General features: G+C 44.9%; 1 protein-coding gene across 6 annotated transcripts; it reads right to left on the bottom strand.

Annotated features, from left to right (window-relative positions):
- Window positions 1-32,534: 32,534 nt before the first annotated feature.
- Window positions 32,535-65,017, bottom strand: LOC110498627 (CXXC-type zinc finger protein 4). Of its 6 annotated transcripts, XR_005034220.1 has the most exons (5): window positions 64,444-65,017; window positions 61,480-62,475; window positions 58,864-58,941; window positions 33,164-34,346; window positions 32,535-33,132 (listed from the first exon to the last, which is right to left on the bottom strand). XR_005034220.1 is itself a non-coding variant. In XM_036933840.1 (4 exons), exons 2-4 carry the CDS (start codon window positions 62,341-62,343, stop codon window positions 34,302-34,304), a joined length of 987 nt encoding a protein of 328 aa, XP_036789735.1. In that variant the 5' UTR covers window positions 62,344-62,475; window positions 64,444-65,017; the 3' UTR covers window positions 32,535-34,301. The 6 variants fall into 6 exon arrangements, 5 of the variants coding, with proteins under 5 accessions (XP_036789735.1, XP_036789736.1, XP_036789737.1 ...); XM_036933840.1 differs by having other exon boundaries at window positions 32,535-34,346; XM_036933841.1 differs by having other exon boundaries at window positions 32,535-34,346; window positions 64,448-65,017.
- Window positions 65,018-72,089: the final 7,072 nt, after the last annotated feature.

Raw genomic sequence — 72,089 nt, 5'->3', positions numbered from 1 at the left:
CCTCCCTCGGCTCCATCCTTCCCTCTCACTCTCCTCCTCCATCTCTCCCTTTCTCTCTCCTTCATCCTTCCCTCTAACTCTCCTCCTCCATCCCTCCCTCTCTCTCTCTCCCTTTCTCCTCTCTCAGCCTTATCTCTGCCCGTATTTCCTTCGCTCTCATGCCACGCGACGTTTTGACAAACAGATTTATTGGTTACGTCATATTTCTTCCCTGTTTTAATCAAATGCCGGGGCAGCGGGGCTGACTGGCGCTCAGATTAATATCGCCATTGATCAGATTGGATGGAGGTGTCCTCGAACCCGCACCCGCTCTTACCCCCCTCACTTAGCCTCTACGCTACCACTGCTCCGAGAATTCCGGTAATATGCCTCTTCTCTATGTGGCCTTGATGTGTGTGAGGATGCGAGCTGGCACTGTAGGCTGATTGGCTGGATGTGTGTGGGTGGTTGGGTGGGTGTGCGTGGGTCTGTGTGTGTGTTTGTCTGTACAGATCGTGTGCCCAAAGTGAACATGTATGTTTACAGGTGTGTGTGTGTGATGATGACAGAAAGAGTGAGAGAGACAGAGAGAGAGAGAGAGAGAGAGAGAGACACGGAGCTCCAGACAAGGATGAGGAGAGATGACAGCAGGTACAGCACAGGATCCAGCCTGACAATACCACAGGAAGTCATTTTAACAAATGCACTGGGGCTACCCGGGGTTAGTGACAGCCTTCTCCATCCCTTTCTCTCTCCCTTCCTCCCCTTTCCCCTCTCTCCCCTCACCCCCTGGTCCCCGGCCTGCCACTCAGGCTGCGGCAGTCCGCCACTCTTGCCGCGCCGATCATGCGTGACATGAGGGTCAGCGGCGGCGGGCGGCGAGGTGAGTGGCTCCGGGGCCCCCCAGGGGGCCAGGCAGCGCGGGGGAAATTACCACACATCTTTTGTTGCTAAGTGCACGGCTGAGTGATGAACAGAAGCGGCCTTTGGCAGACGCTAACTGCAGGGGTGTAGAGGGAGCATGAGGTGGGGGAGGGAGAGAGAGAGATGGTGGCGGAAAAAGGGAGAGGGGAAGAGGAGAGGGGGTGCGCCGGGGAGCCGCAGCCTTCTGATTAAGGGTGAAAGACTGCCGGCTGAGGGAGGAGGAGGAAGGAGGAGGGAGAAGGGGGGGAGACAATTTAACCGAGCTCAAAGCCTGCCATCTCTGAAGAGTGAGGAATGAGACAGAGCCAAGGAGATTGGGCTGGTCTGTGTTAGCAGTCTGCTAGGCCTGCCCCTGTCTTTCTCCCTCTCTTCTTCTTTATTCCATCAACCTTTTTTGTGACTTGGTGACAAAAAAATGTAGCAAGGATTAGTCCATGCTTTTAAAAGATACACAATCCTTTCTGAAAAACATACCACAGTTAAGCCTTTATGTTTGTTTAGAATTATTGCAATGGGGAAACGGTGTAGACTGAATTAGCTTTATTCTTAGCCGATGATGAGCATCTTTACTAGAACATGAAAATATAATGTGGTTATTGTACAGAACACCTTCGACGCACCCTGGAATTCCCTTCATCCTAGACAATATTGTGGGGAGAAATCAAGAGCTTTTCTTTTTCTGGATGTTCTAGAAAAGTTGAACTGAAATGGCACCCTTTTAACTTTGGAAAGAGAGGGAAAGAGAGGGAAAGAGAGGGAAAGAGAGAGTAATAGAGGGAAAGAGAGAGTAAGAGAGAGTAAGAGAGGGAAAGAGAGAGTAAGAGAGAGTAAGAGAGAGTAAGAGAGAGTCAGAGAGGGAAAGAGAGAGTCAGAGAGGGAAAGAGAGAGTAAGAGAGAGTAAGAGAGGGAAAGAGAGAGTCAGAGAGGGAAAGAGAGAGTAAGAGATAGTAAGAGAGGGAAAGAGAGAGTCAGAGAGTGAAAGAGAGAGTAAGAGAGAGTAAGAGAGGGAAAGAGAGAGTCAGAGAGTGAAAGAGAGAGTAAGAGAGAGTAAGAGAGGGAAAGAGAGAGTAAGAGAGTAAGAGAGGGAAAGAGAGAGTCAGAGAGGGAAAGAGAGAGTAAGAGAGTAAGAGAGGGAAAGAGAGAGAGAGGGAAGGATGAAAAACCTTCCCACATTTGACGAGGAGATAGAGAGAGTGAGCACCTGTGTCATTGTTATGCCTGTTGCCTAGAAACAGCATTCTCCACCCCTGGCCAGCCGCTCCACACTACACAGCTAACGGAAGCCATGCATGAAGAAAGCCTTCATAAAAAAATAATAATAAACAGCGAATTCCATATTTCACGGACGTTTGAATATGGGCATTTATGTTGGGATGCAACCTCATCTCAACTCGCCGTGGTTCTCAGCATAAGCAGGTGTCTACAATTGAATTAACAAGAGCTAGCCGTGCTATGCCGTACCGTAGCCAGCTTGGAAAATCTCTCGGTTGAGGCGTTTCAAATGACCTGTTCACACGCACTCCCTCCCACACCGTTTCTGATACACAGTATGCAATGCATTGTCTCGCATAGGAGTATGCAAGTCAACCAGATTATATTCTGCAGGACACGTAACCAATATGGTTCATTGGACAATTTCTTTTGCATTTTCTACATCAGTTAATTTCAGTATGTCATCATAATTGTGTTTTTATATATCTTACATTTATACATGTCCCACACAGCCTTAAAACATCCTTTTAATATGTGAAAAAGATACTTTGATCCAACTATTTCTAAACATGGAGATGTCTGTATGGAAGGCTGTTTATCCGTCATACCATCTTGTGTTTGGTGGATACTGGTGTTATGGTGTGTTTCTTCTTCTTCTGGATATTATGATGTTTTCATTGTCGGCGTTGCCTTGGTCGGTGTGGTCGCTCTCTCTCTGTCTCTGTCTCTGTCTCTCTCTCTCTCTCTCTCTCTCTCTCTCTCTCTCTCTCTCTCTCTCTCTCTCTCTCTCTCTCTCTCTCTCTCTCTCTCTCTCTCTCTCTCTCTCTCTCTCTCTCTCTCTCTCTCTCTCTCTCTCTATTGATGGTCCTTGGGGGCACCAGACGAGGCGATGGAGGCGAGGCCCGTGCGTTAACAATATAAACCCTGCGCCTCGCCACAGCTTCTGTCGCCTGCATGAAACACTCCTGCCTTTGATGGCTGTTTCCATCAGAACTCACCCCCTCCCCCTCCTCACCCACAGCCCTGCATCCAGCTATTCCCCCCCCACCTCCCAACCTTCCTCCCAGACCCTATCTGAAGTAATGTGGATGCTGGTAGTGCAGAGCAGCAGTGCCTTGCTCTGAGCTCAAAGCCTTCACTGGTCTCCTTGGATGATGCCAACCCCGCCATCCTTCCCCTCCTCCCCCCCAGCCAGTCAGTCGATAAGCAGAAAGCCCATTTAGAATTTCAGGGCAGGCTGGGGATGGACGGCTGGGGAGAACGTTGGACTGCAGCCGGGTCACCTGTAATAAAAGTCAGGATTAGACGTCTATCCAAGTCTGAGAACGTCAGGAGATTGGGTAAACACCAGCCACTAGGGGCATCAGTGAGCGCTACTAGCTTCAAGCAGGTTTTGGTTTTGCTGGGGCATAAGAATCAGCCTCTGGTGCAAAAGGTTGCATGTTCAAATCCAGCGATAGAAAGTTGTTTTTGAGATTTTAGTTTTAAGCCTTTCCCACACCTTAACCCTTAACCTTAACCATTCAGAGTTCATCCCTAATCTTAAGATGTCAGAGTTAATACCTAACTTTAATCTTAAACACTTTGAAATGTGACTTTGGAAAAACTTCAAAATTTGACGTTTGAGAAACATGGATGAATGTCTAATCCTGACGTGACACTGCGAGAGCTGGTTGGGGACAGACAAGTGTGCCAGCAGCAGCCACAATCCAGCTGCCTCCTCAGCCAATCCTAGACTCTGTATTTTCTTCCAGTGCAGTCAAATATGTGACTTTCATGTGTTTAATATTTCCACACTACTAGGTTGGGATAATACTGTGAATTTGTGAAAGTAATGATAATGACCTTTTAGTGTAAGAGCTGTTTGAAAAGAACATCTGAAATGTCAGCCTGTTGTGGTGGGATGGAGTTTTGGTCTGCTTGGTGACATCACCAGGTGGTTCATTAGTTAATAGACCAATAAGAGAGAGTTCCAAACTCCCTGCCAATAATAGCTAGTTTTGCCCTCCCCACTCAAACCACTCCCAGACAGTCCTAGCTAAGAAGCTATTTTTGTTTCTTTATCACCATTTTTATTGAAAACAATCACAGTAAGGTACTTAATTGTTACGCAGAAATGATTTGATATTGATATTAAAACAACTGCATTGGGCCTTTAATGTTTTTGTTTTTTTGTATTTTTTTTTACATGGGGAGTGATTACTTTAAAGAGCCAATGGCTGAGTACTGTAGGGCTCTGGTCAAAGCAAAGCACTATAAAGGGAATAGGGTGCCATTTGGTAAACAGCCAATGAGTTGGAGTGCGTGATGCCTAACTTGGTGATTTATGCCGCTCATTCCTTTTGGCAGATATTGAAGTCGTCAGCGTTTTAACCTTGTGGCCTCTTAATGTGATTTGATAGGTCAGGCTGCTTTGTTGCCGGGCGCCCCTGCCAGCGCCTCGAGTGCTGTTGCCGTGCACGCTCGCCCGCCGCCGCCTGGTCCCACGGCCGTGACACTTTCCAATTAGTTTATCGGTTTTCACCCTCTGAAAAAAAAAAACAAAGAGTGAGAGAGAGACAAAACGTTAGAGAAAGAGAGGGAAAGAGGAGGGAGGGATAGAGAGAGAGCGAGAGAGAGACAGAAAAGGAAGAGAGGGAAGAGGGAGAGAAAGGAGAGGAAAGTGTCACAAGACCCATTTGAGGATATAGAATACACAGGGTGGAGTATTAGTGTGAAACAGGGCTCTGTCGCCCCCCACCCCCACCTCTGTGGCTGGCGCAGAGCAGAGAGAGAGAGAGAGAGACAGAAAGACAGAGAGCGAGGAGAGGTTTGGAGAGAGAGAGCGAGGAGAGGTTTGGAGAGAGAGAGAGAGGGGAGAGGTTAGGAGAGAGAGAGAGAGAGAGAGGAGAGAGGTTTGGAGAGAGCGAGAGAGAGAGAGAGAGAGAGGAGAGGTTTGGAGAGAGAGAGCGAGAGAGAGACAGAAAGACAGAGAGAGACCGTCTGTCTTTTTGTATGGAGCTGGTTCATGTTACTGTTACCAGGGTCACATTCCAACAAGCTCTCAATAGCGAGAAGCCAGAGGAAAGAAAGCTTGGCCTCCAGCACAGCTTTTTCAAAAGAACCACGCACATTAAGATTAAGCAACAGCTGAGCTGTCCAGGAAATTCATCCTGTCATTATGTGTGGAGATGCATGATGTCTTGTGGAACAGCTCAGCTATCCTGATCAGTCTGGACTGTGTAGCATTCAGATGTAGTCTTCATTTCACATCCTGCTTGGATGGATAACTTCGAAACAGATCACCAAAGTTCCTAAAAAGTGATTGCCTGCCTGTCAGTATTACCACATAGTAATCATGAGAGATGATAGCCAATTATCTTTCGCTACCACCCTTTGTACAGCATCTCCTCAAAGAACACTCATCCGACGATTCCCATTGGCCATAGCGTAGGAGTTGCCTTTCAACACCGAATCAGCCATTGGCCAATAGGTGTTGCCTCAATCAAACAATAACACACGTCGCCGCGGTGACTCAACGCTAATCATCTAGTGTCTATCCCAATCATGATACCAAGGTATAGAAGCCTGGGCAATTCTCCAAACGAGCTATCGCCCAAATGCGTGCTGATGGTAATGAAACGATTATTTGCTCATCAGTGTGTGTGTGTGCGTGTGGGGGCCGCCGCCGTCGTCGCTCTGGTCACGTCTCACTATGATAATAAACCCCGGAGCCGTTGTTACCGAATCAGAGGCCTTCTGCGCTTCGGCTTCAAAGTGCAGCCTCCCTATTTAAAAGGAGGCTGGAGACATATTACTGGGAGAAAGATGGAGAGAGAGATAGAAGAGAGAGAGAGAAATAAGGAGAGGGAGAGTGTAAATGTGTCTCTGATATCTGTGTATCTGATATCAAAAGAGAGACAGAGAGTGAGAGAGGAAGAGATGGAGAGATGGAGAGAGAGAGCGAGAGAGCGATAGAGGAAGAGATGGAGCCAGCCAGCAGTGTGGTAGCAGAGGAATTGATTTGAAAAGCTCTGTGGAAAGGCAGTGTTTACTACCCTCCCTGGCCAGCCCATGACAGCACCACTAGCATCAAAACAACATTTGTTTTTCTCCCCTCCTGAAAAAAGAGAGTGGTTTTAGGAAGGAAGGAAAGGGAGCGAGGTAGGTGTTCGACCGCACAAATAATGGTTTGCCACTCGGGCCAAATGATTAGTATTTCTGGAAACTAGCTTGTTGCTAGTCGAGTAAGGCTGTGTTATGTTTATCAGATGTTGCTTCTGTCTCCAAAACTCAAAGTAGCCTATCTGTACTCTGGAATGAAAGAGATTTGATTTACTTAAATGGAATAGTATAACATTGAGAGAGACATCTAGATTCTGTCTTACTCCAACAATATATCACCAGGTAATGGAATCGGCTTGAATTGTCCCTAATGGGCTGCAGTAATTCATTAGTGGTGGTTGTTTATGACTTGGACATGACAAGTGCCAGACTGACTGGGGTTCCCAGGTTTCTACGGTTACTACGGTTACTAGAGCAGACAGGCCTTTTAACCCTGGTGACATAATGAGGAACCTGACAACCAATCAGTAGATGATTAGATAAAACGTTATTTCAATTAAACTGACATATACAGTAACGTTATACAAGTTAAGACTACCGTAAGAGAAACGCTCGAGAAGACTGATTTGTTGAAATTGTAAAGTAAGAAAATATGTATTTATTTATTGCCTTTATTTAATGATTCTGTACAGCAAAGCAGACAAGTTAAAACAATATATGGAAAAAAGTTCCAGATCCAGGGGCAACAACTGCCCTAATTTGGGCCAATTCTGGACTTAGATCCCCTGTATCCATTAGTGGACCTCTAATAATGTTTGGTGTTAAAGGTCCCGAACAGTGGAAATCATGTTATTCATCTAATTGGATGATGTTTGGATGAATCCAGGTCAGAGTAGGTTGACTGTGGTATGAAAAATGACTGCAGCTGGTAGATTGACAAAGTTGATCATAAAGTTACTGGTCATCTCCCCCGTGTCAAACGCTTGGATTCAGGATTCAGGATTCAGGAGGCAGGAGGCAGGAGGCAGGAGGCAGGAGGCAGGAGGCAGGAGGCAGGAGGCAGGCATTGCTACAGGCTTTATGCAACATCACGTAAAGCCGGAAGTGTTATACACCAATGGTAGCTTCTCCTAATCGTGACTAATTCAAATATGCAACGCCTTGAAACCGTCCTCACGTGCTCATCATATGTCTTGGTGCACAAACCATAAGATAGCTGAAGAAGCATGTGTCCGAACGATACTGGTAACGAACCCCTTCATCTGTGTGTTAACTTTTAGCTAGCAGACTAACACACTGTGTTGTGACTGGATGCCATAGTGTTGATTTAACGTTACACTATTTCCCGACCCTTAGGAAAAAAGATTGCAGTCAGAGTACAGTATAACTGCAGTCAGAGTACAGCAAATACTGCATCCAAAAAACACATTTTTTTTTACTGCAGTAATTTTTCAGTGTAACTGCAGTTAGAGAGCAGTATAACTGCAGTTGTTTTTGCAATTACTGCGTCCAAAATACCACAGTCAACTGCAGTTACTTCACTTTTACTGCAGTTATACTGCAGACATCCTACTGCAGGGGCTGCTTTCATTTCGGGTGGACAGGCTGCACTGAAAATTACAGTCATGTCGAGTGTGTGCAGTGCACATTTGGAGCGAAGTTGCTTTACCAATCAGGGAGAACATTCAATGGGTCTTGCCAGGAAACTAATCCCGAAGACGGATGCTGTACCATCACTGACAGTGGATCAGTGGATCGTGCAAGCGCTGACCGTAGTATAAGTATCAGAGTTTGATGAGTCAGACACAGTGGCTGTGGCTGTAACTGAGGCTACTCTGACATGTGAACGATTGTTGTCCGTCCATCCCTAAGCCCCCTGCATTGAGTCTTAGACCACTGCAGCAGGAACGTTGTGATACAAAATCAGCTTTCCCAAGGCAAGGAAGGGGGGATATGCAGTGAAGCCTGTGAAGACAGACCCAGCATACTGTAAGTCATAGTTATTCATTTTAAACCAATTGAGCATTTCAGGCACACCATTTTAAATACAAACATTGAAAAGTTACGACCAAATATTTAATATTTCAAATTGAGTACTTCAAAAACATCAGAAAACACATCGTAGAATTAGTAAATCACTACATCAATTGAACAGTAAATAAAAGAATATGAAATTCCTATGTATTTTAACAAACATTTCCCTTTTCAAAAACATTACAGGCTACGTAGACCGGCTCCTGGATCTCCTCTTCAACGAGGTCACCCTTGATCCTGCACCATATGTGGGGAAGCTGTGTGAGCTGTCCACCCCAGGACCCCTGTCTGCCCAGTGTGAGAGGCCTGACAAGGAAGAGGCCATAGCTGGATTGGTCTCCCGCTTCAATCTTGGGGGTGACTGAAGCCAAGTGGGTGACTGAAGCCTGCTTGATTGAAGTGTTGTACATGACTCCCGGTCCTCTCCCGCTCCCCTCCCCTCCCCATCAATCTCTGTAGGTGCTTGCATTTCCTAAAGCATAAGTGATTCACTTGTACGTGATATGATATCACTTTGTTACGTTGTATTGGTTTTTTTCAAGCATTCGGACAGGAGACGAATGTTACAAATTGTAAGATTCAATGGGGTCCTGCACACTGTAGGACAATGCAATTGTGTATTGCTGCTGTTTGTCTGATATCCAACAGTCCATGTTCAGCTCTGTTGACCATGATGGATTCTGCAGAGAAAAGGGGTTGAGGCATACTACTTCGGCTCGAAATTACTTGTGGCCCATTGTTTACCTGGTCATCAATGACATGTGGCCCATTGTTTACCTTGTTACCTGGCAACCACCACAAGGGAGTTTCAAAGAGCTGCCAGTCAAGGCGAGCTCATGAATTTAAGCTCCCCGCCCACTCAGCCTGTTCTTTTAGGCTTTCTGATAGTTGGAGATTTTTTCAATTCTGAGCATTTTAACAGGGTACAAATATTATGGGTGATGTTTTGGTCATTCAAAGGCTATTTTTACTTGGGAAACAGGATGACTGTGTGGGACCTTTAAATTATTTTATTTACCAGTGAGATAATTCACATTAAGCAGCCCATTCAGAGATCTCCATTACATAAAGCCATACAGTCACCTATTGGCCCAAATTTCCCCTCACAATGTGAAAGAATCAAGCCTTAAATACTTAACCCAATTTGGAGGGGTGGGAGAAAATTCCTTTTCGTGCCGTGGCCACGCTCATAATTAACGGATTGCGGCTGAGCATTAGGAATGTGATTTATTTTTCAGTGGCAATTTCGATGGGAGGTTTTCACCCTGGCTACGGACGTGTGTGAACTGCACAAGTCTGCGGGTTGGCTGCTGGAGAGAGAGAGAGAGAGAGAGAGAGAGAGAGAGAGAGAGAGAGAGAGAGAGCAGAAAGAGACAGGAAAAGAAGAAAGAGAGAGAGAAGAGAGAGAGCAAAAAAAGAGCAGAAAGTGACAGGAAGAGAGAGCGAGAGAGAGAGTAGAAAGAGACAGGAAAAGAAGAAAGAGAGAGAGAAGGGGAGAGAGAGCCAGGCAAACAAAGCCTGCCAGGGAGACCCCTACGCCACTTGTTAAAGGAAGTTTAGCCTCGCCGTGCCTCCAGCCATGGCGTTAATTATTAACAACATGGCTTCCTCTGAAGCGGTTCAGGAGGCAGCGAGGGACGGGCAGGCGGCTCTCTGAAAAAGCTCTGTGGAGAACAAGCGAGGGGAGCGAGGGAACAAAATGAGAGAGGGTACATTCTCTCATTTTGTACAGAGTACAGAGACACCCAGTAAATGGATGGAGGAAAGGAAAGGGTTGTGAAACTGTGTTTCTGTTGTGTTGTTTTCTCGCTCTCCCCAAGATGAACTTCTGGCTGGCTTGGTAATTGCCCCCCCCACACCCCCCCGCCCTGCTTGTAAACACACAGCGACAACTTGACGAGACCACGTGATTCGATGTCGTTTGCTTTACTCACGTGTAGGGCAATTATCACCATCTATTCAGCTGTCAGCTGATGTTACTGACATTTTCTGTTTTTGGAGAGAAAATCTCGCTTTGAGAAAATTCTAGAATTTCTATCAACATTTACCTAATGGGGGGGCTAGAGATTGAGCTCCCTAATCAACATGGTAGCATTGAGTGGATCTTTCTCTAAGAGGAAACAAGAAGTCGTGATCTTCCTGCCCTTGTGGTACACTGTAATGAAGCTGTCTCCGGGTAGCCATGGCCCTGTCCAGAAACAAAGCTAGACCCTATACTCACCTAGTCACTAGATCTAAAATAATTAGATAAATGGAAAGAATATGGCAAAATCTTCACCCAGCCTATCAGAAGACAAGATGGAACTATTACCAAAGATGGTGGATAAATGAAGATGTCCCACTGAGGCCGTTTACCATTGAAACAATGGTCAGTTCGGTCTGCTTAAATGGCTCTCCTATAGTCACCAATGCATTAGCAGGTGGGTCTGGCCTGCTTAGTTCATTTACTGTATATGAACTAGAAAAAATGAGGTAGTGGGATCATGTCTCATGTCCATTTCCGTTTCTGCTATTACCATACCTATCGAATGATTTCAGACCAACAGGAAGTGCCTAGGGGAATTCTATATAAGCTACTGTTTCTGGACAGGGCCCATTTGTTCCTAGTATAGGTTTTCAGTCAAAAATCTTCCTCCAGGAAGTAACTTGTGTTCCACCATGTTATTGTCAAAACTATAAGCCTAGTCGTGTTGTAGCATCAACAGCTATCTAATAGAATGGGGGTGCTAAATAGACTTTGGCATGTAATCAATACATGTCTGTTTTCATTTCAGTTGCATTGTAATTATCTGACAGTCTGTCCACCATAATTATCAATTACAAGATTGAGTTACAGTGATAATTAGCCAATGGGATCAAGTCTACCCCTTGGCGTTAAAGGCACAATCTGGTATATCGTGATGATTTCCTGCAATGGTTATCTCAATTAATGATATGAACCAAGTGGCCGGGCTGCCGTTGGACTGCTTACTAAACAGACTCAGGACTGTGGCTGTAAAGCGAGATTTGGGTCAAGGTTTCTTAGTTCCTCGACACTAACATAGCAGAATCTATTTGGATCATTATCGTACATATACTACAATGGGAAACTCACAAGGGAGTAATTGATTGTGATTCAAAGCAGACAGCTGCCCTTTTAAAGAGAATTCCAAATGGAGAGTCTTCTCATTCGCATCAAATAGAGTTCATCAAGGACGTACCTTTCATTCAAAGACGTGAAACATGAGTAAGTGCTTGTTGTTCAAATGTTAGATTTTTTTTTGAAGAATTAGTGAAGAAATTGCCTTCTTTAAACTTTTCACAGAAGTGACTAACGTACAATGATTAGAGATACATGTTGAACTGAAACAAAAGGAGAAACAGCTAAAGCTCCCTGCAGAAGTCCCAGTTTGCAGACTGGTTCCCCCCAAGCAGACAGCAGATTACTGGACGGGCAACAACAGCAGCTACAAACTGAACACTCCCTTGACACGCACAGGCCACTATCAGAACCCTCCCATTCCATACTTCCCAAACGGATCAATGCACACGCCATATAGCCCAGAGGCTGTAGAAATACCTTTCTCTCAACTCTAAAGATATATTTTCTAAAGCTGCCACTCCAAACCTTGTATTGTGGTTTTGTATATGTTGCATATTTTAATTAACATCCTATTATATTTAAAGTGTTTTGCTGGTTCAGGATTTTACTATTTGATAATGATTTATGATTGTTGTTATGATTGTACATTTGTGTATAATTCAGTCTATGACTGCAAGAAACCAATAAAACTACTACAGGCATTGCTGATTGAGTGCGTGGCTCTACAATCAGGAAGATTCGATACAGGTGTAATATCCACACAACCAGAGATGGGGAAGACCTCAAATTGCATACTTCTCACATCCTCTCTCCTCGTCTTCTTCTTAAAATCTATTTGATGAGAAAGCCAGAGGTCCCGCCCCTCTGACCTTCTCCCCCAATGGGTTTTGAAAAGGAGACGAGGACCTGAGGAGTACCTAATTGAGATCGTCCCATGGACATACAGCCAAGATAAAGAAGTCAACACAATGCACATTAGTGATATCGGATGGTTAACAATAAAAATAAACAATTGAATATTTGATTTCCACAATATTCATAAATATTGCTACATGAAAAAATCCTAGGTACATTCGTCAGTGTTTGAGGCAACTTGAAAGCAACTTGGAATCCAAGAAAGCTCCAGAAGCACTGTGAAAGCAGTGGGATCTCACATTTTTCAACCCACTGTTTGAAAAACCAAGTAATCAGATGAAGCTCCACATCATTGATCACGTGATAATGTTTCTTTGAAATGAGCATCGGTACATTAGCTGCGTTTCAAACTCATAAAAGACACACCCTCGTCCACTTACCCTCGCCTTATGCCCTTGTGGGAATCCCAGTCACCATCTTGGACGTCGGACCAAACGATTAGCCAAACAAGGGAAGTTCGCAACGTAAGCCCATAAAACCTTATTTTTGATTACGTTTGCGAGTGTACAATTATGTTCACTTCGGGGCCTGAAACGCCCCATAATTAAATTTGCGATGATTGTACATCCGCTAAGAAAAGTCTGACAAAATGTCAATATAGATAAGTCAACATACCAGTGTAAGTAAAAATGAATGTAAAAATGGTAGAAATTATGCTACTATTGCACACGACGGCACAAACACATATCGTAAAAGTAATTCTGTTTTTGTTTTTGTTAGCTTTTGGAAATGTTTTAAATAAAAATGTGTCCTTCTTCAGAAGTTCCAGCTAGGCAAGCTAATGTTAGTTAGCTAATTCATTTGCCAGCTATCATACAGTAGGCGCATATTAATAATTATATAGTTGGAGTGGAGTTGCTGTGTGGGAGATTGACCATCATTCTGAGATAAAAGTTTGTTTTTAAAGTCTAAATAAAACATAATAAAAAGTACATTTGAATTTGATTTTACAACAAATGCCTGAGGCTGATGCCGTGCAGGTGTTTGTACACATGCATATACACACACACACTCATTCAAATAAACACATACAAGAACACACACACATGTAATAGTGCCAGACATGCACACAAACATATACAGTTGGCATGCTGTTATGATTTTAGTTGTCCTTGATGTCCTTTGTTTTTAAATGTATTATTTTGTTTTATAATTTTTGTTGCATTGTTGTTTTCTGTTTTCTTCTGTCTTCCTTTTTTCTCTTTAGTTCATTGTCTTGGTTGTTGGTGCATTGGGGGGGGGGGGGGGGGGGGGGGGTTCTTGGGGGAATGCAATTAATTGTATTCTTTATTTTTCTTCCTGGGGGGACTGTGGGAGGGGTCTCGAATGGTTGAGGGACAGCTATTGGGGAACTGTGTGGGGGATCTTGGAGGGATTGGGTTCACACTTTTTGGCCTGGTGGTAGATCGGTCAAGGTGCCCTTGAGCAGGGCTTTGACCCTGGATGCTTCTGTGTGTTGCTCTGAATGGGAGACTGTTGGATGACTGGTATGATGTGGTTGTTGAGCGGCTTCACTACAAGTATATTGCATGTTTCGAATATTCAATAAATAAAAGATAAAACATTGACTCTGTATCGGTACCCTCCTATATATAGTCTCACTGTTGTTATTTCATTGCTGCTCTTTAATTACTTGTTACTTTTATCTCTTTTTCTTATCTGTATTGTTTGAAACTGCATTGTTGGTTAGTGGGTTCGTAAGTAAGCATTTCACTGTAAGGTTGTATTCATAGCATGTGACTAATAAAATGTGATTTGATAGGTGATGTTCCTGATTTATTAGCAGTGTAGCCTTTAATTGAACCCACTCAATAAAGGTGTGGGAGCCAGAAGGAAACTACAGCCATGATAGAGATGGTAACTTTGTACCTTTGCTTGATCAAGCTTTCCATCCTTGTCTCTCTCGGTGTTCATGGTCCATGTGGCCCAATCCGGTGTAGATTTTGTTTTTCACACTAGCTTAAATAGATTTAGGAGCAACCTTACATTTGGGAAGACATTTTTATAATGATGCTAATAATGGTGTTTAGATAAAAAATAAGATTTGCTACAGCAATCTGTATGCTCTTTGTGATAGCTGTAACTGTTATTATCGCTACCAAGTTTATAACATCTCAAAACACTACATGTTGTGAAACTTTCATACTGTAGCAGCATATTGCATGTAGATTCCATCTGCAGGTTCACATACAACCATTCTATGTTGAACTAGATAGAGTAGTGATGTGTCAACAACAGATAATGGTGTTATATAGTCCAGTGGTAGTGTGGTAGCATGTGTAGTTATTCATCAGTGGTAGTGTGTGTAGTTATTCATCAGTGGTAGTGTGTGTAGTTATTCATCAGTGGTAGTGTATGTAGTTATTCATCAGTGGTAGTGTGTGTAGTTATTCATCAGTGGTAGTGTATGTAGTTATTAATCAGTGGTAGTGTATGTTGTTATTAATCAGTGGTAGTGTGTGTAGTTATTAATCAGTGGTAATGTGTGTAGTTATTAATCAGTGGTAGTGTATGTAGTTATTAATCAGTGGTAGTGTGTATGGTTATTCATCAGTGGTAGTGTGTGTAGTTATTAATCAGTGGTAGTGTGTGTAGTTATTAATCAGTGGTAGTGTATGTAGTTATTAATCAGTGGTAGTGTATGTTGTTATTAATCAGTGGTAGTGTGTGTAGTTATTAATCAGTGGTAATGTGTGTAGTTATTAATCAGTGGTAGTGTGTGTGGTTATTCATCAGTGGTAGTGTGTGTAGTTATTAATCAGTGGTAGTGTGTGTAGTTATTAATCAGTGGTAGTGTGTGTAGTTATTCATCAGTGGTAGTGTGTGTAGTTATTCATCAGTGGTAGTGTGTGTAGTTATTCATCAGTGGTAGTGTGTGTAGTTATTCATCAGTGCTAGTGTGTGTAGTTATTCATCAGTGGTAGTGTGTGTAGTTATTCATCAGTGGTAGTGTGTGTAGTTATTCATCAGTGGTAGTGTGTGTAGTTATTAATCAGTGGTAGTGTGTGTAGTTATTCATCAGTGGTAGTGTGTGTAGTTATTAATCAGTGGTAGTGTGTGTAGTTATTAATCAGTGGTAGTGTGTGTAGTTATTAATCAGTGGTAGTGTGTGTAGTTATTAATCAGTGGTAGTGTGTGTAGTTATTCATCAGTGGTAGTGTGTGTAGTTATTCATCAGTGGTAGTGTGTGTAGTTATTCATCAGTGGTAGTGTGTGTAGTTATTCATCAGTGGTAGTGTGTGTAGTTATTCATCAGTGGTAGTGTGTGTAGTTATTCATCAGTGGTAGTGTGTGTAGTTATTAATCAGTGGTAGTGTGTGTAGTTATTAATCATTGGTAGTGTGTGTAGTTATTCATCAGTGGTAGTGTGTGTAGTTATTAATCAGTGGTAGTGTATGTAGTTATTCATCAGTGGTAGTGTGTGTAGTTATTAATCAGTGGTAGTGTGTGTAGTTATTCATCAGTGGAAGCACGTGTAGTTATTCATCAGTGGAAGCACGTGTAGATATTCATCAGTGATAGTGTGTATAATTTTAGAGTACCACAGTATGAGACATAATAGCCATAAAACCTACCGGTCAAACAGGGAAATGGTTCCAATCGTTTTGCCACCATACATTTTTTCCATAGGGGATTTTAGAAACACTTTAAAATACGCGCTGTGTTTTGTGTAGGCTTACCCTTACCATGTAAATCTCTTTCGGACAAGGTGACTCTTATCAGTATATAAGCCTGTAAATAACCACCAGAAATGCTAATTAGCTGCTAATGTTGCTATGATAAAGAACTACAAATACCATGGTGATCTGGATGAGACTGCTGAATTGAGGCAAAGGTAAGAATCTCTGGATTAGCCTTGTAATGTTAGCTGAATGTAGTAATTAATACATAGGCTACTTTCTTTAAGTGGACAAATGTGACCTGTCTTGTGCATATTTTAAATTGACACAATACTGTTAGCAAAGGTATCAGCTAGAGATGACGTGCTGGAACTTGCAGGAATTTGTGGTTTTGCATGCTGTCTATTGTGTTGCTAATTAGCATTTCCGAATCTGAGCGTAAATAGAGCCGAATATATTGACAAAAAGTCCCCTTGTCCGAGAGAGAATTACACGGTTATCAAAACCTCAGCCTACGTAAGCCTACACAAAACACAGCCTAAGTAAGCCTACACAAAACACAGCCTACGAAAGCCTACACAAAACACAGCCTACAAAAGCCTACACAAAACACAGCCTACGAAAGCCTACACAAAACACAGCCTACGAAATTCTACACAAAACACAGCCTAAGTAAGCCTACACAAAACACAGCCTAAGTAAGCCTACACAAAACACAGCCTACGAAAGCCTACACAAAACACAGCCTACGTAAGCCTACACAAAACACAGCCTACGTAAGCCTACACAAAACACAGCCTACGAAAGCCTACACAAAACACAGCTTACGTAAGCCTACACAAAACACAGCCTACGTAAGCCTACACAAAACACAGCCTACGGGAAAAATTATTGGAACCATTTCCCTGTTTGACAGTTGTTTTTTTGTTGGTATTATGACACCTCCACTGTGGAGCTCTATTCATCTGTGATAGTATGTGTTTTCCTAATGTCTCATTCAGGCCGGGATGCAGTCCAATGTGCATTATAGAGCAGCTGAGCACAGACCGCTTACAATGTGCCTTATAAAAGCACCTTGGATTGAATCGCTGTCTCAGTCTTGTTCTGAGGGAAGTTCCGTGTCTAAGGGCAGAACTAATGTGATTGGTTAGATAAATGTTCAGTGGGCAGAGCTTAGAATGACATGTCAGTGGGTGGACTTTATAGATGAGTCAAACAAACAAAAAAAGCCTTATGGGTGGTAGGTTGGAGATAGATGGAGGTTGCGAGTTTGAATCCCAATTGCAATTTGTTTTTCAACCTGACCAAACATTCTAAACTAATTACATTTGTAATCTATTAACTTTCTGACTGAACAGTTTTAAATATGTGAAACAACTACTGTGGTAGTCGTGCTTGGTCCACTGCTGGCACAGTGGGCCAAGCACTGGTCACAGGTTTCTCAAATAAGGTCTATTTATGTTGCCTTTCCCTAGAAAGCAATTCTCACCGTCAACACCCAAACCATCCTTCCACTGTAGTGGGGCTGCAGAATATTAGCTAACATCCTGGGATGTCCTGGGATTAGCTAACATCCTACTAGGATGTCTAGTCAATGGAGAAATCTCAATTGTATCCCTTGTCCTCTCTACTTGCCTCAAAACAAATTGAAGGAGAAGATCCAAGGCTAGGAACCTCAGATATTCTGCTCCAATGTCCTTTGAGAAGGAGACGAGGTGGGACGATGTGAGGAATCAAGGAAATACAATTGAGATTCACTCAATGTATTCATTCCGACCCTTTCCCAAAATATTGTTTAGAGTCAATATCGTAGAAATGTCCAATCAAAAATATAAAATGAATGACTGAAGGAGAGTTGATGTTCCAAAGAAATGGATAACTCAGTGTGCTGCCTGCTACATCAGGGATGTGGCTTTGATTTTAAGAGCCACATATAAGCTGTGGCCTAGCCGAACGATGAACACACACGGACCACGAGTAGACAGAGACTACAATACATAGACTCAGACGGCAGGGTTCAGGCAATGCAAAATAAAGGGTTTTAATGACAAACTTACAAATGCAAAGTCAAACTGTAAAACAGAAGGCCTAACTCTATCAGGGCATATATTTTTCATTATTGGTCACATAGATGTGATTTATACACCATTTTAGAAGCAACCTACACCATTTCCGTGATTGCGGGTGCTTCTAGCTCCGACAGTGCAGTAATATCTAACAAATTACACAGCACATACCCAATACACACAAATCTAAGTAGGAAGGAATTAAGACTATATACATATGGACATGCGATGTCAGAGCTGAACAGACTAAGATACAGTAGAATAGTATAGAAAACAGTATATACATGAGATGAGTAATGCAAGATATGTAGACATTATTAAGTGAATGAGATACCGTAGAATACTATATAAAACAGTATACACACATGAAATGAGTAATGCCAGATATGTAGACATCATTAAAGTGACTAGTGTTCCATTCCTTAAAGTGGCCAGGGATTTCTAGTCTATGCCTATAGGCAGCAGCCTCTAATGTGCTAGTGATGGCTGTTTAACAGTCTGATGGCCTTGAGATAAAAGCTGTTTTTCAGTCTCTCGGTCCCTGCTTTGATGCACCAATACTGACCTTGCCTTCTGGATGATAACGGGGTGAACAGGCAGTGGCTCAGGTGGTTGATGTCCTTGATGATCTTTTTGGCTACACGATTTCACCAAGAACTCGCCACGTTTTTGCCATCCCAGACAAATGTTCATGATCGGGTGAAATCTTATGAACCTGGGCTAGGATCACTATGTCAGGACTGGCGTAGTTTGAGCGGGTCAAGAACGCACCGATGATGGCTGTTCCGTTCTCCAGACCCCTGGCGGATGTCCTGATCATTTTCTGACAGACATTTTGGTCGTACATCTTGTAGTATGAGTAGTGTTACAACGTGATTGGGCAAGGACTACCACCAATAGCCAATAAGCACTCAGGTGTGAGACCAAAACATTTATGGTGAAGAAACAGCAACACTCACCGTGCGGACCGACGTGATGGGAGACAGATTGGTGGAGCTGTGGAGTGAACCTGGCTGCATTTTCAATAATGCAAGTTTCATATTACCTCCAACTTCCTCTGTAGAATAGAAACTGCACATTGTCCACGTCTACCAGCCATTTGTGGGTCCATATTTCTGCACCTCTGGGTCCATATTTCTGCACCTCTGGGTCCATATTTCTGCACCTCTGGTTCAATATTTCTGCACCTCTGGGTACATATTTCTGCACCTCTGGGTACATATTTCTGTACTTCTGGGTCCATATTTCTGTACCTCTGGGTCCATATTTCTGCACCTCTGGGTCCATATTTCTGCACCTCTGGGTCCATATTTCTGCACCTCTGGGTCCATATTTCTGCCCATAATAATGTGCACACCAATAAAGCAGCTTGCTGTTGGCATTTTTTTTCAGAAGCCAACCAATTAAAACGCAGGGCAGGATCAACTAGGGTGTCACAGTGTAATGTAAGCATCCACGTCCCGGGGTTGAAGATTGACTGAATGATAGATTTGGGACGAGGAAATGTTAGTAAGTTAAGATCCTAGATTTTTTGGTGTGGTGTATACCCAGCATTTCTACATTAACATTTGTCATTTACCAGATGCTCTCATCCAGAGAGACTTACAGTAGTGAGTGCATACATTTTCGTATTGGTCTCCCATGGGAACTGTGGTGTTGCGAGCACAATGATCTAACAACTGAGCCAAACAGGACATCAAAGGGAACCAAAGTCCTTTGTTTAAGCAAAGTTCCATGGAACTTGGATAGTCTTCAGCTGCTCTCCGTGTGGAAAACCACCAATGCAGCGCAGATGCTGTTAATTTAAACCATAATGAGGCCACTCAGGCCAGGTGACCTTTAGAGCAGGTGGTTATGGGCCGTGTAGTCTTTACCATGGCATCCATCTTAGGCAGTGGTGTGAAGTACTCAAGTAAAAATAATTTTAACTACTACTTAAGTTGTTTTTCATGTATCTGTACTTTACTGTTTTTACTCCATACATTTACCCTGACACCCAAAAGTACTCATTACATTTTGAATGCTTAGCAGGAGAGGAAAATTGTCTAATTCACACACTTATCAAAAGAACATCCCTGGTCATCCCTAGTGCCTCTGATCTGGCAGACTCACTAAACACAAGTTCTTCATTTGTAAATTATGTCTGAGTATTGAACTGTGCCCCTGGCTATCAGTAAATTTAAAAAAACAAGAAAATCGTGTCATCTGGTTTGCTTAATATAAGACATTTTAAATGATTTATTTAAGTACATTTAAAACATAATACTTTTAGACTTTTACTCAAGTAGTATTTTATTGAGTGACTTTCACTGGAGTAATTTTCTTTTAAGGTATTTTTACACTAGTATGAAACATTGGGTACTTTTTCCACCACTGATCTTAGGGTAGACACCTCCTGTGACAGCACAAGGCTTACTGTGTGGCATGCCCGCAGGTGCAGGGGCTTGTCACATGTGTGTGGTAGTATGAAACATTGGGTACTTTTTCCACCACTGATCTTAGGGTAGACACCTCCTGTGACAGCACAAGGCTTACTGTGTGGCATGCCCGCAGGTGGAGGGGCTTGTCACATGTGTGTGGTAGTATGAAACATTGGGTACTTTTTCCACCACTGATCTTAGGGTAGACACCTCCTGTGACAGCACAAGTCTTACTGTGTGGCATGCCCGCAGGTGGAGGGGCTTGTCACATGTGTGTGTGGTAGTCCAACAGCATGAGAGACAGGGGTTTAAGCAAGAAACATTTTACTTTCATAAACTATTTAAATGTGATTTATTAGGATCCCCTTTAGCCAACGCCAATGACGACCGCTCGTCTTACTGGGGTCGGACACGTAAAGAAAAAGATATTACAGACAAAATACTTTACAATTGACATATATTTAAAAACATGAAGTGTTTGTGTGCATCGATCAGTTCCACATACATGTCAGTACGTACACACAACAAGTCGGTCACATGGAGGAGAGGCGTTGTGCTTTATTCGTTTTTTGAAACAAGGAGTAACTCAAACGGGAAAATGCATCTCGGAATGACAACTTTGGGGGAAACTAGGAGAGCTGCCTCTTACCCCACGCAGTCTTCTCCTATAAAATGGAGTTGCCTCTTAGCCCACGCAGTCTTCTCCTATGCAATGGAGTTGCCTCTTAGCCCACGCAGTCTTCTCCTATGCAGGGGAGCTGCCTCTTACCCCACGCAGTCTTCTCCTATGCAGGGGAGCTGCCTCTTAGCCCACGCAGTCTTCTCCTATGCAATGGAGTTGCCTCTTAGCCCACACAGTCTTCTCCTATGCAGGGGAGCTGCCTCTTAGCCCACACAGTCTTCTCCTATGCAGGGGAGCTGCCTCTTAGCCCACACAGTCTTCTCCTATGCAGGGGAGCTGCCTCTTAGCCCACACAGTCTTCTCCTATGCAGGGGAGCTGCCTCTTAGCCCACGCAGTCTTCTCCTATGCAATGGAGTTGCCTCTTAGCCCACACAGTCTTCTCCTATGCAGGGGAGCTGCCTCTTAGCCCACGCAGTCTTCTCCTATAAAATGGAGTTGCCTCTTAGCCCACGCAGTCTTCTCCTATGCAATGGAGTTGCCTCTTAGCCCACGCAGTCTTCTCCTATGCATGGGAGCTGCCTCTTAGCCCACGCAGTCTTCTATGCAATGGAGTTGCCTCTTAGCCCACGCAGTCTTCTCCTATGCAATGGAGTTGCCTCTTAGCCCACGCAGTCTTCTCCTATGCAGGGGAGCTGCCTCTTAGCCCACGCAGTCTTCTCCTATGCAATGGAGTTGCCTCTTAGCCCACACAGTCTTCTCCTATGCATGGGGAGTTGCCTCTTAGCCCACGCAGTCTTCTCCTATGCAATGGAGTTGCCTCTTAGCCCACACAGTCTTCTCCTATGCAATGGAGTTGCCTCTTAGCCCACGCAGTCTTCTCCTATGCAGGGGAGCTGCCTCTTAGCCCACGCAGTCTTCTCCTATGCAATGGAGCTGCCTCTTAGCCCACGCAGTCTTCTCCTATGCAGGGGAGCTGCCTCTTAGCCCACGCAGTCTTCTCCTATGCAATGGAGCTGCCTCTTAGCCCACGCAGTCTTCTCCTATGCAGGGGAGTTGCCTCTTAGCCCACACAGTCTTCTCCTATGCAGGGGAGTTGCCTCTTAGCCCACACAGTCTTCTCCTATGCAGGGGAGTTGCCTCTTAGCCCACACAGTCTTCTCCTATGCAATGGAGCTGCCTCTTAGCCCACACAGTCTTCTCCTATGCAGGGGAGCTGCCTCTTACCCCACGCAGTCTTCTCCTATGCAGGGGAGCTGCCTCTTAGCCCACGCAGTCTTCTCCTATGCAATGGAGTTGCCTCTTAGCCCACACAGTCTTCTCCTATGCAGGGGAGCTGCCTCTTAGCCCACACAGTCTTCTCCTATGCAGGGGAGTTGCCTCTTAGCCCACGCAGTCTTCTCCTATGCAATGGAGCTGCCTCTTAGCCCACGCAGTCTTCTCCTATGCAATGGAGCTGCCTCTTAGCCCACGCAGTCTTCTCCTATGCAATGGAGCTGCCTCTTAGCCCACGCAGTCTTCTCCTATGCAATGGAGCTGCCTCTTACCCTACACAGTCTTCTCCTATGCAGGGGAGCTGCCTCTTAGCCCACGCAGTCTTCTCCTATGCAGGGGAGTTGCCTCTTAGCCCACGCAGTCTTCTCCTATGCAATGGAGTTGCCTCTTACCCTACACAGTCTTCTCCTATGCAGGGGAGTTGCCTCTTAGCCCACGCAGTCTTCTCCTATGCAGGGGAGTTGCCTCTTAGCCCACGCAGTCTTCTCCTATGCAGGGGAGTTGCCTCTTAGCCCACACAGTCTTCTCCTATGCAGGGGAGTTGACTCTTAGCCCACGCAGTCTTCTCCTATGCAGGGGAGTTGCCTCTTACCCTACACAGTCTTCTCCTATGCAGGGGAGTTGCCTCTTAGCCCACGCAGTCTTCTCCTATGCAATGGAGCTGCCTCTTAGCCCACGCAGTCTTCTCCCATGCATGGGGAGTTGCCTCTTACCCTACACAGTCTTCTTCTATGCATGGGGAGCTCACTCTTACCCCACGCAGTCTTCTCCTATGCATGGGGAGTTGCCTCTTACCCTACACATTCTTCTTCTATGCATGGGGAGCTCACTCTTACCCCATGCAGTCTTCTTCTATGCAGGGGAGCTCACTCTTACCCCACGCAGTCTTCTCCTATGCAGGGGAGTTGCCTCTTACCCTACACAACAGTCTTCTTCTGTGCAGGGGAGCTCACTCTTACCCCACGCAGTCTTCTCCTATACAGGGGAGTTGCCTCTTACCCTACAGTCTTCTTCTATGCAGGGGCGCTCACTCTTACCCCACACAGTCTTTTCCTATGCATGGGGCGCTCACTCTTACCCCACACAGTCTTTTCCTATGCATGGGGAGCTGCCTCTTACCCCACACAGTCTTCTCTTATGCAGGGGAGCTAATGTAGCACATGGGGATGTGTGAAGCCCCAGACTGAAGTGTCCCCAACCTGAAGTGTCCCCAGCCTGAAGTGTCCCCACTTGCGCCGCCGAATAACTAGCTTTTCGCATGTAGCAACTGGCAAGACACTTCGGGAGGGAGGTCACGTGCTAGTAAAGCAGAGGTCCTGGTTCCGAGCCTCGGTGTGAGCCCAATCAGGAGGAAGTGGTACCTGCTAAGCACCGTGACATCCATTATACTAACCCCTAACCCCTGTAAAGCTGTTTGTGGCTGCTGTGCCAGGAGTCTACTAAACGTAGCTCACAGCAATAGCACCCACTAGAGCTTTTACTAGCAGTTCCACTCTTGTGTTGGCAACCCTTGATTGCAGCCAGGTGTCAGGGCTCCACATCTGCAGTCAATAAGATGATTAATTCACCAGAAAACCACACCCCTGGCTACGTCCCAATTCTCCCAAATAGTGGCTACATCCCACTTCTCCCAAACAGTGGCTAAGGAGGGTGTGAGAGGCACTTCCCTATCCACACACCCCTCAAGATGCCTCAACTGAATGTGGAATAAGGCCAATTCTATTTGATCCGGGAATTAGTGCGCTTGACATTTACAGGTAATTTCAGATTGAGCCGACATATGCAGTGTTTACCATGAATGTGGTCTCCACGAACATTGCCTGTAAAAGGTGCATAGCTGAAAAGGGGGATACGGGATGAAATACCGGCCTAAATGCATTAACTGAGTCACTATAAATAAGGACATCTACTAAATATTATTGGCGTTATATTTGATCCAACGTTGGGATGTTCCTTCCTTCTCCGTGTTATTTTGCTTCTTTTAATATGCTGTCATCCAGCCAATTATCACGTTTTAAGACAATGAGACTCTGTGACCTTTACACCCCCCCCTCCTTTTTTTATTCCCCCTCTTCTTTCTCACTCTTTTTCTTGCCCTCATGCCCCTGGGGAGCCTACGGTTCACCGGCGTAAAGCATCTCTTCTGGATCATCACTCTTTACTTCTGTTCGCCCCACCTCCTTATTATCCTCCCCCTCTCCCTCTTCTTCTCTTCCTTCCTTCCCTCCCCCCTCCTCTTCTCCCCTACTCTTCCTCTCCTCTCCTCTTCTCCCCTCTTCTCCCCCTCTCCCCTCTTCTCCCCCTCTTCTCCCCTCCCCCTCTCCCCCCCTGCCCCTCTTCTCTCCCTCCACTTCCCTCCCCCTCCTCTTCTCCCCTACTCTTCCTCTTCTCTTCTCCCCCTCCACTTCCCTTCGTCCCCTCTTCTCTCCCTCCACTTCCCTCCCCCTCCTCTTCTCCCCTACTCTTCCTCCCCTCTTCTCCCCCTCCACTTCCCTTCCTCCCCTCTTCTCCCCCTCCACTTCCCTTCCTCCCCTCTTCTCTCCCTCCACTTCCCTCCCCCTCCTCTTCTCCCCTACTCTTCCTCCCCTCTTCTCCCCCTCCATTTCCCTTCCTCCCCTCTTCTCCCCCTCCACTTCCCTTCCTCCCCTCTTCTCCCCCTCCACTTCCCTTCCTCCCCTCTTCTCTCCCTCCACTTCCCTCCCCCTCCTCTTCTCCCCTACTCTTCCTCCCCTCTTCTCCCCCTCCACTTCCCTTCCTCCCCTCTTCTCTCCCTCCACTTCCCTTCCTCCCCTCTTCTCCTCCTCTCCTTCCCACATATCAGGAATTCAGCAGCCTTCCACCTCCAATCACATTTTAATGGGATGCCGATATCCTTTTCCAGAAGAGGGTATCTGGGTCAGATGAGTCTTTCCCACACACACATACACACACACACACACACACACACACACACACACACACACACACACACACACACACACACACACACACACACACACACACACACACACACACACACACACACAGCCCAGTGGAGCTGCCATCAGTCAAAGCGGCACGGTGGGTCTGGGGGCATTTACATAGATAGATGATGGAGCGATTACAGGGCACCTGGGTTATTAATCATGCTGGTGAGGAGAGCGAGAGGCCCACTGTGCTCCTCTATAGGGGTGGCTCTCTACCTAGGGTATAGTCTCTACTGTAACTCCTGAGCCTTGGTCTATGTGCCTAACCACTGTGTTTGATATAAGGCCTAGAAATGCCTGGTTTATTTCACTATTATCCACGTTTCCATCCACAGTTTTATGCGAGTGAAGTGATACCGTATTAAAAGAAAATCATGACGGCTGTGATGGAAACAGGAAGTTTCGGTACAATTGTATAAACGCCGACAGATCATTTGTTAGTTCGACATGGTGGGATCTTTTAGTGTCGGTAAAATTAATTATGTGAGAAGTGGTGGTGGAAATGCCTTTATGCCCAAATATTGATATGAGAGCCATCGTATGGAAGTAAACTTGGAGTCACCCAATGATGTGGTGTGTGGTCTTCTCCTAGGGAAACCATGTAGTTTATTAGTCTACAGATGAGATCATTTATGATGAACTTCATAGGGTGGTGAAAGTGCACAGTGATGATCTTGATGCTCCTTTCCAATAAATATTGATTGTCTGATTCTGATAACGTGATGATAGATGCTATGACTTATCCATAATAATCTCATCATGGGGCGGCAGGGTAGCCTAGTGGTTAGAGCGTTGGACTAGTAACCGGAAGTTCAAATCCCTGAGCTGACAAGGTACAAATCTGTCGTTCTGCCCTTGAACAGGTAGTTGACCCACTGTTCCTAGGCCGTCATTGAAAATAAGAATTTGTTCTTAACTGACTTGCCTAGTAAAATAAATAAAAATGTAGACCAGCCTTTCAGCACAGCCTACCTGTACTGTCTCTGCCAGCTGTCGGTGAGAGCGCACGTGACCAGAGTAGGTACATTTGCTATTTAACGCAACAGTTTCTGTGACAAAAGTAGAGTTGAAAATGTGATGGAAACATATTCAACTTTAGATTATTACTCGGTACGTGAAAACTGAAGCGATAAAACACATTTTGTGTGCACTACATCTCATCGCAACACAGATTTTAAACCGCAACACGTCCGTGTAGAAAATGCGCATATTTTCTTTACGCAGATTCTAGAATATTCACATGAACATTTGTCGCCAATCAGATGGAAACCCAGCTACTGAAGTACTTAAATGTCAGTTTCATTTAATGTCAGCGACACTTTTATGGACATTGGGAAAATCCTTAAAGTCGTCATATGTAATGTTTTCACATGGAGCGACCCCATGCTTCCTGTAAGTGTACTAAAACATGCCATCTTCAGCACTTTAACATTTCATACCACCCTAGTTTCTGGTGGTTTTATGAATTTTGAATCGTGAGTGGTGGCTCTCAATATGACGGGCTGGGCGGACGAGGTGATGGCCTAATCTACAGAGACAGGTGAAGTACTGAGCTTCTCCTGGCGGTTTGCTTTGGTAAATGCATCTGCCATTCCGTGACCTCAATGGGACGTGACACATCAACCCCCGCCCCCCACCCCCACTACTATATCCCACCACCATGTTTCTAAGAGGGAGACCAGTGTTTTGGCTATGTTGCTCCTGATCATTGTTTTTATCTCAACCATGTTGTGAAGCCAAAGGCACATTTTCACATGTGGACAATTATGTTATTCAAATTCCAAGGTATTGAATCCAATGTATTGTATTCTAATAACTTATTCTATCCAGTCAAAATGGCTGCTAGGCCATGCCTTAACTGACATTGATAATGTTATGAATACCCAAGAAGGGTTGTCTAATATAGACGGACGGATAGATGGATGGATGATAAACGAGTGGATGAATGGATGCATGGGTGGATATAGATGGATTGACGTATATCTTGGTAGATCAGTCACAGTGACAACGCTCTATGAAGGATGATGCATATGGGCTTCTGGAAATGAAAAATGTGATGACTGGGAATTTACATTTGATCCAGCTGGCGAGATTATCAGTATAGGCTGCTGTCACACACTAGCGTACGGTCTCCCCACAAGCACAGCTGTGTCATGCCACAACAAGTCAACACATTCATATAAACATAGAGGTTTGAGGTGTGTGGGAGTTATGAGGTAGCCGATTTCATTATTTTAAATGAGTCGGATCCACATATAAAACAACTTTATCGCCACGTTTGAAAAAGATTGCTGTAAATAATTGAATACGTTACTCTGGGAATTTTTCTAATTTGATGAGTGTAGTAGATATGCGACTTGTCACTCTGCCAATCACTCCATTAGCTCTGAGCCTTGGTAGCGTTGCCCGATGACATCATTCTGTGTCCTTTTGACACAAGTCAATTTGATTACCCTAGGAGGCTTAAAACAGATTGGAAGCAACACAATGGTCTGAAATGATATTGTTTTAGAACACACAGATGGAACACTGATCTACTTAACACCTGCCTTCCTATTACGTCAGATTGGATTTGAGTGGTTAAAAGCAGAACATCAAAACTGTGTCCAACCTCAAGCAAGGCAACACTTTGTCTTGTCTATAAGATACAATATGAATGCTGTATGAGCAGTTCCTTTACTAACTACAGGCAGTTCCTTTACTAACTGAGGCTCCTTTCCTGTCTTCCATGATGTCCAGTCCCGGTCTCTATTCCAATGTCCACAGGCCACACTAACATACAAAATGAGCATGAAACCATATATCAGAGATGCATTCTAAACAGTGGACATTGGAACACAGCCTCCGTCTGCATAGCGAGCCTCAGTGCTGCCGCCCTGAAATACACCTCCAGTGAGTGACTTTGATTGGCTAATTCCTCAGTGGTCAGTCTGGGGCCTGCCACCGGGGGGAAAGGAGGGTTTAAATGATGTGGAGAAATGTCAGTGGACGTCAGGAGGCTCACCACCCCGATCAATCAATCAGGCTGGCCTGATCCCCCTGTGGTGTGTGTGTGTGTGTGTGTGTGTGTGTGTGTGTGTGTGTGTGTGTGTGTGTGTGTGTGTGTGTGTGTGTGTGTGTGTGTGTGTGTGTGTGTGTGTGTGTGTGTGTGTGTGTGTGTGTGTGTGTGTGTGTGTGTGTGTGTGTGTGTGTGTGTGTGTGTGGAATGGTGGGGGACGTACCCTAAACATATTAACTTTCCCCATTCATCAATTACCCTGGAAACTGGAGTCTGTCAGAGGGATGAGCAGATGGTGTGTATGTGTGTGTGTGTGTGTGTGTGCGCGGGCGGGAGCGAGAGACAGCAGGGTTCAGTACGCTCACTCAGGAGGCTGCAGGATAACTAATCAATCTACCTGCCTCAGAGAGCAGGAGAGGAACAGGGAGAGCCAATGAGCAGAGAGCAAGCCAAGGAGGTGCCTGCACATTCTTCAGGAAGGGGGTGAAAATATGATTCTCTGCATCCTTCTCAAAACACATTGGAGAAGGTCTGCGCTTCCTCCCTAATTTTCTCCAATGTGTTATAAGGAGAGGAGAGAGAATGCAAGGAATTGAGGCAAGACTTTTGAGATTCACTCAGCTTCTAAAGAGTCTATTAAATCAAAACAGAATGGGAGCCTTCAGAGGTTAAAACACAACAACATTTCTTCTGACCCTGCATGAGTACACATCGATTAATTGAATTGATAAAATCATGTTTATTGTGAGCAGCAAATAGTGAACTGAATATTAATTCAATCAATCAATCACACAGCTTGGAAAGAGAACTGAATGGTCTCCCCCCGCAAACATCTGGATATCGGTACTGATTGAATATAGTAGTCACCAACACTGTAGAATCCCTTTGTCAGTTTCGGCCAAACTCTCTCCACCTATGTCTTGTACAGCAATACAGCTACAAATAATTGAAAATGTTAATGCATTTATGTGTGTGGGCTGTAAAACATTCAAGAATTTTGAGGCCTACAATCAAATGCTCAAACATTCAGGCAAATGGGTAGGTCTCTCCAAGTGCCTGATTTCAATCACTATGGTAAGCAGGAAATGAACTGGCCCTCGAAGGTCCTACCTGGTACATAAAGGCTTGACCTTCTATGGGTCCTTCCTGTTACACCTGCATACGGGTAGCTGAGTCTTGTCTTGAGGAGACTTCATAACCTCAGACAATATGAGCCCAGGTGATTTTTTTCCTCCCCCCAAAAAACGTTTTGAAGTTCCTTAAAAACACTTCTCACCCTGAAGACTAAACTACAAACTCCTTTCAGAGGGCAGATGTGTTTTCTCTCTCTCTCTCTCCCTCCTCCTCTCCTCCTACCTGCTCTTAAATGTGTACCGGCGGCTCTAGGCCTGTCATATAGCATCAGCGCTCCGCTGATTACTTCCACCTTGTCTCCCTCGTCAGGGAATGATTCTGACACGCACTCACACCCTGCTTTCTCCGCATCAATATGCGTGCGACGGAATAACTGCAGACAGTAAATAAATAATGAAAGAGGAGAGAGAGAGAGAGAGAGAGAGAGAGAGAGAGAGAGGGTGGGAGAGAGAGAGGGGGGGTGGGAGAGAGAGAGAGGGTGGGTGGGTGGGAGAGAGAGAGAGAGGGGGTGGGAGAGAGAGGGTGGGTGGGAGAGAGAGAGCGAGGGGGTGGGAGAGAGAGAGAGAGAGAGGGTGGGTGGGAGAGAGAGGGAGGGTGGGTGGGAGAGAGAGAGAGAGAGAGAGAGAGGGTGGGTGGGAGAGTGACACATCGAGCTTCCCTCTCTTTTTCTCCCTGTCTCGTTTTCCTCTCCTGTGTGGTGTGACTCACCCAGAGTGGCCAAGTGTTATGTCGTGCACTGGGGAAGGCGCGCGCACGTGTGTGTGCACTGTGTATACATGAACTATTGCCTCACAGACGGAGTTGGATGTGAGGGTGTAGGTTTGATGGAGAAAGAGACCATTTAGAATACACATTAGGATGAACATAAAACGGATAGAAAACACAGCAGCTGTATACTTTGAAATGAATAGCTAGCTAGGCCCATCCGTGTACATACAGTACATTAGAATGACCACATGACCTGATCAGGAAAAACTCCTGGCCCTAAACCACAGCCTGTAGTGATAAACGCATGTCTGGTCAGATCACGTGATGAGGAAAAACACCTGGCCCTTAAACTAAAACATTATTTTAGATGAGGTGGCAGTTAAAGATGCACTATGCAGAAATCACTATGCCAATTTCTGGTTGCTGAAATTGTAATAGTTTGCCTGATTTCAGTTTATGTAAAAAAATAAAAATAAGTATAGTGTAGAGAATCATTGTACCATCTAACTGCTGTTAAATATATTTTCTATAACCAACAATATAGTATTTTCAGCTGTTTGTGGCTGGTGTACAAAACACAAAGGAAAAGATGCAAAAACAAAACTTAAGAACGGGAAGCATAGAAATAACGCATATAGAACACTGCTTCTTATACATGCTTTCAATAAGAATGAATGATCTATAAATCACATTTCTATGTGAATTTGGTCAGGTCACCCAAAAAGTGACATATTGCAGGTTTAAAGGAGGAAAAAACCTGCACCGTCAGGATACAGACGCATCACTTCCGCCCAACTGGAAACTCCATATTTCCCATCAACAACATTCCCATTCCCTGAGCAGCGTCCCAGTATTCATTCATTCCAAGAAAGTGACTGTGCGTTTTCCCTGTGCTAGTCCTGTGTGCCAGGGATAACTTAACGGTGTGAGCATCCCTCCCCTGCAGTCAGAAATCCCTAAAGGGATTACCAGGAGGACCACAAGGACTCCAAATCTCAGTGAAGGGCATGGTTGGGGGTAAGCATCTAATCTCCTGGATGTATTCCCCCTGGAAGATAAAAGGGCATCACCATAGAAATAGAATCCATAGAAAGGGCTTGCAACGTCCACTCATTATGCCATCATGGATTTAAATGGAGAAGCCCGTTCTATATTCCTATGGGCAACTCACTAATTATAACAGTGTACAGTTAGGTGGTGTAGGTTTGTTGTTTAGGGCTGTTTTCCGAGACACAAATTTAGATTATAGTCTGGACTAAATTGCCTACTCAATGGGAAATATAATTTCTGAATGCAGGGGAGGGAGGGATGCTCACCCGGTTAAGGACATGTTTTTGGGCCCTAGGTCTAGGTTTCATTTTGATCCGGGAAAACGGACGTTAGAGTTTCCATTCTATGACCCAACCACCCTAATGAAATCCTATGAAGGGGGGCTGGAAATGATTTTGAACATTCTAAAACCAGATAGAAAGTATTTAGAAATGATAATCAACCTACATATTTTTAAACACCTGCACTTTTTCTGGCCCACAAATTGCTTTTGACAAACAAACCGGTCTGGAAAAAATGTGTGGCCCTCTGCTGATTTTTTAAATCCTCATGTGGCCCTCGAGCCAAAATGATTGCCCACCCCTGCTGTATAGAGTCCTCCTGGCACAGCCTGTCTCACCAAGTCCCCATCCCTAGTTCCATTCCCATCTCCATCGAGATGAGCGCTGCACACATTTCATGGGAGAATACTCAGCTCATACATCTGCATCCCGTATACTTTACCTTTTTTCTCCTTTTTCTCCCCCCCCCCCCCCACACACTCTCAGTGCAAGAGGGGGAAAACGGTACCACAGGGGCCTGAGGACTTTAAAGCCCAGTTTCCAGACTGATCCAGGAGAGGAGAGGGAGGAGGAGAAGAGGGGGATTAGAGGAAGCCAATCTCTGATATGGTTTAATCTCAGCGGCCGGCGCTCCCGATGCACGTTATTTATCACCTTCCCATCACCGGCGGTGGCGGGGATTTGCCACACAGACGCATCTGCCGCGGAATGCACGCAGAACGATTTCCAATGTAGCTCTCCTCTCTCAGGCCTTTTGCCGCCAGCAGCTCAAGACGCAGGTTACGGCTGCGTGGGTTTCGTTACCGAGGAGGAAAAAGTCGGTCCCGGATGATTTCATCTTCCACCGTCTCCTCAGCGACCCCAGTAATTCACAGCAAACCCGAATGCACCCCTCTATCCCCTCCTCCACTGTCCCCCTCACTACTCTCGCCAACCCCCCCCCCCAGACCTGGAAATCATTCGGGCTGCACAAGCCATCTCAGGCGCCCCCCTCCCCTCCTCCTTCTACCAGTGTGACAAACCACATGGGATTTCACTAGTTCTTTAAAGCCTGCTGCCTCTGGGAATGACTCTCTTCCACCATGCGACATTTTAGTATTCCGGGGGAGACGTGACTAGGGATGCAACCAATGCTGTTTATATATCCTCTCCTCGTTGTTGTTTGAGTGATGCTTCGCAGCAGCAGCAAATGAGAGAGGAAAAACATTGCAGGTGAATCATAATCCAATATTTAATTGTACAATGTGAGGATAAAAATGTTGCGTTATTCGTTGACATTCAAAATATTTGTTTTTAGTCCTTTTTTTTTTATTTTAACACATAAAAGCATCACAACAACAATATACAAATTCTTGTTAATCTTTAAAACCAAAACACATTTACACATGCAACAATAGGGTTTTGAAGACGATGAGTCATTTATTGAATCATTTTTTGTCGTTTTTGGAATGTGTTCACTTCTGGCTTCAGCTCAACAGACATTTGTTGTTATTGTGGTCTCTGCAGGAGAAAGGTATGGAAAGTCCCGTACTTCCAGAATAACTGTAGTCAGACAGATACTCACAGTGAACAATGTATATAACTGTTGTCAGATATGTAAACTGTACTGTTGACTTAATATTCCATTTGAATAATGTTAATTTAACCTCAGAATTCCTTTACTAGTATTATTAATAAGTCCCTTTTAGACAGCGTGGGTGTAATAACCAGTAACACTTTACTTAGTCTGCAAGTATATATCATAAACCTCATAAGACATTCTAACGGACATTACATGCTTATAACAAGTAATGAAGCATTATACCTGCTTATAAACAAGCAATAAAGCATTATACCTGCTTATAAACAAGCAATAAAGCATTATACCTGCTTATAAACAAGCAATAAAGCATTATACCTGCTTATAAACAAGCAATAAAGCATTATACCTGCTTATAAACAAGCAATTAAGCATTATACCTGCTTATAAACAAGCAATTAAGCATTATACCTGCTAATAAACAAGTAATGAAGCATTATGCCTGCAGGATATAAGTAATGAGGCATTATACCTGCAGGATTTAAGTATAGTGTTACCTATAAGATGACCTTTGTATTTCAAACAAAAACCAGAAGATGGTCAGGAGGTGGCAAGACAGTTACATGAAATAGCCAATCATAACACCATCTTTGAAGCGTATCAAAACCGAAGAGAAACGCAGTCTGGCTCGTAACCACCCCTTTGTGCAGTAACTAACACAACGATGCTCCTTTTTGTTTTCCAATAAAGTACAACTCGCTACACAAGACAATGTGCCCTGTTTCAGTAACGTGCTGGACAAAAACTGAAAGAAAGCCCAAATGAAAGCATCTAAATAATAATGCCGTTCTCTCTGGCATGGTGCGTCACTTATATGATACATGACATTTACCAAGGAGGACCTTATAGTTTCTCTCAGTCAGAGGCGCTCGCACACACAAACAGGGAATGCAAGCATTAAACAAAAATGACACATTTTATAAAAAATAATTCAGCTTCGATATAATAATTTGAAAATGGAAATAAAGGGAAAACACAAGCAGAATAATCAACTTTAAAGATTATTGCTCAGGGGTTGTGTGTGACGATCACATGATCAATCCCAGCAGCGGCCATCTTTGTTGTTGACGTATTGGTGATGATTGTCCATTGAGTCCTTTACATAAGATTGACTGTAAACTTTACAGCCAAACGACACGGAAACACATTCATATACACCGAAAATAGACATTATGATACTGTCAAAAGGTACAATAATTACACAGGAAAGGAAATTACAGAGTTAAACCAACACCATAATGTTTATCGTTTCATCTTTTTAGAGTTTCTGCCTCCTGGTTTAAAAACTGGGAGGTTGTTTGGGTTCTCTGAACCCCCAGTGCTTCCTGCAGTGATGTCATCAGAGTTCTAACTGGACCTCTGACCGCGTGTTGATGTCACTAAGGTCGGGCGCTCTAAAAGAACCACCGGAATGCCTCGCCATTGTTGACTGGTGTCCTCTGTAGGAGAAACGAAAAGAGCAAAGGCAAACGGTTAGCAACAGTTACCAAGGCGAAAGGAAAAGTGTATCTTTCTTCTTTTGAGCATTTTAAAACCAAGGGGAAAAAATGTGAGTACAATATACAAGGCCACTGGGACACCAGGAGGCCTACTGCATGTTGTCTGAGGTGGCCCGGATTTCACCTTAGAATCTTTATTTTCTCTCACAAAGAATACTTTGTTTGTAGAACGACCACAACAGCTGAGCAGTCAAACCACTCACTTCTTCAACCCAGACATACCTTAGTTATCCCCACGTCTAATTTCCTCTAAGAGCGTCCCAAGGTTAAAGACACCTCCAGTACCTACCACCCACCTCCCTAAAAAACACCCACACCCAAATAAATCACTACACCATGATGAAATATTCACCACAAAATTCCCATGATGCAACAATGAGGCGTTTAATTACGGGAAGCTCCAGCCGCAGTGAGGGGGAACCAGCGCGTCATTTCAATTTGGGGCCGCGCCAGCCCCACTACACTGGAGTGACAGCCACTTCCTTTTTGGAAACCAACTACCATTTTTAATTCACAACATAAAAAAAAGAGTCCCCGGAAATCCCCATAACCAATTAGCTGTTTTTTGTGTGTTTTTTCCACTCCAGCTCGATGGAAACGGTGGTGTCTGATTGAAACAAAAAATCACTTTACTCTGAGCAGAGAGGAGTGGAAGAGAGAGGAGGGGAAATGTGATATTTCAATATGAGTATAATCACTGACTCTTCACAGAGGAGGTGGATGAGTGTCTTAGGGCTAGGTACTCTGATATAACCAAGATGTGGGCTGCATTAACAACAAGTAGCTAGCCAATTCTGGTGCTATGATACAGTATGTCATATAATCCTACGTGGGATGAGCTTAAATATTGGTACGCAAATTATGTATTCATTCAATCACCCGTTCATGCATATAACAAAAGATCCAGCAACATACAATTTATTCAACTTTCCTTCTGTATTTTGTCAACAAAACTGCCATGTGAGATATACCAGGTACACAACTTTATATTACAACATTATATTGCAACATTATATTGCAACAATAAACAAGGATGCAAATGCACATTTTCCCACCACAAAACAGGTGTTTCACTAGAAAGTCACACAGATCGGACCTCAAGAGGGAACATGGGTAGAGATCCAGCACTGTGTTAGTGAACCAGGTGATGGGTTAGCGGCCAAGCATACTGCTAAGCACTTGTGTAACAACAACCAACTAATTGATGTACCAGCGAGTCAGTCAGTGAACCAGTGACGCAGAGGGAGGGAGGCTACAATTCTATCAATACGGCCAAACACTAACATCACTGAATACAGGCCTACTCATCCAAATATGGAATTACAACACCCCCCCCCCCCCCCCCCCCCCCCCCCCGACGTCGTGTAAAGATTAATACTAGAGCAACCGAGGCAATCAGAATGGGTTACGACACACAATGGTTTTATCATAACCTCTCTGGTCCGTTATGTCACCTGCCCCTTTCCACTTTACAAAACCCACACAAGCACAGTAATGTCTCAACTAATTAGACGGGAAGCATTCATACATTAAATCGCGAGACACCACTTTCCTACAGTGTGAATTCCTACAGTATACAGAGAAAGTAAGCAGTTGTACAATTAGAAAATACATTTTTCATTCCTACAAATTCCTACAGTATTTAGCTGGCTAATTGAAAAAATGCCACTTTACCACTTTAGTAATGTAGGTAATTTACAGGCCCAGTTAATGGAGTTTACAGACTACCTCCCCCTCAGTGTAACCGTCAGCCAACCAGGAAAGCATTTAAAGTACATCTTATGGCAACATTATTCAATTAGTAAGGTTCAACACAACCATGGATTCATTTATTCAATTAACACACTTTTTTAGGTGGTTATTTCTCTGCTCTTTGGTTGAGTGCTCTGTTTACCATTATTTCAAGTGGGCTAAAACGCAGGATAACCCCACACTTACAGGAACCTATTCCCCCACATCTACTTCCCACCTGTACTGGCAGGCTAACGCTACTGTCGCCTGTTGGCGATACAAAAAGGCTCAATGAAATACTGGAGATCACAACATGGAAATGACTGAATGTCCTCAAAGCTTCTCCTCTGGTTGGAACAGAGGAGGGAATGGAAGACGGGACACAGCAGAATCCAGGAGAATGGAACCCGGTCGAGACCCAGAAAACAGAGAGTTAGCCAACATCATAACGTGTCATGCCTTAACAAATACTGAAGTAACATACTGAAAGAGAATATAGCAAGGCTGTGAAGGTTCCGAACACATGGTTCCCACAAACGTCTCAAACTATCTATGAATGAAGGTGAGTGTCAGAATAATGTTGGCTAATACAAACTGAAAGAGTGAAAATGTGTGTGAAATTTGGAGTGAAACGTGGAGAAAGGGAGACAGAGATTCTTGGCAACAGAGAGAGCTACAGAGCTGAAGCAGACAGCTAGCGTGTGAGCGAGAAAGAGAGAGAGGAATAGAGAGAGAGAGAGAGAGAGAGAGAGAGAGAGAGGAATAGAGAGAGAGAGAGAGAGAGATACAGAGCTGAAGCAGACAGCTAGCGTGTGAGCGAGAGAGAGAGAGGAATAGAGAGAGAGAGAGAGAGCTACAGAGCTGAAGCAGACAGCTAGAGTGTGAGAGAGAGAGAGAGAGAGAGGAATAGAGAGAGAGAGGAGTGGGAGAGGAGCCTAAAAGTAATCCGCAGTACGAGACGCATTTCCATGTTCACACGTAATTAAGAAGCGGCCCAGCCATGGGAAAGAACCTCCACCAGGAGCAGATCCTTGAAATTAAACCCCAAAATAAGAATGTGAAAGAAATAGATGGGAGTGCTGCAATGTGTTAGTCCAATAACCAGGATCTACATTCTAAGAGCAAGAAAAAACAATAAGCAACATGGAACCCTGTGCTGAAGCTCACTCCACCACCACACTCCTAAAACATGATACTTTAACAGAGGGCATTTGACATGACAGAGCCATGCCAAACCATGCTGTACTGAGCTAGCCGGGTTACACATCTACCAAAGTCGCTTGAACCATGCAACAAAAAAAAAGGACACTGCTAAAATAAATGATGGAGCCGACACAGTTTGCTTTGAGTGTGCAAAAAGGTATAAGCTTCCCTAGTCCAGAAACATGACAGTTTGTTAGGTAGAAGACTGAGGCAGTGAGAGAAAGGAGGGTAAAGGGGAGGATGTTTATGTTGATCCATACATTCGGTCATTGATCAGTCCCTGGATGGAAGTGAGATGCTCCACTCTCCACAATAATGACCCTGATGTGGGCGCTCGCCATGTCTCCGTTTTGTTAAGTCCTGCGCTATCGATCTATTTGGCGGTGGGGACTCTTGAGTGCTGCTTGCATTGTGTGTCTGAGACAGAGTATGTGTGTGTGTTCTCAGATTCCCTCGTTCTCCCAGGTCCCTTGCCTTGGCTCACTGCAGTGACCAGGCACAAAGGCAGCTCAATTAGCACAGCTCCACGTCTCCTCGCTCCCCTGCCTGCCTCCGCAGCATCCCATCGAAATCACTCCATCAACCCACCGCCAGAGAGAAAGGAGGCAGAGAGAGAGGGGGGGGGGGGGGGGGGGGGGTGGTGGAGAGTAGATAAATGGAGAAGAGAAATAAGATGAGGGAGGGAGAGAAAGAGATGGAGAAATGAAACAGAATGACACAGCGTGTGAGAGACCAGAGAGAGAGAGAGAAAGGGAAAAGGAGGGTGAGGAGGGCTGATAGTGTTGCTCCCCTGTCCCCGGCGTAACACTGAGGTTTCACCTCATATCAAGCCAGGGTAACGCAGCGGCTCAGCCTCACGTCAACACCACTGGAACTCTGAGGCCGCCAGAGGAGCATAACTACCCAGCTACAATAACACACAGGTAAGGAACACAATGTGAGCCACTACTGGGTTGGACTTTAACCGAGTGAAGAGATTCACAACTCCCCTGAAAAATACAAATGACTCCAAACCCCCAAACTGGAAAGGCCCTGACATTTAAAGCAGAGCCACAGAGTTCAGGTAAATATCTTTAAAAAGGGACATGGGGGAGACAGGAAGTCAGAGTTCACACGGACTGGGATGTGTTCCGGGTTGCCCCAGAATAACATTGAGTTCACAAGGAAGTGTCTAGGGGATGTTGTTCCCATTGTGACTATTAAAACCTACCCTAACCAGAAACCGTGGACAGATTCGTGCAAAGCTGAAAGCGTGAACCACCACATTTAACCACGTCAAGGTGACTGGGACGATGGCCAAGTACAAACAGTCCAGTTATGCCCTCCATAAGGCAAATCGGACAAGCAAAACGACAGGAAAAGTGAAGTCGAAGTGAGACAAAGAGACAAAGTGAAGTCGCAATTCAACGGCACAGACACAAGACGTATGTGGCAGGGACTACAGACAATCACGGATTAGAAAGGGAAAACCAGCCACGTCGCAGACACCGACGTCTTGCTCCCAGACAAGCTAAACACCTTCACCCGCTTCAAGGAAAACAGTGCCACCGACGTCTTGCTCCCAGACAGGCTAAACACCTTCACCCGCTTCAAGGAAAACAGTGACGCCGACGTCTTGCTCCCAGACAGGCTAAACACCTTCACCCGCTTCAAGGAAAACAGTGACGCCGACGTCTTGCTCCCAGACAGGCTAAACACCTTCACCCGCTTCAAGGAAAACAGTGACGCCGACGTCTTGCTCCCAGACAGGCTAAACACCTTCACCCGCTTCAAGGAAAACAGTGACGCCGACGTCTTGCTCCCAGACAAGCTAAACACCTTCACCCGCTTCAAGGAAAACAGTGCCACCGACGCGGGTCACGGCCACTCCCGAGGATTATGAGCTCTCCATCTCAATAGCTGATGTGAGTAAGACATTTAAGCGTGTTAACCCTCGCAAGGCCGCCGTCCCAAATGGCATCCCCAGCCGCGTCCTCAGAGCATGTGCAGACCAGCTGGTTGGAATGTTCACGAACATATTCAATCTCTCCCTATCCCAGTCGGTTGTTCCCACTTGCTTCAAGATGTCCACCATTGTTCCTGTACCCAGGAAAGCAAAGGTAACTGAACTAAATGACTATTGCCCCGTAGCACTCACTTCTGTCATCCTGAAGTGCTGTGAGAGACTAGTTAAGGATCATATCACCTCCACCTTACCTGACACCCTAGACCCACTGCAATTTGCATACCGCACCAATAGATCCATGGATGACGCAATCACCATCGCACTGCACACTGCCCTATCCCATCTGGACAAGAGGAATACCTATGGAAGAATGCTGTTCATGGACTACAGCTCAACCTTCAACACCATAGTACCGTCCAAGCTCATCATTGCGTTTTGGGCCCTGGGTCTGAACCCCGCCCTGTGCAACTGGGTCCTGGACTTCCTGACAGGCCGTCCCCAGGTGGTGAAGGTAAACAACAACTCCACTGATCCTCAACACAGGGGACCCCCAGGGTGCGTGCTCAGCCCCCTCCTGTCCTCCTAGTTTACACATGACTGCATGGCCATGCATGTCTCCAACTCAATCATCAAGTTTGCAGAGAATACAACAGTGGTAGGCCTGACTACTAACAACAACAACAACAAGACAGCCTACAGGGAGGAGGTGAGGGCCTCCCCCTCAACAAAGCGAAGGAGCTGATCATGGACTTCACGAGGCTAAAGAAATTTGGCTTGGCACCTAAGACCCTCAAACTTGTACTTTTACTGAGTACTCTGTCGGGCTGTATCACCACGTGGTAGAGCAACTGCACCGTCCGCAACCACAGGGCTCTACAGAGAGCGGCGTTGTCAGCCCAAAGCATCACCGGGGGCACACTGCCTGCCCTCCAGGACATCTACAGCACCCGGTGTGTCACAGGAAGGCCAAGATGATCACCAAGGAACTCCGCCACCCGAGTCACGGCCTGTTTACCCCGCTACCATCCAGAAGGCAAGGTCAATACAGGTTCATTAAAGCTGGGACAAAGAGACTAGAAAAAACAGCTTCCATCTCAAGGCCATCAGACTGTTAAATTGTCAACACTAGCCGGCCTCCGCCCAGTACATTACCCTGTACAATACCCTGTACAATACCCTGTACAATACCCGCGACCAAGTCGTTCTTTCTTTGCTCCGTGGCAACGTTCTTATCCCCTGCTTGCTGCTAACCAGCTACACAGTCACAACATCTGCAGCCAGAATAACAGCAAAGTAGCTGTTTTCTATTGACATTCATTTGGATACATCCATAACAATAAGCTGATAATGCCTGATTTTGCCTGGTAGACCTAGAAAAGCTTGCCTTCTCGTCAGAACACTCGTCAACTCTGTTAATTACGAGGAGACCGTATTGGATATCAAAGACTACGCTAAAAGCTAGCTAAATATTTGTTGGTAGCAAACTTGTCAATATGGCAATCGAATTCAAAAAGATCAGTTGCTGAAAACAGCTGGTGAAAATAGAAACATGTGGGAGGATTTGACAGTTTTAGTGGCGGAGAGGACCGGAGAAATGAATTAATGTTCATCACTGTCACGTTAGGGCATCAGATGCTCAAAAAAAATGTGTCTCTAAAAACGAATCAATACTAGCTAACTTTTTTCCTCGTTGGACCTGCGTTTACAATGTAGTTTTGTGTAGTTGTTGGTTTAGCTTTCTGTGACTTTGTAGCGAGTATGGTCTGAATGTGTAAGCGCATATTGCATCTTGATTTCAAGGTGTCCTGTTATCTGGTTTTAATGTCCATACTAGAATACCCTTCTAGCCAATCAGAAACAAGTATTCAGCAATGCTGTGGTATAAATATATGTATACTCCGGACTCTTCCTAATATTTATTTATTTCTAAATTCCATTATTTTACTTTTTAATATGTGTATTGTTAGATATTATTGCACTGTTGGAGCTAGGAACACAAGCATTTTGCTAAACCTGCAATAAAATTAGCTAAATATATGTATGCGACCCAAAAAAATAGATGTGCACTAGTCTGGCCTTCCTCTCCTAGAAGGATACAGTGAGGTCCTGACGACAGCTGAGCTGATCGGCCATGGCAGTGTAGTTAATGGTGGGAGTCTGGCGTGTCCTGATTGAGGAGGAAGGGGAGGAGGGGTGAGAGGAGGAGGGTTGAAAAAGGGATGAGGGGGAGGAAGAGAGTTGAAAAGGGGAGGAGGGGGGGGGGTGAGAGGTAGAGGGGGAGGAGAAAGGTGGGATGAGGAGGAGAGGGCTGCTGACTCATAATCAACCCCCCTGATCTGATAGTCTGTCAGGGCTGTTGTGATAACACACACCAGATAGCACTCAAACACATCCCTCCTCCCTTTCTCTTTCTCACATTCACAGTCTAATGCACACACACACACACACACACACACACACACACACACACACACACACACACACACCCGGCAGGCAGGCGTCACATAGAGCAGAGTGTAGCATTGGTAGGGTCCAGAGATAAACCACTCAAGACGATGAGGACGATAATGGGCCACGCCGCAGCACCTCAAATTCAATCAACGCCGCACGTCAATGTGAATGAGCGTAAACGTGAAATATGCTCGCCGGCGTGGGCTAAAAGACGCCACCCAGGGCCGGGCTTGAAACAACAACATCTAGGAGAGACGAACAGAGGGGAAAAAAGGAGAGAGAAACTGAAAATACTGTCTCTTCCGTCTCTCCCGCCCTCCCGCTCTCTCTACACGGCTCAGCAGCGACGGCTGCTTCCAGGAGGAAGAGTCCCACTGGCATTCAGAGCAGCCCTACTTTAACCACAGACGGTGAATAAATTACCCTTTTGAACTTGGGGTGATTGCAAATGTGCCCTGGTTCCCTTGAGACATGTCTGGCACTAACCTTCTCTTACAATCTCCCCTTCCCCAAACACACACACACACACACACTCTTCCCCACCGCTACGGTCATGAAACTTAATTCAGCCGTAATTACGCCAGACCATTTCTGAGCAGTACTAACTCCCTGCTCGGCCACACACTCTCTCTTTATGCTTCTGACTGAACAGAATATTCAAGGAACTTTACTACTTTCTCTCCCTCCCTCTCGCTCAAAGAAAAAGAAACTGCGCTAGGGATGAAAAAAAAAGAGTCTGGGAAAAATGTGTGAAGTGTCTGAAAAATCAGAGCAGAGGGAGAGAGACAGACAGACACAGAGAGACAGACAGACACAGAGAGACAGACACACACACACAGAGACAGACAGAGACAGAAGCTTCTCAGGAGACACACATAGTTCATTGTCACTGGGCAGACCTCCTTCCCCTCCACACTCTCACCAGGGGAGGCTGAACTGAAGTGAATAGCAGTCTGGGGAGAGTGGTGTTCTTCTCGACTGCCTGATGTGCTCTGCTCCAGAACGCCTCATTATAACACACCGCCCCCATCCATACGTTACCCTGACACAGCCATTATTTATTAACGGCTAGACTGACTGGGAACCAGGCCACCTTCCAACAACTGCTGCAATCCTTTGGAGGAGTCAATCCTGACAGCCCTGGTGTTCTGCTAATAAAATACAACACACACAAAGCTATAGATACACACGTGAGGACACACACACGCACCCGCTCGTTGACACTAGGCTAGCAGTCTCTCCCAACGCGCTGCCTCTCAACTGTAATTAAAAACACATTCCACACGCCGTAACAACTGCAACCCAAACTGAAACTCAAGTACAAGCGAAGGTCAAACTATTTGGTTATTTTTTCCGCCCCAAAGTTCCCGCTGCCACAAAGCCCAGCAACGCCACGTCAAGGCAAAGCAGGCTGCTACTGTCTAGATAGGCCCCTTCATCATGTCGTAACATCTTGAAATTAAACGGTTAAGAGGAGAATAAAAATCGCCTTGATGAATTTCTTTACGCTCTTAAGTGGAGGCAGACAAAGGTAAAGAGGAAGGATGTGGGGGAAAAGAAACTCAAGCTGTCAGAACCAACCAAAGTGTAGCCTAGGTAGGAGAGAGAGCCAGTCACAGATTCTGGGCCGCTCTCCACGGCTGTGTTCCAAATGGCAACCTATTCTCTATACAGTACATCGCTTTTGAACAGGGCCAATTGGCCTCCAGTCAAAAGTAACGCACCAAGTAGGGAATAAGGTGCATTTGGGACACAGCCCAGTTCTCCCTGCCTGGAAGAAGTTTCAGCAGCGGTGCAGTCAGCCTTAACTGATGGGTTATATACTGCCTGTCACGTCGTTCTGAGGGGAATATTGGGGCGTTGCAGAGACTCACACCTGGAAGGTACGGCAATCCATCACCACCTGCACTCTGAGGGGTGTGTGTGTGTGTTTACGTGCGTGCTTCAGATCTCATCGACGCTTCTAGCCAATATTCCAGCCACCCAACGCCTGCTTATAACCCTACTCCTCATCCATCCAAGACCGCCATCACGGACAGACCAATCACCTACACGCCATTGCTCCACTCCCAACACACACACACAACCTCGGCCGCCTTCCCTGCATCAAACGTCAGCCATAACGCAAACACCCCCCTTCTACATCTATCTTCAACCAGAGAGAATATTACCTACGCAACGATAACCATCAAAAAATGTTGGGTTGGTCTGTTGGCACTGCTGGAGATAAGTTAAATGGGGAGGGGGGGGGGGGGGTCTGTTGGCACTGCTGGAGATAAGTTAAATGGGGAGGGGGGAGGGGGGGCTGGGAGCTGAGACGTAGCAAAGGGAATAAACCATTTGCGCTGAGATGAAATCCTCCTCTTCCTCTCCAGTATCAGATGCATCACTCTTCCTCGTGGATTAGCAGTATGGTTTGTGGCCGAGCTCGTTTGCTCCACTACACTAGATACACACGTTCACAGTGCAACAGATGAACTAGTTTTAGCCAGAACGGCTGTGCAGCAGCAATAGTCACAGTGCAACAGATGAACTAGTGTTAACCAGAACGCCTGTGCAGCAGCAATAGTCACAGTGCAACAGATGAACTAGTTTTAGCCAGAACGGCTGTGCAGCAGCAATAGTCACAGTGCAACAGATGAACTAGTGTTAACCAGAACGGCTGTGCAGCAGCAATAGTCACAGTGCAACAGATGAACTAGTTTTAGCCAGAACGGCTGTGCAGCAGCAATAGTCACAGTGCAACAGATGAACTAGTTTTAGCCAGAACGCCTGTGCAGCAGCAATAGTCACAGTGCAACAGATGAACTAGTTTTAGCCAGAACGCCTGTGCAGCAGCAATAGTCACAGTGCAACAGATGAACTAGTTTTAGCCAGAACGGCTGTGCAGCAGCAATAGTCACAGTGCAACAGATGAACTAGTTTTAACCAGAACGGCTGTGCAGCAGCAATAGTCACAGTGCAACAGATGAACTAGTGTTAACCAGAACGGCTGTGCAGCAGCAATAGTCACAGTGCAACAGATGAACTAGTGTTAACCAGAACGGCTGTGCAGCAGCAATAGTCACAGTGCAACAGATGAACTAGTTTTAGCCAGAACGCCTGTGCAGCAGCAATAGTCACAGTGCAACAGATGAACTAGTTTTAGCCAGAACGGCTGTGCAGCAGCAATAGTCACAGTGCAACAGATGAACTAGTTTTAACCAGAACGGCTGTGCAGCAGCAATAGTCACAGTGCAACAGATGAACTAGTGTTAACCAGAACGGCTGTGCAGCAGCAATAGTCACAGTGCAACAGATGAACTAGTGTTAACCAGAACGGCTGTGCAGCAGCAATAGTCACAGTGCAACAGATGAACTAGTGTTAACCAGAACGGCTGTGCAGCAGCAATAGTCACAGTGCAACAGATGAACTAGTTTTAACCAGAACGGCTGTGCAGCAGCAATAGTCACAGTGCAACAGATGAACTAGTGTTAACCAGAACGCCTGTGCAGCAGCAATAGTCACAGTGCAACAGATGAACTAGTGTTAACCAGAACGCCTGTGCAGCAGCAATAGTCACAGTGCAACAGATGAACTAGTTTTAGCCAGAACGGCTGTGCAGCAGCAATAGTCACAGTGCAACAGATGAACTAGTTTTAGCCAGAACGGCTGTGCAGCAGCAATAGTCACAGTGCAACAGATGAACTAGTTTTAACCAGAACGGCTGTGCAGCAGCAATAGTCACAGTGCAACAGATGAACTAGTGTTAACCAGAACGGCTGTGCAGCAGCAATAGTCACAGTGCAACAGATGAACTAGTTTTAACCAGAACGCCTGTGCAGCAGCAATAGTCACAGTGCAACAGATGAACTAGTTTTAGCCAGAACGGCTGTGCAGCAGCAATAGTCACAGTGCAACAGATGAACTAGTTTTAGCCAGAACGCCTGTGCAGCAGCAATAGTCACAGTGCAACAGATGAACTAGTGTTAACCAGAACGGCTGTGCAGCAGCAATAGTCACAGTGCAACAGATGAACTAGTGTTAACCAGAACGGCTGTGCAGCAGCAATAGTCACAGTGCAACAGATGAACTAGTTTTAGCCAGAACGGCTGTGCAGCAGCAATAGTCACAGTGCAACAGATGAACTAGTTTTAACCAGAACGGCTGTGCAGCAGCAATAGTCACAGTGCAACAGATGAACTAGTGTTAACCAGAACGGCTGTGCAGCAGCAATAGTCACAGTGCAACAGATGAACTAGTTTTAGCCAGAACGGCTGTGCAGCAGCAATAGTCACAGTGCAACAGATGAACTAGTTTTAGCCAGAACGGCTGTGCAGCAGCAATAGTCACAGTGCAACAGATGAACTAGTTTTAGCCAGAACGGCTGTGCAGCAGCAATAGTCACAGTGCAACAGATGAACTAGTTTTAGCCAGAACGGCTGTGCAGCAGCAATAGTCACAGTGCAACAGATGAACTAGTGTTAACCAGAACGGCTGTGCAGCAGCAATAGTCACAGTGCAACAGATGAACTAGTTTTAGCCAGAACGGCTGTGCAGCAGCAATAGTCACAGTGCAACAGATGAACTAGTGTTAACCAGAACGGCTGTGCAGCAGCAATAGTCACAGTGCAGCAGCAATATTCTGGCATGTTTATCAAACACAGTTAGGCTTTTACTCATAAATCTATGAATCATACCAAAATAATGCTCTAACATGTAATTTAACAAAACCACAATGACTAATCCTATATTATAAACTGGGCAGTTCGAGCCCCGAATGCTGATTGGCTGACAGCCATGGTATATCACGGGTATGACAAAACATTTATTTTTACTGCTCTAATTATGTTAGTGACCAGTTTATAATAGCAATAAGTCACCTTGGGGGTTTGTTGGTGCATGACCAATATACCACGGCTAAGGTCTGTATCCAGGCACTCAGCGTTGCGTCGTGCCTAAGAACAGTCCTTAGCCGTGGTAAATTGGCCATATATCACACCCCCTTGGGCCTTATTGCTTAAATAACAGTCTTAATTCTAAGAGTTGCATGTTTCTGCTAACCCATCTACTAGTAAGGGCATAAGGGCAGTAAAAGCCTTGTCGAGTGCAGCCCAGCTATGGGAATGAATAAGTTGGGCCAATCCTACAGATGAACCCTTCTCTTTTCAGTAGCCATGAGTCCTAGGCCTATCAGTACAGAGAGCCATCAGGATATCAACCCCCACATTTCCTCAACACCCATGATGACTAAGTGTAGCAATACAACTGTAAAGATCAGTCAGATAGATATATCACCCGAGTAACAAAAGTCTTTTAAGATCTTTATTTCAAATTTTAAAAAAAGACTCATAAAATGGTAAATAAATATGAACAGGTCATGAATATTTAAACAATTAAAAGCTCTTGAACTTGAAGCAGTTGAGATGGAAATCCTCCAGCCAGGTCTTAAAATGGCTGCAGACAGTACAGCTGGTGAACACACACACTGTTAAGTAACGTTGTACTTCTATAATGATCCTGTAAGTGCTATAACCAAACCGCTATAGGACACCTTTAACAAGCTTTATGAGAGAAGTGTCTCATAAATGTCATTGAAATGACTTTAGCCTCTTATTAAGCAGCTGATAAAGACGATTACCATGTTTTTTTTCAATGCAAAGCGAGACATATTAAATAACATAATAATACATGACAGGAATGCAAAGTCTCAAACTATTCCATTGGCCCTTGAATAGGCCTTTCCCAAAGCAGCATGTACAGGAAGCAAAACGTTGGAATAAAGCTGTTACTTTCACCTGAGCCAGATCTTTCTTCCACACCATCTGTCTTCCAATGAGAACGCACGACAGACACCACCTCAAAAAGACATCAACCAACCAATCAAACCTCATCTCAATCCGCAACACTGCACTAATACGAGCAGACAGAGAACCTAAGTTACCCAAGTCACTCCTCTAATAGTATAACAGTGGGTTAAATGTGCCCTGGCGTGCACCGGGCGAGCGTGCACGTCCCACGCTCCAACTGATCATGCATCCTCGGAGCAAATCACGCTAAGTGTGTTGCGGATGTTTCGTGAGTAATGAGGAATTTGGGAGGTTTTTGCTGACTGCTCGATACGGAATGGAGGGGCGGGGGTGTATGTTGGCATGCTTAAGAGAGCTGGTGCTCGTGGGGGGGGAGTGGTCACAGGAGAGGGATTGAGAGAGAGCGAGAGAACAGATAAAAAGAGATTGTGAGAAGGAAGAGAGTATGGGAAACGGAAGGGGAGAGACAGAGCGGGGGAGAGAGAGAGGAGGAGGGCAATTAGCATAGATGCAATACTGGCGCGGTCCTCCGACTTGATATTTGACCTTCTGCGAGAGCCTTGCCAAATATCGCCCTGAGAGACCCAGACAACCATATGGCAAAGTGCCGCCGGAGGCCCTGCTCAGTTTGACTCTCCTGGGCCACTGTATGCTAATGTGGGGGAACGTAATTACACTACAGTATTCCTATAGGAGCTGTACTTTACGGCGTCTCTATAGCAGCAGATTTACACTGAGATAGCCATTGGGACTAATGTCATCTTGGGGGACGAGTGGAGTGGAAATGTACAGTTTTATCCAGTTTAGCATTGGGCTGGCAATGGGATGGAGGTGGAACCATTGCGTTAGAATAACAAGAACAGACATTCCCAGTCAAATTGACAAGGTCTAAAGGGGTTTTTACCATTCTAGGGATTCTATTTCTATCAAGTAAGAGTAAAACCTGGTCTAAACATGGAAAGGTAGTCCTATTGTTTGTGCTATATATTTCACAGTATAGCTCTACTGTCAATGCTATAGTCAGTCACACTTCACTGCCATAATGTGTGTTAACGTCCGTAATATCAAAATAGGTATTATTTCGAATGAAAATAGCCTAGTGTAAAATAAAACCAATGTATTGAGCTGTATCAACCTAGAAACACCACTCGTCATCAAAATCCAATTCAACGAAGGGACAGAAACCTTTGAAAGCAGGATTTGTACATATTTGATTCCGTTTTTAGTCTGAAGAATGTATTATTTTGAGCCCTGTAAAGAAACTAATTCAATATAAAAAGTACTCGCTATTCAGCCTCTCTGACAAAGAACGAACGGATCAAACTGCTCCCACTGTTTAAAAAAGTCTCTCACCGTCTGTGATATATTAGAAAGATATTTAGGTTCAAATGAAAAAAAGTCCTTGTTGCTCTCGAACGCTGCTCAGACAACCACCCCCATTTATCACGGCTGGTAAATCCCAACACATAGAGTCAGAGGGGACTGACCTACTACAGAGGGGCTGGGGGGGGGGGGGTCAGTCAGACCTTTACGTCTGCAGCTCCACAGCGGATAAGATCACATTGGCTGTGTTCAGTAGGGAGAAAACATTTGGAAGTGGGGAGGTGCTAGTCTGGAATTCTCCAATAAGAACTCAATATGTTTGTTTCACAGACCAAAACATTTCTAATACTTTGTACCCTACAGGACTCCATTTAAATTAGCCTCACCTAATTCCACTTGTGAAACTAGCAGTCCGGCCAAGCCTTTCCGCAGAGAGCTAGCCAACACTCCACTGGGAGAAAACCCTATCTGGGGTACTTTGGAGCGACAGAGGTTTCCAGAAAACAAAAGGAAGACAGAGAGAGAGGGTGAGGTCAGTGGCGTTCTAAAATGGGAAAAACAGACAGACAGAGAGAGAGTAAGCAAACAGGGGGAGGTTAGATGGGAAGGAAACCGAAAACCAAACTACGGGACACACGTCAAGTGTGCAGGCGCAGGGTACTGAGGGATCTGGAGTATAGGAAACTTCCAGCCTTTTGAACGAGCGATGTCAGTGAGCGCCTGTTGGCGTGGCGGCCAGAAGAAGCCATGTGTGGCTGGTGGAAAGAGGGCCTAAGGGAGGCAACATATTGCCAGCTCCTCTGAAATGTTAAATCAAAATGCAAAGTAGGAGAGCTGAGTGTGTGAGTGTGTGTGTGTGTGTGTGTTGAGTGAGAGCAGCTCTCCACAGATTCTCAACAGCATCCAGAAGAGGAGGACTGGCGCCAACATACAGGTCTGTACTAGGGGGGGGGCTAAATTAGGAGGCAGGGATATTTATAGAGAAATCTACATATTATAAAGTATACCGCATCACAAACAGTACAGTTTTAGTTGTGAAAACCCTGATGAAGGCTATGGGCAGACAGTCATCAATAAAGGACTGCTGAATAGCCTCTTCACTGTAGTTGAGATGTGAATTATACTGTACAGGTACTGTAGCACCACACAGAGATGAGTAATATTCTGGGAAAATTAACCAATTAAAATTAGACAATTAGAAAAAGCCAAAAAATGTGATATCCATTACCTGTCAATGAACTATTAGCACTAGTTAGCAGACACTGACCATACAAAAGCGGCAACAACATTTGACCTAACAAGCATTAACACATTCCCGGGGGCCAAAGACGTGGATGTTGATTATGGCAGCCCCCTGCACCTCTCTGATTCAGAGGGCTTGGGTTAAATGCGGAAGACATATTTTAGTTGAATACATGCAGTTGGCCAACCGACTAGGTATCCCTCTTTCCCTTTCACATGCATGTGTAACCCAACAGGTGTCTAACACACGCTAAGTCACTATTAGTATAGCCCATGGCTAATTAACACACAATTATTCAGTTTGTTTCATTATTTAATAGTATAGTAATAGTATTGATACATGATCAAATTTAAGACTGAAACCAGAAGACAATTAGACAGTAGATTACAGTATAGACCAGGGTTACTCAATTCTGACCCTACGAGATCCTGAACCTGCAGGTTCTCTGTTCTACCTGATAATTAATTGCACCCACCTGGCGTCCCAGGTCTAAATCAGTCCCTGATTAGAGAGGAACAATGAAAAAAACTTAGTGGAACTGGCTTCGAGGTCCAGAGTTGAGACTAGAGACTAAAAATATAAAAAAAACATTGAACTATATAGATTAGAGGTCGACGGGTTTAATCGGAATGGCCGATTAATTAAGGCCGATTTTCAAGTTTTCACAACAATCGGAAATCTGTAAAAAAAAAAAAAAAAAAAAAAAAAACACGTCTTTTTTTTTTAACACCTTTATTTAATCTTTATTTAACTAGGCAAGTCAGTTAAGAAAACATTCTTATTTTCAATGACGGCCTAGGAATGGTGGGTTAACTGCCTTGTTCAGGGGCAGAATGACAGGTTTTTACCTTGTCAGCTCGGGGATTCGTTTTTGCAACCTTCCGGTTACTAGTCCAACGCTCTAACCACCTGCCTTACATTTCACTCCACGAGGAGACTGCATGGCAGGCTGACTACCTGTTACGCGAGGGCAGCAAGAAGCCAAGGTAAGTTGCTAGCTAGCATTAAACTTATCTTATAAAAAAACAATCAATCTTAACATAATCACTAGTTAACTACACATGATTGATGATATTACTAGTTTATCTAGCGTGTCCTGCGTTGCATATAGTTGATGCGCTGCATGTTAATTTCTTATCGAATCACAGCCTACTTCGCCAAACAGGTGATGATTTAACACTGTCGTTGCACCAAACCTAACCATAAACATCAATGCCTTTCTTTAAAATCAATACACAAGTATATATTTTTAAACCTGCATATTTAGTTAATATTGCCTGCTAACATGAATTTCTTATAATTAGGGAAATTGTCACTTCTCTGCGTTCTGTGCAAGCAGTCAGGGTATATGCAGCAGGTTGGGCCGCATGGGTCATTGTGAACTGTGTGAAGTCCATTTATTCCTAACAAAGGCCGTAATTAATTTGCCAGAATTGTACATAATTATGACATAACATTGAAGGTTGTGCAATGTAACAGCAATATTTAGACTTAGGGATGCCATCCGTTAGGTAAAATAGGGAACAGTTCCGAATTTCACTGAAAGAATAAACATTTTGTTTTCTAAATTATAGTTTCCGGATTCGACCATATCAATGACCAAAGGCTCGTACTTCTGTGTGTTATTATGTTATAATTAAGTCTATGATTTGATATTTGATAGAGCAGTCTGACTGAGCGATGGTAGGCAGCAGCAGGCTCGTAACCATTCATTCAAACAGCACTTTAGTGCGTTTGACAGTAGCTCTTCGCTGTGCTTCAAGCATTGAGCTGTTTATGACTTCAAGCCTATCAACTCCCGAGATTAGGCTGGTGTAACCGATGTGAAATGGCTAGCTAGTTAGCGGGGTGCGCGCTAATAGCATTTCAATCGGTGACGTCACTTGCTCTGAGACTTGGAGTAGTTGTTCACCTTGCTCTGCAAGGGCCACGGCTTTTGTGGAACGATGGGTAACGATGCTTCGAGGGTGGCTGTTGTCGATGTGTTCCTGGTTCCAGCCCAGGTAGGGGCGAGGAGAGGGACGGAAGCTATACTGTTACACTGGCAATACTAAAGTGCCTATAAGAACATCCAATAGTCAAAGGTTAATGAAATACAAATGGTATAATAAGAGAGAAATAGTCCTATAATTCCTATAATAACTACAACCTAAAACTTCTTACCTGGGAATATTGAAGACTTATGTTAAAAGGAACCACCAGCTTTCATATGTTCTCATGTTCTGAGCAAGGAACTTAAACGTTTTTACATGGCACATATTGCACTTTTACTTTCTTCTCCAACACTTCTCCAACACATTATTTCAACCAAATTGAACATGTGTCATTATTTATTTGAGGCTAAATTGATTTTATTGATGTATTATATTAAGGTAAAATAAGTGTTAATTCAGTATTGTTGTAATTATCATTATTACAAATAAAATTAAAATACGTTTTTTTTTTTTTTTAATCGGCATCGGCTTTTTTTGGTCCTCCAATAAATCGGTATCGGCGTTGAAAAATCATAATTGGTCGACCTCTAATATAGATACACATTCAGTGTAACCAGCCAACACATTCACAGTGTAACCAGCCAACACATTCACAGTGTAACCAGCCAACACATTCATAGTGTAACCAGCCAACACATTCATAGTGTAACCAGCCAACACATTCACAGTGTAATCAACCAACACATTCACAGTGTAACCAGCCAACAAAACAAGGTGACACACTAACGTCATGCTATAGGAGAAGAGGTTCAAAACGGACACAGATTTGATTGACACCAAGATAGACAAACTACTAAAACAGAAAACCGACACCCAGTCACAGCGTAGCCAGAAAACAGCCAGCCAACGGTGCAACGTGATACGCTGAAGGCAAAGCGTTTAAAACTGAACTAATCTAAGCAGACGACCACCTGCTCGGTCATCCAGCTCCACACTGATCAGACACAGAAAGTGGTCACACCGCGTCAAAATAAACCAGCTCCTTTCCAGATCCTCCCACTGCTCTTCACGGTGGAACTACTCCAACCATCTCTCTTAAAGCTTTCCAGATCCTCCCACTGCTCTTCACAGTGGAACTACTCCAACCATCTCTCTCAGTGTGACAACCATAGAATAATGAATGATATAGTTCTATGGTGACAAAAACTACTTCCTTTTAGAATATGAACAACATTCTATAGTTCTATGGTGGATTCTAGTTCTACAACCATAGCCATACAATACATTTGTCATTGAACGTAAACAGCAAAAGTGACAACGGCTCTATATTTCAATGGACAACGTCCTTCCTGGTTTGTGAATGGAAAATACGCCTCCTGATGTCATCAACAGAGGCACCATCCATTCTATCCTCTTTGCTCGGGGGGGCAGCGATTGACTTCACTCCTCTAGTGACATTCTCTAACCCCGAGGGGTTCAATCACAACAACAACAACAACAAAAAGCCTTAAAATGTCTCGCTGCACACGCTATCAGATGCTTGGCATGAAATATTCATATTTGAAAGCAGAGCCGGAGTAAAGGGAGGTGGTGGTGATAGGCGTGGATCTGACTTGCAGAAATTGAGACGCTTTAACCGCACTGACCGATCTCTATATCCACCACAAATAGATGTCAGAAACTCACTTCCTTGTCAATTCCCTTGGATGAGAGAAAGAGAGGCAGAGGGATATTGGAAAGGGTTTTGTCAATGGCTGTGTTTGAAATGACCCCTATCCTCTACAGTATATAGTGCCCTACTGGTAAACAAGGAATAGGGGTCAATTATAGTGCACTACATTGAGAATAGGAAGCCATTTCAGACCCAGACAAACAGGTTGTTTTCTCCTGATTCTTCCTGAAAACAATAGACACCTTATCATTGCACCTACCATATTCTAAATGATTAGCTATCTGCAATGATAGCTGAGAAACACTATATTACAATTAGATGAATATCCTTCTGTAAATGTGCTAAGACCTAAACTGCCATGGTTGACGCAGTGGCCTCGTTGCACTTACTAACATCCGCTCTTCTCCCTTCACACGGGTTCCCAGTAATGACGAGATACCTTTAAGTTCTCTGCCAGAGCCGACCATCCATAATTTACCATCTGTTTAAAATTTAAAGGTGCCACACATTAACGTCCTCAGCACCTGCACTTTCACGCTGTCCACCCTGCCACGCTCCGTTGCGCTCCCTCATCCCACCTTCTTTCCCCGCTCCCTCATCCCACCTCTCCTATTATTCAGGCCAATGACAACGAGTTCCCTCTCTCCACCGAGCCGTGGGATGTTAAATCAAAACGGGGGCAGAGGGAGGAGACGGGCCGCGGGCTGTAAGGGCACCTCCGATTACACCCCAGACTTAATTGGTGGCAGTGGCAAAACTATCAATTCTTTAAGAGCTTTTGTGCTAGCTGCTGGCGGGACTGGGAGTATAGCCTAGCGGTGTTGCAAATGAAAGCTGACAGAGCCACCGCTGCAGCAAGGCAAATCTTAATAAAATAAATAAAATGTTAAAAAGACAAGAAGGGAACAAAGACCGAGAGACCCTGGCTTCTCATGAGTAGCCCAGGGTAGAGGGTAGCATGCAGGAATGCAGCAGGAAGGAGGAGAGGTATGTATAATTAAGCGGTCTGCGTGGCAGCTCGGTTGGCAAAATCCTATTGTCTTGACAGAAGCTTAAGGTTGCCCTTCAGGTTGAGACCACGCGCGTGTGAGGAGGCGTGAGGGTCTCATTCCCCCCCCCCCGTCTTTTATTCCCTCACTCAGACCTCCGTCAAATTAAATCGGTGGTTTTAAAACTCAAATAAATCCAACAAGACAGAAGATCAGCCGATCTAAAAGGCCGTCTGTCCCTCAGGGTTATTTTATTTAATTCTCGCCACCCTCCACTCTACCTTGCTACTCTCTGCCTGAAGAGATTGGCTGGGAGGGGGGGGACTCTGCGTTATCTCCAGGGAGGCAAAGGTTGGGGGAGAGGGAGAGGGAAGAAAAGGCCACAGATTGGTCCTTATCTATTCTGAGCACACCTAAAACAAATTAGACTTGGGGCGCAGTCCCGCCGACGCGTCCGGTGATTATTTGGCGCGGCCTCTCTCTCATTAAGGGGCTTGAGATGGATCCCTGGCTCTATTTTCTTCAAGGTCCTGCCTCCCACCATTTTAGGGTGCCTTATCACAATAAAAAAAATGTTGTTTTTTTTATGCCAGAGGATGTTGTGCCGCTGCTAACCGCCACCGTTTCATCTGGCCATTTCATGTATTTCACAACACGCCACAAAGAGAGGAGGACGAGAGAGAGCGCTGCATGCACGCCATTTTCCGTGGCACTCTGTTTTTCCTGGGGCCGATGCCATGGCGGTGGCCTTTCAGATTCGCTAATTGAGAAGCGGTTTTCTGTTCAATGGGATTGTGCTCCATTTCTCTCTCTCTCCTGCATGTTAAGACAACCCATGGTATCAGAGATAGCCTGTAAACACCTTTCCAAGGCTAGCTAATCATCTCCTTTTAGTATATAGTGTCGCGGTGAACAGTGGCTCTGTTTACAAGATACAAAGATACATTGGAAGCCTCAGAAACTCAATCAATAAAATATTACTTGAAATGTCTGAGGAATTGTCCCCTTGTCTCTCAAGCAGGCTAGGAAGACATACTCTTGCTGTTGACATCTTGCAGTAAACGTGAGCCTTATAACATCTTGTGTACAAATCTCAGATGTATTGAATCATTCTAAATGGGATAATATTTATTTATTGGCCAGATGGTAAGGAGGTTAGATTGTACAATAGAGCACCCATTTGTCAAGTAAAGTGAAGAACTAGCAGAGAGACTGGGAATAAAGGAAAATGTAGCAGACCGTCGGCCCCCGAATTTGTTTGACTGAAAAGGATACGCTATAGATCTGTACCAAGTACTACAATCTGAATGGGGAGTCTTAGGCCCTCACCCTGTATTGAATAGAAAAAGATGCTGTTGAACATTTCTCTGGTCTGTGACATCACAAAGCACTATGATACACCAACACACTCGGGGGGGGGGGGGGGGGGGGGGGGGGGGGGGAAGAGTCCTGCACAATGCCTTACTTCTCAGCGCACAACACAGCAGCCATCTTTAAAAACGAACAAGCCAACCATCCACAATCACAGTTTGTCGTCGTCGTCTTAACTCGCGCATCGTTATTCGTATGAATTTGTGAAGATCGCTCAATGAGCAATAGTAGCTTTACCACGTGAGGGAAACGGAGTATCTCATTCCCTCTGACAGCCCCTAGCGATCTTTCAATAATTCATGGTGCATTTAAGCTGCATCTCTCTCACACTTTTAAACTGTTTATGAACACAACCTCTGAATGGGGCTGGTAGAGAAATGGATACACATTAGTCCTGGAAACTGAGTCCTTCCCTAAAATCAACTACAGTGTAACAGTGTGATAGCGCTCCACACACTAAGTGGTAAGACTGAAGTAAAAGAAGGGAAGAGATGAGAAATAACATGTGGGTTCAGTAAACACTTCAGTTGGAAGGTGCCTTCGGAAGCAGGACATAAGCATTTGGGATATACTCAGAAACTGTCTGAGTCACAGCCCTGGTGAGACCTGGCCTACCGTACCAGGGCTACAATGACATTGTGTTTAACTGTAGGACGCAGGGCCCCCTTGCGGAGGAGACTTTGGTCTCAATGGGACTCCCTGTTGAAATAAAGAGTGAGTATAGGTTCTCTCAGACACACGAACACCGACTGCACCTAGAACCCTGGAGCCACACCAGGCAGAGTTAGCTGCTGGTGAAATGTTAGGTTGGGTGAGATGCCTCCTCTACGCCACACTAATCCATTATGGGGTCAGACAGAGAGAGCGAGAGAGAGAGAGAGAGAGAGAGAGAGAGAGAGAGAGAGAGAGATGGAAAGGATGGAGAGTGAGACAGAGATGAAAGGGATGGAGAGAGAGAGACAGAGAGAGAGAGAGACAAATGGAAGGGGTGAGAGAGAATGAGAGATTGCATTGCTTGCTGGGTATCTGTATAGCACTTTGACATCGGCTGATGTAAAAAGGGCTTTATAGATACATTTGATTGATTGATTGATTGATTGATTGAGAGAGGGAGGGACTGAGGGAGTAAGAGAGAGGGAAAGAGATATGGAGACAAAGAGAGAATGAGGGAATGACAGATTGAGAGAGCGAGAGAGGCAGACAGACTGCTGCAGAACAGAACAGCACAGCGGTGACACAGGGCAATCCTCCAGGGTCCTGCATTAGTGCGCTAAATTAAAGGGGGTATTAGATTAAATTGGCTCTCCGATTTCAGGGGTGTGAGTAAAATTCTGATTTGCATTTATCCAGCGCTACTTAAGATATAATTAGTTCAGGGTGATTCCCATGTGGAAAACACTGACAACCAAATCTAACTGGCTTCTGCCGCTAGCTTATAGTCTCTTCCTCCCTTCCTAGGTGAGAGGTACAAGCTGCTAATGTTTACGTGTGTGTGTGTGGAGTGGGGGACTGTGAGTGTGACTGTGTGAGTGAGACTGTGTGAGTGTGCCTGCGTGCGAGAGACTGTGTGCGTGCGACTGCGTGTGTGCGACTGTGTGTGTGCGACTGCATGCGGGCGTGCAACCCCGTGACTGCGTGCGTGCGACCGCGTGCGTGCGACTGCGTGCGTGCGACAGCATGACTATGTGTGACTGCGTGCGTGCGACTGCGTGCGTGCGACAGCATGACTGTGTACGACCGCGTGCGTGCGACTGCGTGAGACAGCATGACTGTGTGTGCCTGCGTGCACCTGTCCTGAAGTCTATACAAACTCGTTGGAGGGCTTATTTTCACCACGTTTGCGTCTCAACATGGAACCATGCAGGATTGTTTACAGCACTGAGATGTGGTGAAAAAGGAGTGAATCTGAACATATACAAAAATACATCCAGCCCAAGTGGGTGTGTAACTAACTTCACACCTTCTACAATGCCTTTGAACCCCAACACACACACACACACACAGCCTCCTCGGCACAACCTGATTCTATAATTACAGGTACCGAGACAAAAATAATCATTACCGTTACCGGTAGAAGAGGAACCCCATAATCTGAATGACAGAACTCACAATTCAAGTACCTATCTCTCTTTTAAAAGCAAGTTTGGATTTGTTTTTGTTTTTCACACCCTCCCTTCCTTCCATGGTAATTCCAACGGTCTTAGTTGGCAAATGGATGTTTTTCCCCGAACCCAGCCAAACCATCCATCAGGCATGAAAGGGCGTCTTCCTGAACACCTCGTTTGAGAACACCTGTTAGGACCTGGGATGTGGAGTCAACATCAAATGAGCCTCTATTGGACACCTGCAACCTCCAGCATTTAACGACATCCTGTAGTCATTTTTTTCACTTTTCCTGTTGAAAAACGAAGTAAACACACATGCTAAAGGATACCAAAAGAAATTGCCGCACAAAGAGTGTATTTTAGACAACTTCAAACTTCCAAGGAGTAGGGCATTCAAAGAGTTGGTCTGATAGTGACAGTGATGTCATCAGGCCCCCCCTTGCTTGAGGAACAATAGAGAACAAAAAAGGAAAGCCCCCCCCCCCCCCCCCCAGGACCACCTACTGAGATCTGCCTATTGTTAAGTGAACTGGGTGTTAAATGAGGTGAAAAGGAGACTGGAGTAGGACTTTAAAACCCACAACAAGCAGGTTTCAGAGGGAGGTGCAGGGGGAATTTGTCTCTAGTGGTTAAAGGAGTTATATGACGTAAAGCTGATGTTGATGTACTGGTAATCAAGCCAAGTATCAATAACACTAACCTGGTCCCAGGCTGTATAGCCAACGCCTAAGGTCTTTGTCAACAGATCAGGGACCAGTCTAGGAAAACACGGACCTACCTGTAACACGGGTAACAAGGATTGTGTGGTTTAATGGAGGCAGCAGAGTGATCAATATTTTACCACATGCACCATACAGTCAACACTGAAGGCAAACCTGATGTAGTCATCGCACGCTAGAAATATGGGACCAAATCATTAACTTGACTAAAGTGAATGCACTATCAATTCTTCCAAACGTGACACCTTCAAATGGGGGACGAGATACATAAAGTGCTTTCATTTCTAAATGGTTAAACAGACGTGCATGAAAATACCCGCAAATAAAAGGTGACATTTTGTACTATCCCTTCATAAAATATTTGATCTCAAATCCAAAATACTGGAGTGTAGAGCCAAATGTTTAGCTTCTCTGTCCGAATAAATACACAGGGTAGTATATGCGTGTTCCATACAGTCTAAACTGAATCCAAAATGAGGTAAACAAACTAAACCTCCATAGTGTACAGTTAACACAGAAACCATTAACTCACAACCCTTCAGACGGACCTAGAAGACAGTTCAGGACAGTATCATTACTAATTCCCTCATAACATTCAGTCTGAAGCATGGAACCAGCCAACAATCTCACTTTCTTATTCACAGTCTGTTGGAACCAAACAAAATCCTGAACAAATTGGCGGTATGATTTATAAATAATAAAAATATGTCCTGGGTCATTACTTCACTAGATCCACAACAAGGGGCGGCAGGGTAGCCTAGTGGTTAGAGTGTTGGACTAGTAACCGAAAGGTTGCAAATCCCCGAGCTGACAAGGTTCAAAATGTCATTCTGCCCCTGAACAGGCAGTTAACCCACTGTTCCTAGGCCGTCAGTGAAAATAAGAATTTGTTCTTAACTGACTTGCCTAGTTCAATAAAGGTAAACAACATGCATCCATCTGCATATTCACTCAGATCCTGTGCATTATTTAGGAGTTATGAATCAATGTTTCCATTGTTTTCTATAAGGTAGGCAAGAAACATCAAGGGAAGCAATAAGAAAACAGCCTAACAAGGAACAACATGCTTTCTTAAACCTGTCTCCTCCCTTTCATCTACACTGATTGAAGTGGATTTAACAAGTGACATCAATAAGGGATCATAGCTTGTCACCTGGACTCACCAGATTGGCCTACGTCATGGAAACAGCAGGTGTTCCTAATGTTTCGTACACTCAGTGTATGTCTGTATCTCCAAAGGAACAATGAGCTTTCAACACATTCATAACCACGACCAAGTTCTGAAAAATGTACGAGGGAAAAAAAGTAGACGAGGACTATTAAACGCTGAAAAGAGACGTACTGTACAGTAAGTTATTCAACATTAGACCAAGTGATATTATATTAGGACCCCTTTTTAAAAACTCGGCTCTACCTGCCACTTAACTATTGAACCAATCGCTGGCCCGTGCTGACCTACCGCGCCATAGTGTGTTGTGGTGGTGTACCACAATAGAAACCTGTGTTGTGTCAGAGGAAGTCATTACCATGAACACAATCTTACAACTATCTGTATTCCACCACAGTCCTTTATAAACAAAATGTCAGGCGCCAAATAAATCAATTAAAATCAGCAATTTAAAAAAAAACAGCCCTGCCCTCAATGTAGAGGGCACTGAAACTAAATGCTCTCGCTAGCTGTCAATTCTGTTTGTCCATTTTCTCTCTTTCCTTCCTTGGTCTAAAAACCAAAAAAACACCCATACTAGTTTTTCCAGCACTATCCCATTACTGTAAGTGCATCACCCAAAAACCTTCCAGACGTCTTTGCATCACAATTGTTTTCTAGGGCCCATCATTACTGTATTCAAGTATGTGAAAAGTATCACCCCTAAAATATTGATCCACATTCGGTCATAATGGCCTCAAATACAATAGAAAATGATTTCACCTCAAAAACCCGCTATCCTCAATCAATTCCTATAGGATCAGGCGAACAGAATGTGTCTGGGGGGGATTTTATTTCATTACACCCCTCCCTCCGTATTAAACTAGGGGAGTGTTATGAGACGGACGCCATCAGCGGGCCCTGCCATCACTCTCACGGTGGTCGGCCCTGGTGCTTTGTGGGTAATCGATCTTCACCGTCCAGAGACGGTCTCCATAATTGGTTAAAATGACCGGGGTGCAGAGAGGGATGACTCTCTCACCCCCTCTCTCGCTCTCTCTGCTGAAAACCATTTCCCAGCTCTGGCTTGGAGCCGAGCCAAGCCCGGGGTTGTTCGGATGCGTTCCAGCCCCAGCCTGACTGGCAGCAATTACGGGGTGTCTGAGCCAAGCTCAGCTTGCGCTCCGCACAAACACCCCTAATTACTGCCAATTAGGCTAGGCGGGTAGGCAGATTGGAGAAGCCGGGGGGATGTTCAGGCATGGGTGGGCATGGAAACTATTTTCAAGGGCTTAGAAAACGTGACTGGATGAAAAGGTTAATACTTTGGAGTGCGGGGAGGGAGGGAGGACGGTGAAGGAGGGGAGAGAAGGATAATAACAAAAGAAAGGAAAAGGGGGAGGGAGTGAATGCCCCCCCCCCCCCTGGTTTCCTGGTTCTATTTTCTCACCTCCAGCGACGAGCCGGGTTTCTTTTTCAGCTCCTCACATTTCCTGAACTTGCAGATCTGGTGGCCCGTCTTACGGTTCCGACAACTGCTGCACACGCCGCAGTTGATTAGCCGCCGGCAGGGCGCACACACCCCGCACCGCTTCCTTTTCTTCTTCGCCGGGTTCCCGCCGGACGCCGAGGAATTATTCTGTGGGCAGTCTGCCAGATTGGCAATTTGAAACGCACTGTCTGTAACGGCTGCCGAGGCTGCGGGGGAGTGAAGGGCTGTCATGACGATGACCCCGGGAGGTAATGAGATGCCCCCTAAAGCCGGAATGGCGGAAAAAGTTCCGACACGTTCCTGGAGATTCATTATCTCTGCTTCGCCGGCGCCGCATTTCAGCTTGTTCATGCATTCTCCCGCTAAAGGTCTGCAGTGTTCGGGGGATAAGGTAGAGAGGAAATTATTATTTGCCATTTGCTGTAGCGTTTCTGGCGGCACGCCATGCTTCCCCGGCCTCTGGGAGTCATTCCTGTGCATGCTGGTCCTATTAGGGTTTATTGTCGCCGATTTCCTCCCCCAGAGCATGGCGTTATCGCAGTTCCACGGGGACATGCCTATCCGGGCACTGGGGAAAATGGGGGTCGTGATGCGGGCGATCTTGGCCGTCTGGCCGAACGCGCCGTTGGTTTTGTAAAAGTTTGCGAAAGAGCGGTACCGTTCCATCTCGGCGTTATAATCCAAAAGTTGGCTTAATCCACCATCCTGGAGGTTCTGCAAGTTCTGCAGGTTCTGCAGGTTCTGAAGGTTATCCTTTTGTAAGAGAGACACGTCTGCGTTCTGTCCGTTCTCAATGCAGAGAGCATTGTTTATATTAGACATGGCTGGGGGGCGGTTGAGCAGGGTTCACTGGGGAAGAGTCCGGGGTCGCCGTCAACGGTGGCCTTCGTCAAACTAGAAGCTGCTGGTTACCACCAACAATATGTTACCATCCTGCTTCTGTCTCCTCCAGCACTAGAACACAAAGAACAAACAATTACAGACACAACAGGAAAACAACATCCTCAGCCTAATCAATTTCCATTTTCTCTCCAAGTTTATCCATGAGATAAAAAGCTGATAAAAGGCGTTTGACGAATCAGCTGGCATGTCATTCATTTTCTTTTTTCGGACTATTTTAATAATGAAACGCATCTCAAACTATTGGAGCAGATCCTTATCTGGTGACAATAATATAATAGCTGTGACACACCAACATGTCATAACGGGATACAGGAATTAGCATGCTGGAGAAGACAGCACTAGCTTCGTGTCAGAGAGAATATCAAGAGATTTTTCTTAATACGGTTGTCAAAGGATTCCTGGATATATTGAAATAAGTCTTATCAATTATGTATTTATGGTATATTCTGGCAGAGGATAAACAAATACATATGGATGGGATATAAACGACACCAGTCACTTTAACAATATAAGCACAATATTCAACCAAAAAGCATCATCCATGCTCACTGAAACTAACTACTCTGGAACGTCAACACAAAATCCCTGACATTATCCTGATGCTCTACAGTCTCCAAAACACTGTGCACATTGAACACCTCACGAGGGACAACATTTTACATTATCTTCACCATCACTGATGCTCTTCTAAAGCCATAAGGTCTCTCCCATGTAAACCCACTCCCGTTCGGCCTCTTAATAGCACCTGCTATTCATTCATGGGTCCCGGGTTCTATTACAATGACAGCGGAGAGAGACCACCACTGGTGAATTTCAATCCAACCCGTGAAGCCACAGACAGACCTCCACAGACAACCGTAGTGTCAAGTGCCTTAGGGGGGAGAGTCCATTTCCTCTCTTCGCTCCCTCCCTCCCTCTCTCTCTCTCTCTCCCCCAGTCTGTCTGGAATTGGTTTCCACTGATAAAAGCCCCATTAGACACTTCTCTCTTTCCCCCTCCCTCCATTAACTTTTGCAGGCTCTTTCATTCTTTGTTTAATTGCCAAAGCCAATCCATTGCGGGTAAACACTGAAGCATTTTGAGTGTCTTCCATGGTACAACCCAACAGCTAGCTCCCAAAATGAATGATAAATATCCACACAGGAACAGTGGAAGCACAGAGAGAGAACATGTATACAACTGCCCAGCAAGCAGTAATTGTGCATACATCTCCTCTACCACAAAATGAAATTCCTGAATGATGAAATCCATGCCAAATAATGGATTAACCGTTTCTGTTTCATTAATATTCAACTTGAGGACAAAGCTAAAATAGATCATTTTTCTAAAATCACAATATTAAACAAATGTAATAGTAACGGTTTGAACACAATGACAGCCTACCTGATCATATGAAGCAAATATCCATACAAATGGATAATATAGATATAGATAGATAGATAAGATAAATAGTAGGTGGAAACAAAAAACATGCCATGGTGTGCCATCCCAAAAGCACCCCACCGCCACCAGTAAACAAAACCGTCCATGCCTCAATGATCGGCCCGGCTCGCAGTCATTATTACTTAATCAATTCACCCCAGGAGCAAAATAGGCTGCCCAAAGGCAATCAAGTCACGGCTATCGATTCTCCGCCTGTAAACAAACTTTGGAAAGACAGAAATGTTCGATACTTAGAGAAAGAGAGGGAGGGCGAGAGAGGGAGACAGAGAGAGGACCACAGTAGTGTACGTCCGATGACGACTGACGAGCCCTTGTGTGACTGCTGTGGCTTCCATTAATTATCGCTAGTCTGGTCTGTCGGAGACACTCGGAGACCAAAGGTCATGCAGAAACAATCCATGGAAGGCTCTGGACAGTACAAATAAACCGTTACAATCAATCCGACAGCGCCTGGATCACTTTACCGCCAGCTTTAGCCGACGTAAATCGGGGGAGGGGGGGCAGCAGTCTCAGAAAAGCATGCAAAATATCATATGACGCTGCCTGTACTGGGTAAAATGGAAGAGCATCACCTACCTACCAGGTTCCTGGCGAGAAGAGATTCCAGACGCCTAGCAGTCTGCTGCCAACACAGAGCGGCACATTACCGCAAGGCGCGATGGAGATAAAAAATAACGCGAGGATGTGGGAAGAGCACAGCCACACTGAAAAAGAGCGCTCAAAACAAAAGGAGCATGTTTACAGACTTATTTTCCTGGCTTGAGAAAAAAAGTACAAAAAATAGCAAACTTAAAGCGATAGCTTATCGAGCTTTTTAGAAGAAAAAAAAACGGTTTATTATTATAAAACCACGGCGCTGTAGGGGGGAAATAACGGTGCGTTGTAGGTGTTTCCTCTGCTTGGTCCGAGGTGTTTTGTGTGTGGCTGCCTAGTGTTAGCTCCGTGCTGTCTCCTGTCGCTGTGTGTGGCTGATTGGTGCTGAGGTGAGGAAGCTAGGATGTGGACACCTACTGATCATTGGTTAGAAATTACTATAGAAACACTAGGAGCACTCGGGAGGGGGCTGGCTTAGGGCCAATGACTGTGGCTTAGGGCGCTCTGCCGGGAAATAACTCCGGGAAGCTGCGTCTTAACCTTTTGTCGTTCCCTTTCTCTCTTCCATTTCATTCGGACACGCGAAGCGTTTAGAGGGTTGTCATTTACAGTATGCGTCTTTTAATAGGGATTTGCGCTTCGCGTGAGGGAAATCTTGTCAAATTAATTGGAATTGAGCGGTCCAGTGATGAAGATAAAATGCCTCCTATCAGGGTGTTTTTTTTCTCTCTCCCCTCTCGGTTAGAACGACTGCCATAATTACGAAGACCTGCGCGTGCCACCACGGGGATTCATCACGATTAGGCTATAAATCCTTCCCGATGGCCACAAATGCATGGCTCCCGTGTAGAAACACATGGATGCACGGCACATTTATTCTATGTGCCCATGTGAGGTGCACTCCATTCACAATATTATGGAATATAATTTCTCGCTAATGCACGTGAAATATGGTAATGTAATGAATAATGAAATTATGGCGCCAATCAATTACCGAGCCAATCATTCAACCAACACAAATTAGGCCTATAGATGTGCAGTTGGTGGTGTAGGCTAGCCTGAAATTATTAAACATCCCTCAAACTCAAGATAATTAATTTCATGAATAGACTATGCATGAAAAGTGCCAACACAATGCGATTTCAATAGATCTGGGCTATTTGCCCAAATATAAGTTCATCCCAATTTGACCGAAATCTACCTTTAGTTATAATTAGTGACAAAGCTGTCAGATCACTTGTCAACTTTAAAATGTCTTGAAAATAAACTTCAATAAGTAGCTATTTTAATAAAGCGGTAAACTTTAAAGTAAAAATTGCTTGCGGCTAAAACAATGGCTCTCCCAAACAGACAGCAACACACACCCCTGATTACAAATGACAGGCACCTGTGCGGCAATTAGCCACTCCCACAAATCAGCCAAGACAATGAGCGGAGCAATTAACAGAAAGTCTGGAGCTATCTGCCACATTCACAACAACTGGGAACTCGAAAAATACGAGGTCAAATAATGACGTCAGTGATCTTCAGGTCGGAAAGTCGGAGCTCTAAAAAGAGGCTCGAGTTCCGGTGCTGGAATTCCGAGTTGGATGACAATTCAAATCGATTTTCCCCAGTCAGAGCAATTTTTTTTCCCGGAGTTCCCAGAGATTGTGGCAATAATAAGCACTGATTATGGCGAATGATTGAATGGGTAAATTAAATAATTGTATACACATATGCTTCATAAATCTATAGTTTAAAAAGTAAAACCAAGTTTAAATACTCTAAAAATGTAAATGTATTCCATTGTGAAGGACTACCCTTCACAGTTATACACTATATATACAAATGTTTGTGGACACCCCTTCAAATTAGTGGATTCAGCTATTTCAGCCACACCAGTTCTTCACATTTCGGCCCTGCTAGAGCTGCCCGGTCAACTGTAAGTGCTATTATTGTGAAGTGGAAACATCTAAGCGTGTCAACTGCTCAGCCGCAAAGTGGTAGGCCACACAAGCTCAGAGAACGGGACCGCCAAGTGCTGAAGTGCATAGCTCATAAATATCATCTGTCCTCGGTTGCAACAATCAACACCGAGTTCCATTAGGCCTCTGGAAGCAACATCAGCACAATAACTGTTCATCGGGAGCTCCATGAGGTGGGTTTCCATGGCTGAGCAGCCACACGCAAGCCTAAGATCACCATGCGCCATGCCAAGCGTCAACTGGAGTGGTGTAAAGCTCGCCACCATTGGATCTGGGTTTGGCGGATGCCAGTTGAACGCCACCTGCCCTAATGCATAGTGCCAACTGTAAAGTTTGGTGGAGGAGGAATAATGGTCTCGGCTGTTTTTCATGGTTTGGCTAAGGCCAAACCATTGAAGGAAAATCTTAAAGCCAAAGCATACAATGGCATTCTAGACGATTATGTGCTTCCAACTTTGTGGCAAGAGTTTGGGGAAGGCTCTTTCCTGTTTCAGCATGACAATGTCCCCTTGCACAAAGCGAGGTCCATACAGAAATGGTTTGTCGAGATTGGTGTGGAAGAACTTGACTAGCCTGCAGAGCCCTGACCTAAAATACCATCAAACACCTTTGGGATGAATTGTAATGCTGACTGCGAGCCAAGCCTAATTGCCCAACATCAGTGCCTGACCTCGCTAATGATCTTGTGGCTGAATGGAAGCAAGTTGCCGCAGCAATGTTCCAACATCTAGAAAGCCTTCCCAGAAGAGGCTGTTATAGCAAAGGGGCAACCAACTCCATATAAATGCCCATGATTTTGGAATGAGATGTTCAATGAGCAGGTGTCCATATTGGGGCTCCCGAGTGGCGCAGCGGTCTAAGGCACTGCATCTCAGTGCTTGAGGTGTCACTACAGACACCCTGGTTCGATTCCAGGCTGTATCACTACCGGCTATGATTGGGAGTCCCATAGGGCGGCGCACAATTGTCCCAGCGTCATCCGGGTTTGTCCGGTGTAGGCCATCCTTGTAAATCTGAATTTGTTCTTAACTGACTTGCCTAGTTAAATAAAGGTTAAAACAAATAAAAAATATACGGTCATACCTAAAAACGGTTAATTCATGAAATGTCTCAGAGGAGGAATGCTGATCTAAGATCAGTTTTCCCTTTTAGATCATAATGAATACGATTGTATCCACCGGGTGGATCTGATCCTAGATCCGCACTCCTGAATAAGTTGTCTGCCTGAGCCAGTGGGATGCCAGTGTGGCCTATTCTATAAAAGGAGACGGGTTCTAATGGTTTGCCATCATTTTAATTTATAGTGTTGGCACTCGCCAGTGTAAGGAACAAGCCAAATTGGCATTTCATTCAACACAGCCTACCTCTGTAGTTATATGTAGAAAGTTGATTATATTTGTGTAGTAGGCTAATGCTGTAACTACAGTATACCGACAACATTGTATTGATGGCAGTGTAGCCGTTGCCTTTAGCCTATACAGAAAACCATGCAACCTATTCTCAAAATAGTCTTTAGATGATGCATACATTAATATTGCCAAGTCATGCATCCTACTATGAGCTTACATTACGCAGAGATCCCCCTCATGAACAATTACTAATAGAAACAACAGCTGTCCTTGTCGTTGGATACAGGGAACCATGTGGTGGTTAGCTATAACTCAACATTACTCGTATGCTCTTATTTCTGCCTCTAATTAGGGCTGGATTCAATCCATATTGCCGAAGTATCGCGGAAGATAAGAGGTCAAATTAAAAGGTAATTTCCGATTGAGCCGACATATGCAGCGTTTACCGTGAGCGAATTGAGTCTCCGCGACCGCAGGAACGTTGCCATTTAACTGTCAATCGCACTATAAAGCGTATCTTCAGTGCTACGGGTTGAATAGAGCCCTCAGTCCTTTGGGAGAGTTTCTTGGTTAACCCTTCTATTACATGTAAACCATCAGTATCAGCCGCTGCACATTTACACATCACATCTGTGTCTACGTAGCCTAACCAGCACCGACTGAAAATCATTTCATCTTACCAGCGTCCACACCCCCCTGGGGAAATCTGCCTAGGTGGTCCTAACCTCTGTCTCGCTAAGCCACACAGGGCATTAGGAAGCAGGGTCTCGACTGGGGCGGCTGTGTCTCTAGGATAGTTGTGGGAGGAATGGGCTCCACGTGGCAGGCCTTTGTTCCTGGCCGTGTGCCCCAGAATCCCCCCCACCACCACCACCGCACACACCCTCCTCCTCCTCTGGATTTTAAGTGAACTCCAAGGAGTAATTAATAATGACGATGCCAGATTTAAGTGTAGCCAGCGTTTAGTCGATGGAAATGGGATCCAGGAGGAGTAAGGTCATGGTATGTGAGACACGGGCGGCTGGGCCAGGCGGCCTGGGCGTGTGGAGGTTGGACATGGGAGGATTGGCAATGCGGGCTGGGAGTGTGTGTGTGTGTGTCTGTGAGAGAGAGAGAAAGAGCATAATCTTTCTTGTTCCCCAAGTCCTCATATCTGTTGTCAGAGCCCCTTTAAATGAATTAAATTACTGAGTATATAAATGGCAATTCAACAAAATCATCAAAGTATGGGCATAAATTACACTCCAGGTTAAACAATACATGTGAAATTATTCCTAATATTGGTTAATGAATTCTATAAAAATAGAATGGCACAGTCTTATCATTGGAGCTGTTTCTCAATGGAATGATGAAAAAAAGAGATGGAAAGGGGGAGGAGGAGTAACGTTATAGTGCTATTCATCCTGGAGGTGCATCTGATGAGCTCATCCAGTTTGCCTGTTATGGAGACTAGCATCCCCCTGAGCCCCCTAGAGCATGAGGAGTTAGAGGTAGAGCGAGAGAGAAAGGGGGAGAGATAGAAAAGGGAAAAAGAAAGAGATGGGAGAGAGAGAAAGAGGGATGAGACAGAGAAAGTATAGAGTAAAAAGAGAGAGTGTGATAGAGAGAGAGAGAAAGAGAGAATGTGAGAGAGAAAGAGAGAATGTGAGAGAGAGAGAGAGAGAGTGATTGACTGCAGGCAGGGAAGGGAACAAACAGTGTGAGGAGATTACTGCACGGCAGTGGCGTCGACAGTGATGCGCCTCCTCAGCACGCCAGCGACCTTGGCTGGTGTTTATTTAGAAACCTGCCTCATTTCCCCCTCCCCTCTGAGGTAATATATGGTGCTGTCTCACCTCACGCACATTATCCCTCCATCTGTGGCAACATGATGCAGATCACCTGTATTCACCCTGGCTATCTTTCTCTGATATACTGGGGCACACAAGCACAAGTGCGTGCACACACACACACACATACACACACACATACATTCTTGGAGTTGAGTTATCATTTTACCTAATCATTTTCTTACATGTGCCAGCTGTTGGCATTTGGCGTTGTATAGACATCCACCTCAAACCAAGACGCTCTCTCAAACAACAATGTCTGACTCATTAAACAAGGATCAGTGCTATCTGGGTTCCTTGGGACCTCCTTACCCTAAACATAACCCCTACCGTACCATTTTACATTTCAACTTCAATGGGGTAGGGACCTCCCAAGGATCCCGGCTAGCACGCACCATTAAATAAGTGACTTCCACGTGTAACGGCCAAAGTGTCCCCGTTTGCAATAGAACAGGAGCGTAATCATTAGTCAGAAACATTTTGCAGTGGAAATGAGAGTTTCTATTTGACAAATTCATCTAGGTCCCTCCCCGTTTCGTTCCATTTGGTTCTGTTTGGTTCCTAGTGAACACACCACAGGAAAATGGGAGAGTGCTCTCGCTTTGCCTCCGTGCCAATATCAGCAAACACTGAGGCGTCGTGCTCATCTGAGGAAGCAGGTGAGAAAGCAGCCTTGGCAAATACAAAGACATTGGAGACGCGACGCTAAGCCAACCAGTCACACTCAGAATGTGGCTCAGGAGGACAAAGCTTCAAACGTGTATATTTTACACACCTTCTGCTCGCAGGAAGTCTTTACACACAGTGCTTTTGCTCTTAGAAGGTATTTTCTGACTATCCACCACTATGTTATGTTTCACATCTGTACAGAACCGTCTTTCTGTGCTCTGTCAGAGATGTGGAGTGATGGAGAGGCTGTGGTGTAGTGTAATATCTGATGATTTAACCTGAAGGTCTGCTATAGGTAGTTTAAGACAGGAAAGGCACTACCTAAACACTGGCCTATCTGTAAAGGGAAATAAATGTTCATTGAAAAGAGCAGGTCATCTCATTCTGTCCAAAACCTGGCAATGTTTTGAACCTGATCTTAGGTAAAAAGACAGTACTGTCAACACATTTGACGTACATCTGTGTCTGTGCCTCCTTTTATGTCATAGACAGGCTAGCAATATTCCATCATGCTGTCCCCAACTAGACGGAGGGTCAACGGTGTCCTCCATAAAATGGAGAAAACAGATCATCATAAAAAGCCTGCCAGCTAGATCAGGAAGAGGTTCAAAGAGAAGGTTGGAAATGTACACATAAAACGTCATGAGTGCTCTACGGGCTGCAGGAGCTGAGCCACAAACATTCTGGATCAGTTGAAAAATGTAGCACACGAACACACTTTCACAGACACGTGCATACCTGCACGCCCAAACACACACACACACACACACACACACACACACACACACACACACACACACACACACACACACACACACACACACACACACACACACACACACACACACACACACAAATACAATGAATCATCATCTTACATCAACATCAAGCAACATGAACACAACTTTTGATTCCTCTCCGTCAGAACATTCAACCATAACTAGCTTCTATTTATCTGACTGGATCCCGGCATTGAAGACTCGGACAGACAAAGTCGACAATGGCAGACTCAGTATAAATCGGTACCGAGCACAATGGTGAGAGAAAAGAAAATCGATGTAATAGAGGAAAACAGTCTAAAAGCACCGCTCCTGCAACGAGTGGACTCCGTGAGACGCAGTTTACTGCCACCGCTGTAACCTCCATAGCATGTCTGAGCAGCAGTGTTCTCTGAGATGCAGTGTATCTCTGCACGTTGTCAGCTTCCGTTTTATTTGGATTCAGATGCATCTGGGAGTTTGAGGTTGGAGACTTTGTGATATTGTCCCATTTACTTTAGGAAGTGAATGCAGGTAGGCCTACACACCAGAGCACAGCCAAACATCATTTCCTCGTGGTTTGTGGTTGATGGAGAATCCCATGTAGAACTAGAGAGGACAGCGTCAAAATTATTTAAAAGAGAACAATTTCTTATCATTTTTTTTTGCACTAATTGTTGGATGGAGTTTGTAGCAAAAGTGTAGAAGCCTAGTCTAATTGTAAAAACACCAGTGTGTGTGTGGGTGTGTGTATTGGGGGTTTTGGCCTGGGGCTAGCAGTAAAGAACAACATCAAACAGGTAGCTAGCTATCAACATTGAATAAGTAATCATCTCCACGCATCAAAAAGTTCAAAAACACAAGCTAAGTAGAAACATCTCAACTAGGCCAGCTGGGTGGAAACTGCACCTCTGGCTCTGAGGTGTCAGTCAGTCCATCTGCATTGGGGAGAGTTGATGATACACACACACACACACACACACACACACACACACACACACACACACACACACACACACACACACACACAACACACACACACACACACACACACAC

The sequence above is a fragment of the Oncorhynchus mykiss genome, chromosome 10 (genome assembly GCF_013265735.2).
Source record: "Oncorhynchus mykiss isolate Arlee chromosome 10, USDA_OmykA_1.1, whole genome shotgun sequence".
Taxonomy (NCBI): domain Eukaryota; kingdom Metazoa; phylum Chordata; class Actinopteri; order Salmoniformes; family Salmonidae; genus Oncorhynchus; species Oncorhynchus mykiss.
This window is presented reverse-complemented; position numbering and strand designations above follow the sequence as displayed.

What these genes read in the sequence shown, in the direction of transcription:
- LOC110498627 (XM_036933840.1), bottom strand. Translation starts at nt 62,343, where the DNA reads ATGTCTAATATAAACAATGCTCTCTGCATTGAGAACGGACAGAACGCA. An exon ending in AACCCGGCTCGTCGCTGGAG is followed by an intron (nt 58,942 to 61,479) that starts GTGAGAAAATAG and finishes CCCGTGTTACAG; the next exon opens with GTAGGTCCGTGTTTTCCTAG. An exon ending in GCTATACAGCCTGGGACCAG is followed by an intron (nt 34,347 to 58,863) that starts GTTAGTGTTATT and finishes TTTCTCCTACAG; the next exon opens with AGGACACCAGTCAACAATGG.